The following is a 72,089-nucleotide window of genomic DNA, read 5'->3' as shown; positions in this document are numbered from 1 at the left end:
TCTAGGAATCTATCATACAGAGATGCTCATGCAATTATACAGAGATTATATAGAAGATTTTCATTATAGCTTTGTAATAAAGAGAAACTGACAATGATAGAAATGGCGTCATTAGGGGACTGGTTAAGGAAATTGTGATACATCCATACAATAGGGTTTTATGCCCACTATTAAGGCAATTAAGTATGTATTTATCTACTGATACACAAATATGTCTAGGATGGGTTAAGTGAAAAAAAATCAAGTTGGAAATAGCTTGTATAGTATGATCCCATTTGTGAATATGTATATTTACAAACATATATATGTGCTTGTATAGGCATAAAACATTCCTGAAGAACATACAGGAAACCTAACAGGTTAGCAATACCTCGCAGGAAATAGGTGGTACAGGGTTCCAGGGCTTGTAAGTTAACTTTTCACTTTATACATTGTTATGTTAATTTTTTTTTTTTTAAGTGAGCATGTATTACTTAGGTAATTTTTACGATCTTGTACTCGTTACTCCAGAAAACAGTTTGGCAGTTTCTTATAAAGTGAAACATACAGGGCTTCCCTGGTGGCTCAGTGGTTAAGAATCCGCCTGCCAATGCAGGGGACATGGGTTCGAGCCCTGGTCCAGGAAGATCCCACATGCCGCCGAGCAAACTAAGCCCGTGCGCCACAGCTGCGGAGGCTGCTCTCTAGAGCCCGAGGGCCACAACTACTGAAGCCCGCACACCTAAGAGCCCATGCTCCACAACAAGAGAAGCCACTGCAATGAGAAGCCCGCGCACCGCAACGAAGAGTAGCCCCCGCTCGCTGCAACTAGAGAAAGCCTGTGCGCAGCAACAAAGACCCAACTCAGCCATAAATAAATTAATTAATTAATTTAAAAAAATAAACATACACTTACCCTATGACCAGCAATCTTACTCCTGACCATTTATCCCAGAGAAATGAAAACTTATGTTTACACAAAAACCTGTACATAAATGCTCATGGCAAATGTACTTTAAATGGCCGAAATCAAGAAATAACCCAAATGTCTATAAACTGGTAAATGGCTAAACAAACTATGGTACATTTATACCATGGAATACTACTCAACAATGAAAAGGCATGTTGATACATGCAACAACTGGGATGAACCTCAAGGGCATTATGCTTAGTGGAAAAAGCCAATCTCAAAGAGCAACACAATATGATTCCACTATATAAATTCTCAGAATGATAAAATGATAGTGATGGAGAACAGATTAATGGTTTCCAATGGTTAGGGTTGGGGAAAGGGTGTAACTATTAAGGAGTAATGGGAGAGAGTTTCTTTGTAGTGATGGAACAGTTGTGTATCCTGATTGTGGTGATGTTAACTTAAATCTACACATGTGATAAAATTTTATAGAACTTGGGACTTCTCTGGAAGTCCAGTGGTTAATACTCCTCACTTCCAATGCGGGGGGGGGGGGGGGCGGGTTCGATCCCTGGTTGGGGAAATAGGATCTCACATGACCCGTATAGCCAAAAAAATAATAATTTTATTGAACTACACACAGACACACACACACACACACGACTATATGAAAACAATGGTGAAATCCAAATAATGTCTGTACTTGAGTTAATAGTATTGTATCAATGTCGATTTCCTGGGTTTGACATCGTACTATGGTTATGTAAGCTGTTATCTTTGGGAAAAGCTGTGTGAAGGGTACATGGAATTCTCTGTATTATTTTTGCAACTTCTTGTGAGTTCTAAACTATTTCAAAATAAAAAGTTGTAATAAAAAATTTAATGCTGGTAATAAAAGAAAAAATCTCTGGTTAGTAGAAAGGTAATTACTCCATTATAAATTAATAGATTGAATTTCTCATACAAATCAACTTCTTGTGAACTGAGGTATAATGACTTAATTTCTGAAATCCTTATCAATATTCTATGAACTTATATGATTAAGGGCTTGATACTTTGGTACTCAGGAGAAGACTGTGGACTGTGGCGTCAACAGGAACTAGACATATCAATAAGCCTTATCTGAAATGAATAGCTGGTACCTACTGAGACATCTCAAATGTTATGTTACTGAATTTGCTGATTTTTTTTCTTACTTTGAATAACATACGATATTTCCAGTATCAGTTAATGGAACTGAAGCTATATCTTTATACGAAAGATTCGATCTCTCACATCCAACCCTTCCTACTTCTCGTCTAAGCTGCAATAATAGTCCTATGTCCAGTTTCTTTTGCATCCAATCCAATCCTGACTAGAATACTCTACCTTACTTCCTACTTTTATGCTTGCTTACTTGCTTCTTTCTTACTCCCTTACTTACTCTAACTCATTCACTTACATATTCTCTTATTGGCTCACCTGGTCAAAAACAATGCTCCACAAACACTAATGTGCTTAAGAATTACCTGGGAATCTTGCTAAAATGCAAATTCTGATTCAATGAGCCTGAGGCTAGGGCGGTACCTCAGATTCTGCATTTCTGACAAACTCCCAGTTCGTGCCCAGCCCATGCTGCTGGTCTAAAGTCCACACTTTGAGTGTGAGGGCCTGAGGAACAAAGTACAAACTTTAGGGTAGTTTTTAGTGCCTTCCACGGAGTCTTATCCAAATCTCATCACTCATAACTGTGAACTTTGCTGCGGCAGTGTCTGTATAGGTCACTTATATCCCCAGCGCGTAGTATTGAGCCTGAAACAAGATAGGTGCTCAAAAAACATTAGATGGATGATTGAAGGAATGACTGACTGAACAATTCCTTGCTCATATACCGTACATTCTAAGCAAACTAAATTACTTCCCATTTTCCTGGTACTTTCCCACGTATACCTTTTCTCACACTATTTTCACTCCTTTCCTAAGATTTGCCCCATTCAAATTCTCTTCATCATTTTTGTTTTTTTGTTTTGTTTTTGCTTTTTTTTTGGCTGCACCTCGTAGCTTGTGGGATCTTAGTTCCCCAACCAGGGATCAAACCTGCGCCTGAGGCAGTGAAAGCACAGTCTTACCAATGGACCGCCAGGGAATTCCCAAATTCTCTTCATCTTTAAATGCCCAGTTTAAAGGAGAAAATCTCCATAAAGCCTTCCCCGATGTCCCAGTACGGAAATGATCTCTCTCATTTTGCAAGCCTCTTCCCTACCGGATTTTGAATGCCTTGCAAATAATGATAGTGTTCATGTTTTGTTCACATTTGCTATAACCACCATGCCTAGCACAAATGTTAGCATATAGTAGAAAATCAATGTTTATATTAAACTGAAATGGGAGAATAAAAGAATTATCTAGATCAACACTATGTATTAGAACTCTTTGCAATGATGGCAAGTTCATAATCTGTGCGGTCCAGTATGGTAGCCACAAGTAGCTACTGAGCACATGAAATGTGGCTAGTACAACTGAGGAACTGAATTTTTTATTTTATTTAATTAAAATGTAAATGGCCACATGTGGCTAGTGGCTACGTATTGGACCATGGCTATCTAGATAATTCTAGTTACAATTGTTCTTCATTCAGCAGTATTTACTGTGCCAGACACAAAATAGGCTAGGAGCTGATGATACAAACATGAATAATTCATGGTCCTTGACCTCAAAGAGCTTGCAACCTATTAAGAAAAGACGGGATCAAATAAATCCAATCAAGTGTTAGAGGTGCTATTGTAGAAGATTGACAAAGTAGAATGTGTGTACAAAGGTGAATATGGGCAGGAGTCAGAAGAGGGTTTGTAAGAAAAGTAAGATTAGTATTCATCAGGTAAACAAAAGATAAAAAGCTTTGCCCAGGGAGGAGGGTAAACAAAGGCATGGAAGTCAAAGCAGTGAGACCCTCTCCTGGAACTGCAAGTAGTTCATTTGATTTACACCTAGGAATTGGAAGACAGAGAGCTCTATTAAAAGGAGAGCTGGAGAAGTTTGTGCTGGGGTCATAGGCAGGAGCCCAATCCCAGAGGGTCCTTGGAATGCCTTGCTAAGGAAGGAGCCCGGTATCCCACAGGCCACGGGGAGACATGGAAGCCACCTGCTCATTTTGACATTTTAGAAAGATGTCTCTGGAAGACAGATTGGAAAGAGCTAGACAGTCTGAGAGGTGATGGGGCTTGGACTAAATAAGCAGTGGCAGTGAAAATGTAGCCAGGGTTTAGATGGGGTATATGTGCTTTTTCGCTTGAAATCAGATGATAATTACAGTGAACATCTTTGTTTTGTCTTTATTTGGTAATCTATTCAATTTTCCTCTCTTTTATTTCTTTCTTTTTTCTTTTCTTTTCCTTTTCACATACAGGGACACAGCCTTCACTGAATGGCCAAATCTCCATGGAAGCAAAATCGAAACTTGGTATGACTATCTGGAAATTTCAAGGAAAAAACTGCTTTCTGCTTAAATCATTTCAGAAATAGTAGCCAAAATAACTCATTCCTTCAGCAGCTAATACTTTCATCACTTAATGCTGCCACTGATCCTAGCTATTTGTATTAAGTAGTTAAACATGTCATAGGATTTGTTTACGGAGACAGATGACATTTGCCTTATTGTTTTGAGCGCCAACATTTAATCAACAACAAAAAAGACATCATGGCACAGGCAGACCTATCAACTCAAACTTATGGATTACTTTGAAGGTCCTATTGTGATGCAGGATTTTTCAGTATGTTCAAGAGACATTTATCATTTCAAATCCATACACATTTAATGGTTACATTATTTTTCATTTTTTTTGTTGCCGTTGTGGAACTGTTGCTGGGTATTCACTTTTATAGAAAGAGCAATTTTTGGAAGCAGTAACATTGTTGTTAGCAGAACAACACACCAACACAGCCACCCCAAATAAACATTTTTAGCTATTTCCCTATATTGCGGAAAGTGATTTGGTTAAATTTAGCATTGTCCAGGGTCTTCCCTAGTGGTCCAGTGGCTAAGACTCCGTGCTCCCAATGCAGGGGGCCCGAGATTGATCCCTGGTCAGGGAACTAGATCACACATGCTGCAACTAAAGATCCCTAAAGATCCCGCAAGCCACAACTAAGACCCAGCACAGCCAAATAAATATTTAAAATAAATAAACAAATGAATAAATTTAGCATTGCCCAGAGCCTCCAATAAGACTCTTTTTTATTGGCATGCATGCAAATTTGTAAAGCCAAAGTCATATTAGTAACTAAGAGGGACACTAACTTTAATAGCAACAAAGACGACTCCTTGAATTTAAGTGCAGTATTTCTTACTAGTAACTACGAATATTAAGTAAAATTCAAATTCTAGAACCACTGTCAACATTTGATGTCTATCATTGGTAGCAAGTTTACTGTTATATGCTGATAGCACTTCTAATGTTAGACTCTAGAAATTAATGCTAGAACTGCTTGTGGAAAGATTAAGAGGTGCGAAGAAAGGATGAAGGGAGATTTGCAAAGTGGAAGAGGGCTAGAGATAGAAACTTCGGAGAAAATACATTTTATCCCCAAAATATAGACAGTACTGGATTAGATTCTGGACCAAACCTTTTTTTTTTTCTTTTTAAGCTATAAAGGGCATTATTGGGGCAGTTGGCAACATTGAATACAGTCTAGTAGAGTATGTAATAATTCTGTATCAGTGTTAATTTCCTAATTTTGATAATTGTAGTTACTTAAGTGGATGTCTTTATTCTTAAGAGATACATACACACTGGAGTACTTAAGGATAAAAGGGGCATTACGTCCGCAACTTAAATGGTTCAGAAAGAAAGGTAAATATATTCTTTATATACACGTTACATATTATGGTAGCATGCTAGAACCTGCCAGCACCAGCTCCCGAGAGCTGATTGTATGCATGTCTTCCCAGCTCCAGCCATGGTGAGAGCATTTACACCATGAAAATCAGCAAATGCTATAGATCAGGGCTGTTTTTTCCCCTGGAGAGCCAATTGTTAAAACATATTTGCCATGGATCAAAATCAAAGATAATGTCTAGATTCATGAAACTTTTCTGTTATTATAATTTGCTTTTAACCTGAGTTGATAACATTCAAAAAGATCTAGTGCTGCTAAATAATAATAATAATATTTTTAATATGTCATCCTCTAATCACCTGAAAATATCTTTCAAACTTATCTTCCAAAAAAAGTAGGTAAATATATACATTATCTGAGTTTTGTAGTTATTTATTGTACACTGTAAACTAAAAGCAATCACATATCTAACAGTAGAAATCAATTTAGTTATGCCCAAACACTGCTTGCCTCCCAAGCATCTGAATTCTTCCTGGCACTTTGTGAAGCCTCATGTCTTCCATAAGGTCTCTCTTGAATACCACATTCCACATTGGTCCCTTCCTTCCAGTTCATAAAACTGTGTGGAAGGTACATAGAAGAGCATCCAGACTAACCCCCTCGTTTTTCAGAGGAGAAACTGAAGACCAAGAGACTAATGTCCCCAGTATAACACAGTGTCCGGTGACAGAGTGAGGAGCACACCCTCCTCTCTCTTCCCCAAACCCTGAGCTATTTCTCTACACCACTAGAGCACACACTTGCCAGACCAGACTTAAATATTAGACCATAGTCTTCTGCTTCCTGGCCAAACTTAGCATGCTTACTTCCTCCGAGAGTAGGAACATCTATCTAGCACAGTAGATGCTCAATGAATAAAATTTGGTGCTCAATAAGCACTTGATATATCCATTAGTTTGGAATGCCTTTCGCGTACTCTTTTTTTTTTCAAAGATGCCTTTTGATTTACTTACGAAGCTATAAAACCTGCCATGTATTTTCTTAGAGCTGTAAATGAAGAGCTGGCTATCAACAATGAAAGTAGATGACTTGTTTCCCAGAGGGTGGGACATCCAAATGTCTAGGTGCCGAATTATAAAATGAGATCAGCCTTGGAGTCTTTATTGAGGTTTTATTCTTTCAGATTTAAATATGGTTTATAGAACACTTTGAGAATCAATTTAAAGTCACTTTACAGGGCAAAATATTATAGCCATTTAGGTATTCTTAAAGGAGAAGTGTATTAATTAGTAGCACAAGAAAATGCAAAAACTAATGGCTATCAGAAGTTGTCTGTCCCTATTTATAAAACATAACACTTTCTTACGATCTTCAGAAAGAGAAAATGATAAAATTTGAATACATTTTCAAAAGGACTACCAGATGAAACTTAATGAGGTTAGTAGTCTAAGATCCCAATCATCAGAGACTTTTAACTGGGGTATTTATTCCTTTATGAGTTGTTGAAACATTCTTAAGGTTTACAGCCTACCATTCAGTAAGTTAAGACCAATAAAACAGCCACTTGACCAATTCAGTGGTTTCCCAAGAAGAAATAACAAAACAGTCAGTTTGAAAAGACATTCATTAGTTACAACTGTTGTGACATAGACCTCAAAACCTTTGAAGTATAGTGATCAGATTTTTTATACACAGTAGAAAATTTGTGTACTGTTTGATTTGAGGTCAGGTTCTGTCCTTCAATTCGCAGATAACAGTATGTTAAAAATAAAAGGCAATCAAAAATTAATTAATGAGGGACTTCCCTGGTGGTCCAGTGGTAAAGAATCCGCCCTCCAATGCAGGGGACGTGGGTTTGATCCCTGATTGGGGAACTTAAGATCCCACATGCCACGGGACAACTAGACCCACGTGCCTCAACAAGAGAGCCTGCGTGCCGCAAGCTACAGAGCCCACGCGCCCTGGAGCCCTCATGCCACAGCTAGAGAAGACAAAACCCGCACACCACAACTAGACAGAAGCCTGCACCACAACAAAGAGCCTGTGCCACAACGAAAGATCCCACATGCCGCAACTAAGACCCAACGCAGCCAAAAAAATAATGAAAATTTTAAAAATTAATTAATGAGACCAGTATTTGCTGTCGTGCCATCATTATTTCAACCAAATTGTGATTTTGATGCTCAAGAGGATAGCTGCAAATGTTTAGAAAGTCACAAGCACTGTTGATTTTGAAGACACTGGAATGGATAAAACACATACATAGCTCCTTTGCCTGTGAAAAAGAAATCAGAGCCATATTTCCTAAAAATGTACCTTTCTAGAAATAGTTAGTTAAAAATGGAGAAATCTAGAGAAATTCTCTCATATATGTACACAAGAAGACACGTACAAGGATGTTCGTTGCTGCACTTTTTATAATGGAAACAACCTAAATGTCCATCACAAAAGAGTAGATGTATTGCAGTATATCCATATGATAGAATACTATGCAGTGGTGAAAATGAACTAATGCTACATGTATCGACATGGATAAATCTCAAAAATGTTATGTTAAAAAAAGCAAGGTGCAGAATAATACACATCATGCTTAGTTTATTATGTTCTAAGTGCTTTGTATAGTATCAACTCATTTAGTCTTTAAAACAACCTTACATTGTAGGTATTATTATGAATTTCCATTTTATAGATGAGAAAAATGAGGCACAGAGAGATTAAGTAATTTGTCCAAGGTCACACAGCTGGTAACATGTACAGCAGATATTCTAGACCACCTTTGGCTCCAATGTTTGTGCTCTTATTCACTGCACTATACTACCTCTACTACTGATTGTATGATACCATTTAATAAAGCTTAAAATATGCAAAACGATGTTCTATACAGCTTATGGATAGACACATATGTGGTAAAAATATGAAAACATGCATGGAAATGAAAGGCATCAAATCCACAAATGTGGCTCCTTCTGAGAAAGGGAGACGGTAAATGAATGGAGGCGGTAAACTTCAGCTATATCCATAAAGTCTTATTTCTTTTACAAAAAAGAAGTTCAGTAAATATGGGAAACATTTAAGACTTGACAGTGCTGGGTAGTGAGTACAATGAAGCTTATATTATTCTCTATGAAGCTTATTATATTATTCTCTCTCTATATCTTTATTTGTAAAAAAAATTTCATAATTTTTAAAACAAGTTTTAAGCAGAAGAAATGAAAAGGTATATTATAAAGCCAGAGTATGTGTCTTGGATCTCCAATGTAATAAACAATTCTGATTGTAGTTTAAATATTTATACAAATAATGCAAAATAAATATTCTGTGAAATTCAGAAACCCTTTTTCATTTCAGTTGAAATGCACTTGGATATTTAATAAAAGCTCAGTGATACAATCTAAAAAAATTAGTTTCTACAGATAAAAGTAATGAAACTTCACAATAAAATATTATTAGCATACATTCACATAAGCACAACATATACAGTATCTTGAGAGACTATGTCCAAATTCAAACCAGAAGTCCACATAACCATTTTGGAATACAATACTGTTGTTTATACATTTAAATTACATTGCTTAAAAAAAGTTGTACTTAATCAAGGAAAAGGAAGGATTCTGAAAGCAGCTTTCAGAAGTGTCCTGATAAAAGATCAGGTTTGAAAAGATGCATAATTCTATTTGAATAATAGGACATTTTATTTGTGTAACAACTATTCCCACATTTTAATTTAAAGGTCAAGTCATTGGTTTGGAGCGAGGCAGAGAAGAGAGACTGTTCTATCTCCCTGTTTATAGACATTCAGGTAGTTACAGGAGACCTCCTAAAATCTAAGATGAGGTAACTTTCTCTTAATTTGGTGGAAAGGGGGTTTCTGGTTTTGTTGACAACAGAAAGAAACACTTTTATTCTTATTGTCCCCTCTTTAGTAAAGCGGAAAATCCCACAAATTTCCTGTCAATATCTCTTCCCCTAGAAACACAGACAACGAAGTCAAGAGAGTGAATATTTTATAAATATTTGTGTCGCTCGTTTTTTCCCCTTTTTAATTTTTTTTCTGCCTTCCTCTTACTTACACATTTCAAAGCACATTTTTCCTGTCCAGAACAATTATTCCCATCCTTTAACCTGGGAGTGAGAGGAATTTTCCACTGCAAATGTTGTTGTCTAGCTACTGTGCCCATGAATTATGTTTCTGAAGCATTGATTGTCAATGATTTCCAAAGCAGTATTCACTCCACACTCTGGGGGTCAGACAACTTTTAGCACATCCTCAGAACTTTAAAGGAACATGGGGTTAATTACCATGTTTATGAGACATTTGTTGCCTCCTCTCTCTTCCTCTCTGTGTGTGAGCTCACCCCTTTGGTGTGGAAGATCTGAGAAAAGAAGGTGAGAAGGAAAAATCAAGAAATGATAATACCTTTAATTTCTAACAAGGAGCTCCAAATACTGTTATTTTATAATGTTGCATTTGTCTTTGCAAGCACCAACTGTGATGGGGGGAGCTAAGGGGAAGGACTGTGCCCATCATTTAACCTTTCAGTTTCATTATCTGTTAACTGGGAATAATAATACAGGCTTGACATACTTTGGTTCTTTGAAGATACGTTTAATAATAAATATAACAAATGAATCTATTCTCCTTTTTAAAAATCAGGACACTAAAAAGATAAAGGTGGGAATTCCCTGGTGGTGCAGTGGATAAGACTCCTAGCTCCCAATGCAGGGGGCCAGGGTTTGATCCCTGGTCAGGGAACTAGATCCCACATGCATGCCGCAACTAAGAGTTGTCATGCCACAACTAAGGAGTCCACATGCTGCAACTAAGGAGCCCGCACAACCAAATAAATAAATAAATATTTAAAAAGAAAAAAAGATAAAGGTAAAATCCTTGTATTAATCAGTATTCTCCAGAGAAACAAAACCTAAAGGATCCATATCTGTATCCATAGCCATATCTATAATCTATTTCTATATCTATATCTGTGTGTGTGTGGAGAGAGAGAGAGATTGATTATAAGGAGTTGGCTCAACACAATTATGGAGGCTGAGAAATCCCAAGATCTGCTGCTGGAAATCTGGAAACTCAGGAGAGCCAACAGTCTAGTTCCGATTTGAGAGCGAACAGGCTTGGAGACCCAAGAAGAGCTGATGTTTCAGTTTGAGCAGCTCAAACAATCAGGCAGGAGGGAAGGTCAGTCTTTTTTTTTTTTTTTGCGGTACGCGGGCCTCTCACTGCTGTGGCCTCTCCCGTTGCGGAGCACAGGCTCTGGACGCGCAGGCTCAGCGGCCATGGCTCACGGGCCCAGCCGCTCCGCGGCATGTGGGATCCTCCCGGACCGGGGCACGAACCCGTGTCCCCTGCACCGGCAGGCGGACTCTCAACCACTGCGCCACCAGGGAAGCCCTATTTATTTTTATTTATTTATTTTTTTTTTAGGTCAGCCTTTTTATTCTATTCAGGCCTTCAACTGATTTGATGAGGACTGCCCATGTTAGAGAGGGCAATCTGCTTGACTCAGTCTACCGATTCAAATGTTAATCTCACCCCAAAACATCCTCACAGACACACCCAGAATAATCTTAGACCAAATAGCCTACTCAAGTTGACACATAAGACTGATTATCACAGTCCCCTTGGCCACCTCCCCAAGTTGCTCCCCTCCCTTCTTCCCATAGATAACCATTTTTTAGTTTGATGCTCATTCTTCCAGATAAATCTTTTAAATACTTCTACCTAAATAGGTAGAGAAAAATACATAGTATTGTATTGTAGTATTTGACATAAATGGTATCAGACCATACATATCCTTTTGTGGCTTGTGGTTTTCATTCACATATGTTTTTTTGTTTTTGTATTGTTTTAAATTTATTTTTGGCTGCGTTGGGTCTTCGTTGCTGCGCAGGGGCTTTCTTTAGTTGCGGCGAGTGGGGGCTACTTTTCGTTGTGGTGCATGGCTTCCCATTGCAGTGGCTTCTCTTGTTGCGGAGCACAGGCTCTAAGTGCGCGGGCTTCAGTAGTTGTGGCACACAGGCTCAGTAGTTGTGGCACACAGGCTCAGTAGTTGTGGCACACAGACTTAGTTGCTCCATGGCATGTGGGATCTTCCCGGACCAGGGCTTGAACCCGTGTCCTCTGCATTGGCAGGCAGATTCTTAACCACTGAGCCACCAGGGAAGTCCAGTATTTCTTTTGATGGGAGGGAACTAAACTAGTTTAATGAAAACTGATTGTAAAGTTTTAAGCTAGTCCTTTTGGTTTGTGTGTAACCTTATGAATTGATGCTTTTTGATAAAGATTCTTGAGGTAGAGATGGTATGGCAAGAGGCCAGCTCTCCACCCAAACAGGGCTTTTCAGAGTGGCTGTACTTTAGAGAGAATCAACTTAATTCTGGATCCAGAACTCATTTCTGCACATCCAGGACCTTTTTTCAGTGAACCCATCATGATACCGTGTTTCCAATATCCAAGTACTGTTGAAGCCACCTCAGGTATAAGTAGGTAGATTCTTCTTATTTTACATTTTCCAGAGTACTTCATGTTCTTTTAACAAAAATTTCTTCTCAAAATCTCTGGGATCACACCAGATTATTTGAGCCTTTTGATGGCTATGACTCCTAAATTAGGTTGTCGTTCATAAGTATGAGTTTTGTTTTTTCAGAGCTCACAAACCAAAATACTACGTTTTAAATTGGTTTTTAGACCTGGGTATAAGTGAACAAACCCCCTCATTCTATAAGTAGGTACTATTATCCCTATTTTACAGATATGGAAACTGAGGCTCAGAGAGGTTAAGGGAATTTCCCCCGGGTCACAAAGCTCTGAAATGGCCGAGCCAGGATTTAGCCCCAGGTCTGGTTGACTTCAAGTCCAGTGATTTTTCCACAGTATACTGCAGGTTTTCATGACATATTTTCTTTCTCTATCCCCAACTCACTTTGCAACAATATGTATGTATATATTTGAGGCATATAAAAGGTCAAGTAAATAACAAGTAAAGCTACCATTTATTGTCCACCCATTCTATGTCAAGCACTGGGCTAGGCATGGTACCTTATCTGTAAAACCTCATAACATCTTTCTAAGGTAGATATTATGATCTCCATATTACAGATGAGAAAACTGAGTTTCAGAGTTTAAATGACTTTCACAGAGAGTGCCAGGGCAGGATTCAAACTCATATCTAATTAGGATGTAAAATGTATGTACTTTCTACTACAACCAAGACCTTTCAGTATATTATTGTATTATATTTCTATGTATTATTAATATCTTTATTCTGGTCAAGGTTATATCTTTCTTAGGCAGCCTTTGTGTCCCTCTCTAGGTTCCCTTAATAGTAGGTTTCATTTCATGTCTTACCTTAATGGGGAGGAGTTGAAGGAAGAATTAAACTCTTACTGTTATCTAGTGCCTTTTTTATTAGACTGTTGCATATTTCTTAATAAAATTATTTTGCTTGCTTTTTTTTTTTTTTTTGCGGTACGCGGGCCTCTCACTGCTGTGGCCTCTCCCGTTGCGGAGCACAGGCTCCGGACGCGCAGGCTCAGCAGCCATGGCTCACGCGCCCAGCCGCTCTGCAGCATGTGGGATCTTCCCGGACCGGGGCACGAACCCGCGTCACCTGCATTGGCAGGCGGACTGTCAACCACTGCGCCACCAGGGAAGCCCCTTGCTTGCATTTTTTAAACTGCTGACAGAACATCAGTAAACAGAAAATGTATCACCTGTGTACAGTTCTCTGTTCTTTTCCTTAATATAATTTGGGTCTTTATCGAAGTATGTTTCTAGTTCTATAAGCATTTTTTTATCTTTAAAAAATGGCTAAAACAACAGAGCAAGAAGTATCACTCATAAATTTCAGGAGTCATTCATTCGTTCATTTGTCCACCCATCCATTCAACTCATATTTTTGGAGTGCCTATTATGTGGCAGGCACTATGTTAGTTTCTGAGGATAACAAGATAAATGTGGGCTTCCCTGGTGGCGCAGTGGTTAGGAATCCGCCTGCCAATGCAGGGAACACGAGTTCGAGCCCTGGCCCGGGAGGATCCCGCATGCCGCGGAGCAACTAAGCCCGTGCGCCACAACTACTGAGCCTGCGCTCTGGAGCCCGTGAGCCACAGCTACTGAAGCCCACGCGCCTAGAGCCCGTGCTCCGCAACAAGAGAGGCCACCGCAATGAGAAGCCCGCGCACCGCAACGAAGAGTGGCCCCCGCTCACAGGAACCAGAGAAAGCCCGTGCACAGCAACGAAGACCCAACACAGCCAAAAATAAAAATTAATTAATTAATTTTTTTAAAAAAAGATAGATGTGACATAATTTCTATTCTCGAGAAACTCACAATCGGTGGGGGAGACATATAGGTAAATTGAGTTACAGTACAGAGTGATGAGTGCGGTGCCTGAGCGAGAAAATAGTATAGTGCTTTCAACAGTAGGTCCTTGGGCCACCTGGGTTCATATCCTGGCTCTGTCATTTACTAGCTGTCACTATAAGAATCTACTTCATACAGTTGATACAAGAATTGAGTTATTCACGTGAGTGATCAATAAATAGTATTATTCTGATAGCCATAAGCACTGGGTGATATTGCAACACAGAAAAGGGGCACCTAATCCAGATTGAGAGGGGGGTTTGGGCAGTAGTCCTAGAGACTGAGTCTTGAAGGAAAACTGGGAGTTACCCAAGCAGAGAAGGGGACAATGGTTTTTGACACAGAGTCTACCATGGGCAAAGGCACCAAGACACAAGGGGATACAGCATGAGTCGAGGAACAACAAGAAGTATAGTATTGCTGAAATATAAAGGGCAAGGGCAGGGGGGCAGTAGAGTGAGATTAGACAGGGACCAAATTGTGGAGGGACCTTGTAATCAGTGCCAAAGACTTTGAACTTTATCTTGAGAGTGATAGAAATCCATGAAGGCTTATAATGAGGGGGCTAACGTCAGCTGATGATTCTGATGGAATCATGGACGATGGACAAGGGGGCAAGACTAGTATCAGGGAAACTTGTTAATAGGCTGTGACAATAGGTCAAAGGAGAAATGATGAGCGAGGCCCTGGACTAAAGCTATGGCAGTGTAGATGGGAGCATGGGACAGAGTCAAGAGATATTTAGGAATTGTAAGAAGTAGCAGCACTTAGAGGCCATTTGGATAAGGTAGGTAGAAGATGTGAATCCTTATTTCTACCATTCACCCAGATAGGAAATATAGGAGAAGCAGTTTGGGGAGAGATTTTCTTGACTTCAGTTCTGAATGCTTGCAAAATAAAATCTAAATTTCTTAGTACGGCATTCAAGGTCCCCCATGATCTGGCCCCAAATTATATTTTCAACTGTATCTCATGAGTATAGCTTTCCCCAGTCAGATTACAGAAAGTGGTCCTTTCAGGCTGTTTTCCTAAACCCCTGCCTCCTTCAAACAGACATAGACACAGGTAATGAGATAATGTGATTTCTCTCTCCATATATATATATATATATATATATATATATATATATATATATATAACATAAGTGATGAATAAAGAGGTGACATTTCAGTTGTATGATTGTTAAAAATGACTTCCAGTGAATTATACCTCCCTGTGTTCATGTCCCTTCACAATGTGATGCTACGACTCCTCCTATCAAGAGGTGAAGTCTATTTCCTCTTCCCCTTGAATCTGGGCTGACCGTGTAACTTGGCGTTGACCAGTAAAATGCAGCAAAAGTGACATTCTGGGATTTCTGAGCCTAGGCAGGCCTTAAGAGAACTAGCAGTTTCTGCCTTTGCTCTTGGAACCCAGTTGCCATGGAAAAAATGCCCAGGCTACTCTGCTGGAAAGAGGCTATGTGGAGAGAGAGACCATGGGGGAAGAGAGACCACGTGGAGAGAGAGGACCAGGTGTAAGAGTGTCCCAGCTGAGCCCAGCCCCCAGATGACCCACCTGCTGACTGCAGCCACACAAGTGAGCCCGAGAGGACCAACAGAACTGCCCAGCCAACCCAAAGAATCTTGGGAAATAATAAATCAGGTTGCTTTAAGCCACTCAGTTGAGGGGGAGTTCCTTATGCAGCAATAGGTAAGTGAGACAAACTGGCAATGGAAAAGTGAATAAGGAATCCTCCAGGAAGATAATGGAAGCAAGAGCTTTCCAGGCAAAGTGAGTATAATGAACAAAGAAACAGAGGTGTCAAAGTGCACAGCCTATCTCAGGAAGGGCAATTGGTATTGTGTGGCTAAAGGAAAACAGGAGGTATACTGCAGGGAGGAGCTGATGAAAGGGGAAGCTGGATGTAAGTCTGGAAGGGAAAACTCTTGTTACCAGTTGCAGTTTAATGTCATCGTATCTTAGAACATCACACAGGAATTGCGCTCCTCTTGTATTGTTCCTTTCCTTTGTGAACTCTTTTCTCCCAAACCTCCTCAAAGAAATTGTTCGGTCGTTATCTAGTTTCTTCAATGTCATCATGTAGAGATTACTAAGAAACACTTTCAGAATTTAGCTGCCTGCGCAGTGGGTAAGTTAACATTGCCTTTCATTTTTGCTAAATTTTCTTTGCTGTTCATTTATTAAAGAAGCAAACATTTATTGAGTTCCTAGCATATGCCAGGCACTTGGGATTCAGAAAAAGTAAGCCACTGTTCTTACCTTCTAGAAGTCTATAGTGTATTGGGTGAAATTGACAGGCAGTAGATTACAATAGAGCATGCTTAGCCCCAGAAAAGGAGAAGTTTTCATATAGTTATTATTATCTAAGACAATACTGTATTTACAGAAAGAATTGCCATCAAGATCCTTTATTTGTTTCTGAAATAATAGACTCTAGGTTTTTAAGTGGCCATGAAACTGTGATTGGCTTAATGCCACCAGATTTGGTAAGAGACCACCTGGAATACTTGAATGTCAAAGTAAACTTTGCGCCAAAAAAGCCACATTACATATGGCCAGACTCCCTTTTCAGTTACTATGTAATACTTTTCTGAAATCTTCATTTTTAAGTTCTTACTATTTTTCTTTCACTTTCTTCTTACAGCCCAGGGCCGATTCATTCATGTATAATTTCTCAGGCATCTGGAGGTCTTGGAATCAGTTCTGTGCTAATATTCACAGCCTCTGGATCTGGAGCTCTTCATTGCTTCTTTTCCCCTTTTTGCTTTCAAGAATACTGTTTTTCAATTCCCTCCACCCAGTTTCTTTTCTGGCTCATTAGAAATCACTGTATAGCCCTTTAATTCTTTTATAGTGTACCTAGCGGACAGTTCCATTTTACCGTGTCTTTGCAAACCTCTAGGAGAGCAGCCCTTCCCTTTCTCCCATGTTTTCCCCAATGTGGTACTCTTGATCTTGTGTCTGCTAAGTTATGAGCTCTCTCCTATTCCACGCTGGTGCTGAGATCCCTAACTCAGCCTCCAGGAAATTATTTTCCTTTTTGCTTGGATGATATCCTTCGTCTTTGTGGGGATGGAAAATATCATCCTTTTGAGCCTTCAGGATGTTGTTTGAAAGAATGCTGCTATTTGCCAGGAATATCCGTACAGTAGTTGGACTTCCAGCATATACATTATTCATTATTGTTCAGCCACACCTAGTCTTGCATATTATACCAATAGGATACTAGGCAGAGATTTGACTTTGACCCGGAATTCTTTTCAGTTCTATATCAAGGTGTTTATTAGTTTGATTCTATCTGAATTACCTCATTATTGACTCACACAGGATAATTTAATTGGAGAATCTTTTAATACTTAAACAGATGAGCTAAACTGGTTTTTCCCCTTTTTTCCCTCAGGATAATAAGTATCTAACTGAGAATATCAGTGGCTACAACTAGAGTCTTTTGCATCTCACTTTGGTCTTATCTACTGCTACCTTTTTGGTTCAAATATATATTCAAAACCTAGACCTAATATTTTTCTTCATTTCCAAAAAAAAGAATCTGTATCTACATTTGCTGACACTTGATACTCTTAGTGTGAAGATTTAACCTTTATAAGATTTATTCATTTCTCCAAACAAATCTGAGGCAGTCATTTCAGTTATGGCACCTGGGTTAAGACACATTTCTGCCCAGACATCAGCATGATTTCCTCACCCTTATTCATAAAAATAGAATTCTATAATAAAATAATTAAATAGGCATTAGGAGGTACAGTTATTTGTTTTTTTTACTTGACGTAGAGTTGATTTACAGTGTTTCAGGTGTATAGCAAAGTGATTCAGTTATACATATATATATATATAATATGTTCTTTTTCAGATTCTTTTCCATTATGGGTTATTACAAGATATTGAATATAGTTCCCTGTGCTATACAGTAAGTCCTTGTCTACAGTTGTTTTTTTTTAAAACATCTTTAGTGGAGTATAATTGCTTTACATTGTTGTGTTAGTTTCTGCTGTATAACAAAGTGAATCAGCTATATGTATACATATATCCCCATATCCCCTCCCTCTTGCACCTCCCTCCCACCCTCCCTATCCCATCCCTCTAGGTGCTCACAAAGCACCAAGCTGATCTCCCTCTACAGTTGTATTTTTTTTAATTTATATTTTTTATTGAAGTATAATGGACAAATTATATTAGTATCAGGTGTACAACATAGTGATTCATTATTTTTATAGATTATACTCCATTTATAGTTATTATAAAATTTTGGCTATATTCCCTGTGCTGTACATTGCATCTTTTTATCTTATTTTTTTTTAAACAACTTTATTGGAGTATAGTTGCTTTACAATGGTGTGTTAGTTTCTGCTTTATAATAAAGTGAATCAGCTATGCATATACATATATATATATCCCCATTACAGTTGTATTTTAAAGTTAATATCTTAGACCAACTTTGTCTTTTTCAATAAATTTTACCATTTCTTTTTTTTAATTTTAAAAAAAATTTAATTTATTTATATTGGGATGTGCTGGGTCTTTGTTGCTGTGTGCAGGCTTTCTCCATTTGTGGCAAGCAGGGGCTACTCTTCGTTGCGGTGCACAGGCTTCTCATTGCGGTGGCTTCTCTGTTGTGGAGCGCAGGCTCTAGGCGTGCAGGCTTCAGTAGTTGTGGTGTGTGGGCTCAGTAGTTGTGGCTCGCAGGCTCTAGAGCGCAGGCTCAGTAGTTGTGGCGCACAGGCTTAGTTGCTCCGCGGCATGTGGGATCTTCCTGGACCAGGGCTCGAACCCGTGTCCCCAGCATTGGCAGGCAGATTCTTAACCACTGTGCCACCAGGGAAGCCCTAGACCAACTTTAAAGAGAAATAAATATTGTACAATTCAGCATCTTTTTTTACTAATTTGTAAATTAAATCCTTTACATGGAATGTTAAGTTGTAACCAAAAACCTTTTTTTCTTCTTTTCTGATTTATCGAACTCTGGTTCTGGGTCAGTCAGTCTTCAGGGTCCAGCTTTCTTCTCTTTATCTCAGCCATGGGTATTTTGTCTCTTTGCCTATGCTATTTGAGTGGGGCCTAGAAAAGACCTGGTTAACTATTTTAAAATTGAAAATTTTATTGCGATAATTGTAGACTTGCCTACAATTATAAGAAATAATACAGAGAGATCCCTTGTACACTTTGCCCAGGTCTTCCCAGTGTTAACATCTTGTAAAACTGTAATATTATATCACAACAGAATGTTGACATTGATACAATCCACTGGTCTCTTTCTGATTTCCCCAGTTTTAATTGTACTAGTTTGTGTACGTGTGTTTGTGGGTGCATGCATGCATGTTTGTATTAATTTATATACAATTTTATCACCCATGTAGATTCATGTATCTACCACCACAGTCAAGATACAGAACAGTTCCACACCACAAGGATTCCTCAAGTTGCCTTTTTATAACCACACCCACCTCCCTCTGATCTCCCCTCCTCATTATACAAAAAAAAGTCTGTATTTTGTATCTTTTCAAAACATACAATGGCAGAGCTACTAATAAAATCTATTTCTTTTGATTTTTAGTTCAGTGACCTTTACATCTTGTTTCTTACACGTCCCTTTTTTGGAAAAGCACTGGCTAGGCAGTCAGATTAGTGGCAACCACTAATCCATCCTCCATTTCTTACATTTCGTCATTTCCAAAATGTTATATAAATAGATACTTTTCAAAAGTTTTCTGCACTTAGAGTGAGAAGCATATGCAGTGCTACAGTATTTCAAGAACGGTAAAAGCCCTCTTTGTGTTTTTTACTCCCTTTGAAGGAAAATATTTCCTACCGGCAAAGTAAAAGAGTAAAATTGACCCAGTCTCTGGGTATTTTACTCTGGTAAAGTTCTAATTTAGTGACGGTAACTGAAGCCCTTCAGCATGGGCACTGCTTCAAGCAGTGGTTTCTATTAAAGGAAACTCTGCCCCCTCCCTCCACCAGGCAGTGCAGACAGAACATTGGGGTTGGGGGGAATGAAGGAAAGCTTTTGCCCGAGATTCAGATGTTGAAATTGTATCACATATTGATAAATGACAGAATTCAAAAGGCGCTTAAGAAAAAGTTTGATTTATACTCATAGTCTCATTCCATTTCATATTCCTTCTTGGAACCAAACGTTTGGAAGAAGTGTGCTTTCCTTTGAACATAAAGATGTCACTGTGAATCCAAGGGCATTATGAAATATACGCTTGACGTTGTTTTTCCTGTGATGGGGAGTAATACCACGTTCTCTTGCTTCCTTCTCTCAAATGGCAAAAGGAGTTTGTGGGAAGGCTGCCCAGGTTAGGGGTCAGTGGTTCTTTTCTCGTGTTGTTCTCAGTTGGTTTTGTTGTTCTAGGTTTCCCCTTACTACCCAGATAGACTTGGATGTTGTCACAACATCTTGCTCCCAACTCCCCTCGTTTTCTGCTTGGCCAATCCTAGCCTCTTTCCTCCCCCGACTCAACAGCGCAACATTTGGATTTCAGCCTGCTGTGGAGTTATCTAAAGAATTTCACCTGCTGGGTGTTTCCAACAGGCCAATTAAAATGGGGGAGAGGGCAGGAGGGAAAGAAGAGGAATAAGAACAGCAAAGAAGAAATGATCAAGTATTAAGCAAAGCAAAGCGAGACCTCCTGTTTGGTTTCAGTGAAGCCATTGAGCTGATCTTTTACAATCTGTTGAGACTGGCGTCAGAGAGGAGATAAGTGAGTCAACTGAAGTGGAAAGATTGAGAATGAAGGTAGAGAGTGATCTGGAAAACTAAACCCCGCCAAAGAAAAGACTTTAAGAATCCTAAAGCCAAAGGATTAATGGTCTTTACTACTACTGTGGGTTGTATTCTAAACATTTTAAAGGCGACTGGTATCAGTGGCTAAAAAATGTAGTAGCAACTGGAGAACAAGGAAAACCTACCTGAACTGGGTCATTTTTAATACCTATGAAAGACTGAGTAGAGGAAACCAGCCTGAGAGACTCACTGTGGTGTGTAACTATGCACTTTGAAAGCGCAGTTCATCCATGGATCTCAAAGCACATTACCAACTTTAATTATTTTTCATAACACCTCTGTGAGACCATTATTTCCTACAGATAGATGAAGAAACTGATGCAGAAAGGGTACCAGGCCCTTTCAATCACACCATGAATCACCTGCTGAGTTGCTCCCGTTCCTGATTTGTCATTTGAATTAACTGACCATTTCCCAATGAAGAGGGAATGCTTGAGCAGGACTTTGAGGGAACTTTGGCTTCTAATTTTTGCTTAGAAGCAATGGAGGCTGAATTCCTTTTAAGATGAAATGCTGTTCAAAGAGTCATTATTTAATGGAATGTGTATGGAAATATATTAAAATATTATTCAAGACACATGCCAGAACACACACAGAAGCCTATAGCATAACAGCCCAAGTGGGTACTTTTGTCCTCCATTAACCTTGCATAGAAAACAAAACAAAACAACAACAAATATATCACATACAATCATAAAATTTTAGTATCTGAACAGCCTTCAACAATCTCAGGGCCTGTAACTTTGGTCACACCACTCTGATGAAACCTGCTCCAATTATTGGGCTACACCCTCACTTGTCCTTCTTTGTTCCTGTAATAATGTTAGTCTATACCACACAATCTAGCTCTGTATCACACTATATTTACACTCTTTTGTTCCTTTGATTTGTTTTGAGTTAAACAACACCGTGGTTAGCAATGGTCGCTTCATTATGTTTGGAATGGGGGAATACCTTGTGAATGATGAATGTAAATCTCTTTCTACTACCAAGACTATAAACTGCAGGAGGACCCAGCCTGGGTGTTACTTTCTTCTATCACTATGTCCCAGAATTTCTGTGTACGCTGCAAGCAATTAATACACACTGTTGGTACGATTAAATAGGATTAAGAGACACTGGTGGAGGTCAATGATGAAGTGAAACAAGATTTCATTAAACGTATTAAATAAAGTGCCTTAATTTGAATATATATTTCAAATAAAAAGAAACTTGTGTGAGCCTTGTATATACCGTCCAGCCCCAGCAAAGGCTTAGAAAAGGTGATGGTTGCCTGGTGAGTGGATATCCTTTCCTTTATACCCCAACATACCTCACATAACCTGCTTTAGAAAAAACTCACCTGTTTCGTGCTCAGAAATTCAAAACCCATCATACCATCTTGAATTTCTCTAATCTGTAGGGGGAAAGAAAACCAAACTGATCCAAAATGTGTACCCAAGGAGACCTAGCGCACACAAAATGGCCATGAGGATTCCCAGCAAATGCCTTCAGACCTCTCATTCAAAACCTCCATTTTTAGTCTTCAGATATGTCAGACTTTCTTGATTCTGAGCTCTGCACACGCTTCTCTCCCAGGCAGAAATCCCTTCTGCCACCTCCTTGACTACTGCAAGGGCCCCATACTCCAGAATACTGCCCCCCAACACCCTCCCCAAAGTTTGAATTAGATACAGTTCCTATTGCCCTTCAGTGATAGAATTGACTCCCTAGCATCTAGCACAGAGTCTGGCACATAGTAGGTGTTTAATGTTGGTGCATTAAAAAAACTAAAATGAAATTTGTAGAAAGTCAGTATTGATTCCAAATTGTATTACATTTGTCAATGCACAACTTTCAGATGAGGAGGCTTTCCCACTCCATTCACTTACTAATTTGTTCTTTCGTTCCTTCACTCATACATCTATGTATTGAAAAAATTAACTCTGCTTATTAATGGACTAGGCAGCATGCTAGTCATTGGGAACGTAGTGATTAGGAAGACATGGTTCCTGACCTCCAAGGTTTGCCTTGGCAACGTAGTGAAACATTCTCTTCCTCATTTCCAAATTCTTAAGATCAGAAACATAGTTAATCAATTTTGTTTTTTAGAATTACTTTAATTTTTCAATTCTAGTTGAGTAGACATGGTAAGGACCACATATACCTATTTATTCTATTTGGCTTTGTGGTTTGGTATCATATGGCCAGCCAGGTCTTGCTGTACAAAAAAAAAAGCCTGGATTTGGACGTATACACTCAAAAGTTCAGAGGCAGCCAATTTAGCTAATTCATGCCAAAAATTAGCCAGAAACATATTCACTGCCTATAAGAACAGCTCGACTCGTGATTCACCATATGATTTAGGTGAGTCAGGTAACCTCTATGTCTGGGGTTCTTCAGCTATAAATTATAGAGGTGCTGTGGCTGTAATGAATGAGAGACACAACGGCATAGTGCAAGAGTACCAGACCAATTATTTTATCCTCCCTGAATTTATCCGTTTTATATAGTCTTATTTTCATACGTTAGAAAACAGAGCTGGCCTGACTGCCCAAGTAAACCTATTTAAGGGCCACTTGAATGGCAGGGTTTATGAATACAATTTCCAAAATTGTACAGCAACAATTTCTCCAATTATCTCCGTGCCATTACCCATACACTTCTGATTTAAACACAGGAGTAACCATGTAGAGAGTGGAAGGCAAAGAGATAATGCATGTAAAGGATTTTGAGAGCCACGGAAATGGCCAAGAAACTGTATAAGTGAATTTCATCACTACACATCCTTGATTAATCAGATACTGGTCCACAACTGTTTAATTTTGTATGAAACTAACCCATAATTAGTCCAGTAAACTCTAATTAGAGGAATGATTCCTTGGGCTTATATATTTTATACTTTTTGAAGCTCTTTCATGTACATTTACTCATACAATCCTTGCAACAATCCTCTGAGGTAGGTGGAGCAGGGATATTTATCCCCATGTGTTAATATTTTTGTTACATTTCATTACATGTAAATGACCATATATTGATTTATAACTCATACTAAGTATAGGTCTTTTTACTTAATTCTTATTTTAAAATTATTTTATTAAAAAAATTTTTTTTTGCTGCATTGGGTCTTCGTTGCTGCGCACAGGCTTTCTCTAGTTGCGGCAAGCGGGGGCTACCCTTTGTTGCGGTGGCTTCTCTCGTTGCGGAGCACGGGCTCTAGGCACGCGGGCTTCAGTAGTTGTGGCACGCAGGCTCAGTAGTTGTGGCACACGGGCTTAGTTGCTCCGCAGCATGTGGGATCTTCCCAGGCCCGGGATCACACCCATGTCCCCTGCATTGGCAGGCGGATTCTTAACCACTATGCCACCAGGGAAGTCCTTTACTTAATTCTTATATGAGCTATAAGAACATAATGTATCTGAAATATTTACAGTAGAAAACCAAGCAAGGCATAAGTACAGTACGTTTTTAGTAGTCAAATAACAAACAAAAATCTAGTTGAAAGAAAAACAAGTTTTTCCAGGTGAGTCAGGTCATTCTCTTAATGATTAACACAGGCCTTTGTTAAATTTCTGCTAGGAAATCCCTGCAAAATATTTATTTAATGAAAAATAAAATAATTTTTAGCAAGTTTTTCTCCACTCCAGATTAATTTTATGGGGGAAACTTGGGGTCTTTGTTTTCAATTTAAGTTCCTCTGAAATATCAGTAATTGTTCATGAACATACTTGTGTGTTCTTTTTTCCTTCCTCAATCCAATTGTCAGTAATCTGGCAGAAGGAGAGCCTAATCACTGCCAAACAAAATTCCAATATTTAATGAGAAAATACATTTTTGATGCTTTAGCCAAAAATGCAAAGCCCCTTATTTAAGCTAATGGAATTCAAAAGAAATCCCTAGTACCTAGTAACGAAATAAAGTTAAAACACAACACAGACTTAAAAAAAGCTCAAAAGTTTTTGTAACAAATGGACATTTATAATTTTGCATGTAAAAAATATTTTTGAAACATAAAATTCTCTGAAACAAGAATTAGATTTTGAAGCAAGATCATTGTTTAAATACTATTACCTCAATTAATTATACCCTACTCTTTTTTTGAATATTTAAATTCTTCTGGGAAAATAAAAGGGGGAAATAAAGTTTGGTTTCTCTTGGGTTCTTATTCCTTATTTGTTTTGAACCAGTATTCTTCTACTATTTATTCATAAGCCTAAAGTTAACAAGCATAGGCCCGTGCAAAAGATTTCTTATGCTGTAGTCACTAGTTATGGCGCATATAGGGTCTTGGAAATATCAAATTAAACAGAATAAGATTGGAAAAAAAAAACTCTAAAGAGACCAAATCTATACAAAGCCAAATGGCTAGGTTATGGAAGTGTTTGTCATAAGCAAATTAGTTTGCAGGAAAAGAAAACTAAGCCTGACTTTCATCTAGCCTTTATCTACCTTAAAATTTTTATTTTGGATACAGTTAGAGACCAATATTGACCTTAGTGTGGATTTATGCAACTATGAAGACCTTTAGAGACCTAAAACCACTACAAGAATTTTCTTTTGTGGCACACTTTAAAATTTCAGACCTAAAAAAATAATTCAGAACTGCTACTTATTATGAATTAGAGAGGCTGACCACTTCCAACTCTATCATTTGTAGATTAACTGCTCACATTTCACTGAAGCTTTGGCTCTTTCTAGAAGTGCAGGTCTGTTCTGTACAATTTCAACTAATTGCTGTCACACTAGTGCTTATAAGAGAGACTTCAAATACTTAACCCTTTCACTGCTTGATCGGAGGACAGTTTAATGGCAATGGGCAATGTGAGGCTATTCTGAACTTGGCAGTGTAGGGGCTGAAGAATGATTTTCATTATCAAATTCAAAGAGTACTGTATGCAAGAAAATTTTGTTGAAAAGTGGAATCAGAAGGGATTTTCAGGATGTTGCATTTTAAGTCTTCGCATTTTGGTAGCAGGAGAAAATACAGGACTGGATCAGCAATGAGTTACAAGGAGAAGAAAGGTTAAGGATGACAGTCATCTGCAGAGAGCTACATCAATTTAACTTACAGGTTTCAGTCACTTAGTTATTTCTGGATTCGGACCCCATACCATATGCCAGTGGTTTTCAAACTTTAGCCTGTATCAGAACCACCTAGAGGGTTTGTTAAAACACCGACTGCTGTGTTACACCCCAGAGTTTCTGATTCACTAGGTTTAGGCTGGGGCCCAACAATTTGTATTTCTAACAAGTTCCCAGGTGATGCAGGTGCTGCTGGTCTCCAGACCACACTTTGAGAACCCGTAGGTATCCATACACCATGCAGTTAGCCTACCTTTATTTTTTTTATTAAAAAAATTTTAAATAGAAGTTTAGTGGATTTACAGTATTTTATTAGTTTCAGGTGTACAACACCGTGATTCAATATTTTTAGATTATACTCCACTTAAAGTTATTACAAAATAATGGCTATATGTCCCTGTGCTGTATAATATATCCTTATTGCTTATTTTATACATAGTAGTTTGTATCTCTTAATCCCATACCCCTATCTTGTCCCTTACCTGCTCCCTCACCCCTAGTTTGTTCTCTGTATCTGTGAATGTTTGTTATATTTTTACTTTTAGATTCCACAAATAAGTGATATCATACAGTATTTGTCTTTCTCTGACTTATTTCACTAAGTATAATACTCTCTAGGTCCATCCATGTTGTTGCAGGTTAGCCTACCAACTTTTAATAGCACCACATTTATTCTACAATCTATAAGCAAACTACAAATGAAATAGTGAGATCATTTAAATTTTTTTTTTTCTTTTTGGCTGCGCCACGTGGCTTGTGGGATCTTTAGCTCCCCGACCAGGGACTGAACCCCGGGCCACGGCAGTGAAAGCACTGAGTCTTAACCACTGGACGCCCAGGGAACGCCCTAGAAGTATTTTTTAAATGATAATATCAGTTTTGAGGGGGTTTATTTACCTTAATCTTCAAATAGGGTGAAAGGGGAAATAAAGTTGCCTTTAATTCTTGTTTAGATGTCCATTAATATTTAGCAGTAGTAGCGGTGTTAAAAATTCACAATTTAAAAAATGTTCTAATCTGGTATAGGTATATAACAAGGTAATTACAGGAGAAATAACATATTGTCTAGGATTTACTCTAGAATATATCAGCAATAAATAAATAAATAAAATCTAAAAATAAATAAAGGGAGGGAGAGTCCTAGATGAAACAAGACTGGCAAAATGTTATTTGTTGAAGCTGAATGATGATTACCATGGGACTCATTATATTTCCCTTTCTACTTTTATGTAAGTTTGAAAATTTCTGTAAGAGAAAGCTTTGAAAATTCACATCTTCATCAATATTCATTGAAAGTGTAGTTAACATGTACAAAATGTGGACTGCATTTAAAACAAGGTCTTAATGGTATATCTCGGATAAGAGTGATAACATAGTCAAGGATTCAATAATCAGTCACTATACAGACTAGGCCTGAAATACAAATCTCAATTTAGGAACTTCCATTGTGGGCAGGCATGGGTAGGGGAAATAGCCCTCTTCTAAATTTCTCTCTCCCTTTAAAGATCCTTTATTCCCTCACTTTTTATTCCACCAGATTTGCTTGTAGCTTCTGAAACTCTCTGCGCAGCTGCCAATACAGACTCACAAAAATCCTTCTCTGCTGCCTGCCTCAAAGGGGCAGTGGCTTCTTAGGTCTCTTGCTTGTTCAAGCCTTGTTATGGTGACTATACTATCTCTTGAGTCAACCAGGCCAATCTTTGTGGGGAGGGGGGTTTCATATTTTTACACGTTAAAAATTAACTTTTTATGCACTTATAGAATTCTATAAATTAATTTGAAAGCAGATGTCTTTTTTTTTTTAAATATGATCTGACTTGGGCTTCCCTGGTGGCGCAGTGGTTGAGAATCTGCCTACCAATGCAGGGGACACGGGTTCGAGCCCTGGTCTGGGAAGATCCCACATGCCACAGAGCAACTAGGCCCGTGAGCCACAATTACTGAGCCTGCACATCTGGAGCCTGTGCTCCGCAACAAGAGAGGCCGTGATAGTGAGAGGCCCGTGCACCGTGATGAAGAGTGGCCTGCACTTGCCACAACTAGAGAAAGCCCTCGCACAGAAACGAAGACCCAACACAGCCATAAATAAATAAAATTAAAAAAAAAAAAAAAAAATGATCTGACTTGATGTGTACCTTACTGCCTGGCCCAATGGCATAGGGTATATTTAGGAGGTTACATTTTAGTATTTTTAAGTATTTTATTTTCTTCTGAGAAAATGAAACTAAGTAATAAGATATCATTTTAAAGAATAGTGCTTTATTGAATAAGTTTTATTCACAGAAAAATAAGCTTTAATCTATGATGACTGCCAGATTTTACAGTAGAAAGCAATTTTCTTAGTTTTCCATACTGATGGAAAGGTTTCTACTAAATGAAAAGAGCCATAAAATTATATTCACAAATATAGTACTCCTTCTCACACATTTCACATGATTATTCACAACACTAATACAATGACATAAGAATCAGTCATTTTGTCAGGTTAGATAAAGTACAACAGTAATGAAAAAAATGCAAACTCTTCTAACAAAAATTACATTAAAGCCTTTGTTACATCAAATAAAAAATGCAAATTTGTTGCTAAGTATAGACAGAATGACAAAATATATAGTAATTTTAAATGTTACATCAATGATACACAAGAATGTAATAAATGCCAAAAAATCTATATGCATTTCTGCAAACTTTAGACTTCAAAATAGAATCTTACCACCCAAACATTAATGTAGTATTGTACAATTTGAAGCTATATGTATTTAAGATTGTCCTATTGTATTAGTTATAAAGTATCATTTAATATGTAGTGAAGGTTACGGTATGGTATACAAGAAAAAATAAACATTTGAGACCTCCCTGGAGAGGTAGATTGAAGTTTTTCACCGTCAAACTATGTCCCAGTCTGGGCTATCACTAATTAGCTATATAGCTTTGAACAAATCATTTCACCTTTCAGCCTCAGTTCCCTTATCTGTAAAACAAGAGGGATGAATTTAGATACTCTCTACAGTCTCTTCTAGCTCTGACACCCTATGATCCTATTATGCTGCAAATGAAATTCACACTGTGCTAAGTGTGCAAGAGTCAAACTGAAACTGATTATGAAAGTGGGAATAAGCCAACTGTTTCTATTAGGAAAGCTCAACTAAATTTGGTAAGAATATTTTTTTCAAGTTATTAAAACAGGAATTTAAATATTTTTAAGGACTTGACCTACTTGTTCATTGTAATTTGCATCTTGACTATGACAAACAAACAAAAAAAATGAGTAAGAGTCACTGAAAGAGGTATCATCTAAGTTTTAGCCCACATTTCCAGAGTCAAGGCATATCCACGGAAGGTAAAAGAATGTTAGGTAGGGAATTAACATTTATAACAGGTATTTTACACATATGGCCTCCTTGAACTCATAACTTTGTAAGACACGTACTATTCTCATTTCACAGATGAAGAAATGGTTACCTCTTTTTTTCTTTTTTAAAGCAGATTTGGCTAAAAATAACCATATTTGTCAAATATTCCCTTCTGTTTTCTTATTTCTCTAATGGAAATGATACACAACCTATCCTACTTCTCCCACCCCTCCACCCCTTTTCCCCATATTCAACAACTGGGTGAGCAGGAAATAAAACAATGATTTTGATCTAAAGGGTACGATATGTGGAACTAATGCTGTGGTGGTAGTCTCCATTCAGAGTTCAAAATACCAATTTTATCCACTAAAATGAAAACAGGAAAAAAACTACCAACATTTAAATAATATAACAACAAAAGATCATAATACACAGGGCCAAATCACATCATATACATTCACTACACCCATCCTACCCCATCTTAGCCCCAAACCAAAGGGGAAAAAAATAAAAACAAACAAAAAATCTAGTAGGAAAGGCAATACAAAGCTACTAATAAACTGGAATTTATTTTATAAACACTAAACCCGTTTCTCAAAAATTAAGACAAAGCTTTTGATCAGCACACCAGATTATTACGAATAAAGATAATTATTTATTATAAAACAACTTGACTCTTCGCATGACTAAAATGTAGTAAAATAGGTGGTGCCTTTTGAAATCTTAGAGTGAACTTTATAAAGAAAAGGAATGTCTACATGTAGATACTGAGAACTATTTTGGGAAGGGGGAGGCAGAGATTTGGATCTGGCTATATTTTTGACCTTGCAAGTGATCATTCTTTGCACAATTAGATGGGAAGGATCCAGGGCTTTTCATAGTGCAAACAAAGGCAAACATCGGTAAGTCTTTAAAAATTTGATTAGAAGTTGGAGTGCTGAGTGATTTAACAACCCGAAGCAACAGCATTTCTAAACAATTCTTAAAATAAACTTGTTAGCCACATCAGCTTCATGCATTAAATTTCACAACTCATGGGGAGAAAAAAGGTCTTGCTTAACTCCAAACATACACGTTTTAAAAGAGTTTTAATGAACTGAGGCTTCCAGAACTGGAAAAGCCTTATGTTAAAACAGTTCAGTCCTCGGCCAACAACTAGACTGAACTAACTACCTGACTTGGAGCTGACGTGTCCTGGAAAACACACTTTTAAAACTTTAACACTTTTCTCCCCTTGTAATTTAAGTTTAAATTTAAAGCTTAGACTATACATGTAAAATTTAACTTAATGAATATATAACTAAACCTAAGTAGAAGAAAGTGCAAAGGTAAAGAACTGAGGATTTACATAGTAAAACAAAAACAGGGCAGTCATTATTTGATTTTAAAAATTCTCATTTAAATTTGCAGTGCTTTAAATGAATATCAAAGTAGTAATCAACAGAGGTTAAGAGACCATAATACTCTTTCTCTTAGAAAATACAACAAAAATATAACTTTTAACAGTTCCACTCTCAAACTTTTCTCTACAGTAAAATGCCTCACTCACCTCTACAACAGGTTGTTGTGAGAATCTTTGTCTGGGTGTTCTATGAAGCATTTTTAAACTTTCATTTTCTTTTTTAATATATACTGATTCTTATTCAAGTTTTATTTTCTCTTTAATATTCAAACAACTCTTCTTCTTTTCTTGTCAATATTTTATAATTTCCAAGAGGTTTTTAAGGATCTTGAGAGAACATTTATTTCAGAAGTATCTACTACTATCACTAGACAAGAAAACAAAAAACTTAGGTAAAGACTTGACATTTTGTCCTATATACATCTTAATCATCCTAAAGGTAAAAACTCACATGAAACCTTAAGATACAAGACGATATGAGAATCTCAACATGGAAAGCTGTCACTATAACTACGAGCAGTGTACAAACATGCTTCTACTCTTACCTACATAAGCTGACAGATGTTTAAAATACTGGGTTAACGAAGATCTTTTAGTAAAGTGACTTAGGCAGGCTTAAACTAGCAAGGATTAAGGATGAATCCTTACTAATTAATTGGAAGATCTGAGACATATTTTATATTTCATTTTACAAAATCAGGAATATTTATTTTGAAACAAGAGAAGAAGACATGGTCTACCTGTCAGAAAACTACCACTCAGAAATATTTTTCATCCACAAAGCAGGAAAAACATATAAACATTTAAATTTCACATTGGCACCAAAAAGGTCAACTGCCCTGCCTTCTTGGATTAGAAAAACTGAAGCTGAGCAGTAAGTAGTTTTGCAGGCGTTTGAACATGCCTAAGCCTTTAAATCAGTAAAATACTTGCTAAAAATTCTGATTACAAAAGTAATACAGACTTATAAAAAAATTCAAACAGAACAAAATAAAAAAAGTAGAAAGTGAAAGGTCCCTCCCTGTAAAGCCCCTCTGGGACCCATTCCCCCCACCCCAAAGAAACCACATTTAACAGTTTGGTGCCTATCTTTCCAAATCTTCTGTTCTATACGTATATAAAACACACACACCTCACTTGGCTCATTCTATACACAGTGTTTTGCCACTTGATTTTAAACTTAATATACCTCTGACATCTTTCCATGTCAGTACGTGTAGGCTAGATGGTATTCAATCATTAAATACCCTTTTAACAATGGCAAAATCATTTTTAAAAATCATCCACCCAAGTACATGTGTATAATTTTAAAAGAAAGTAGACAAACTCCTAAAACACAAACATCTAAAGATAATCTCTATCTTTCTACCAGTGTAGAATAGTTCATTCCTTTTTCACACAAAACAAATTATGTGATTGGGGAGATTAACTCTAATCTGTACGTTTACAAAGAAGGCTCCATTTGTTAAGCCTATCTAAAAAGGATGAAAAAGTCAGTTGATTAATTCACTTACATTTAGAAATCTAAGTCAGTGTACTACAAATACACATTGTGATCAGTTATAATAATATGATGCTTCTCAGTCTAGGGTTTCAATTAAATAACAGTGAAAAAAATAGGACAGATAATACAGCTAAAATCCTGAAAAATCCAGAAATTCAAATTTTAGATTGCTAACTATAACATCACAGTTTACATTTTTTCCCTACTTGGTAGCAAATGCTAATGGAATTCAATGCTGATTTCTTAAAGTTGGTTCACATCACACATTCAATCAGGGTAATAAGAATATAACACGCCTACTGTAGTTAGATTAAGACATAAAAATTTTTTGCTTGAAAGTAATGACTGTGTAGCACATGGGACATTTATCCACTGCTTCCGCACACTGTTTACAAGTGACCAGATGTCCACAAGGAATAAAAACTACAGCAATATTTCTATCCATACAGATTTTGCAAAGCTTCTCCTCTTGCAGTAGCCTTAGCTGCTCTTCAGTACTAATCTCTGTACAAAGAGAGAAAAAAAAGTGTTAATTTTAGATTTTCTTAGCTGTTTAAATTCACTGAAATAATGTGAACCCCTACTATGTGCCAGACACTAATCAAGTGTTGGGAGATAGGATGACTCACATATGGCATCTGCTCTTAAGTAGTTCGCATACTAGTGGGAGAGAAAGACATGAGCTGAGGCTATGGAGGTAAGCACAAAGTGATAAGTGCTATAATAAAGTTACATACAAAGTGCTCTGGGACAAGACCACAGAACAAGTTCTTCTGTTCAGATCAGCTGGGGAAGGCTTCACGGGTTGGCAGTTGTTGGATGGGGGAGGGGGAAGTGGAAGAATGACATTTAAAAATAGCAATTTGCTAAGCAGAGAAGCAAGGCTTAGGTAAAAGACGTAGCATATAGAAAAGGCATGGCTTATTCCAGAAATGGAGGGATGGATTTGAGGGCCACTTCTGAAGTGGGACAAGTAGGATTTGGTGACTGGATGTGAGGGATGAGGAAGAAAGGAAATAAAGTTGATTTCAAGATTTCTAGCATGGAAGGGGATGGTAATGCCAATAGGAAATATAAAAGGAGGTACAGGTTTGGGATTTTCAAGATTTTTTGAGGTGCTTGCACAGCATCCATATAAAAATGTCCAACAGGCAATCGAAGAGTCAAGTCTTGAGATCAGAAGAAGTCAGGGCTAAAGATAGAGATTTGGGTGTCATCAATACACAGGTGGCACTGAAGTTCTTGCTTAATTCAGCCTTTGTCAAACTAAGTTTTGTGAAATGTTAACAAATATGTCATAGAAATGTGTTTCGGGCTTCCCTGGTGGCGCAGCGGTTAAGAGTCCGCCTGCCGATGCAGGGGACACGGGTACGTACCCCGGTCCGGGAGGATCCCACATGCCGCGGAGCGGCTGGGCCCATGAGCCATGGCCGCTGAGCCTGCGCGTCCGGAGCCTGTGCTCCGCAATGGGAGAGGCCACAACAGTGAGATGCCCGCGTACCACAAAAAAAAAAAAAAAAAAAAAAAAAGAAATGTGTTTCACTGTCATATATAACTATAATGACAACAACATCAACAACAGCAGCAATTAACAGTAATATAGCACTTCTACTATGTGCTACGCAGTATTCCAAATGCATTACATATTATAACAACCTTTGTAATCACTGTATACCAGTGTATACCAAATTCAGCCTCACATGAGAATCACTTGGGGCATTTTTTTAACAATATATTCCTTGGCCCCATTCACTGAATCTAAAATAATGGGGTTGAGCACACTGGCATTTGGGAACCATGACTATCAAGTTCAGGGCAGTATGATAAAGCATATATGCCCTCTTAGAAATTCAAAATGCATTTCCCTATTTAACTACAGAGTTCATTTTTCATGGCATCTCTTTTAACATTCTGGGGAACACTATTCTGAAAACAGGTTTGGGAAACAGTGGTCTAATTTTATGCAACAAATACTTACTGAACACTTAGCTAGGTTCTAGGCATTAGAGATAGAACAATTAACAAATATATAGACCCTGGGCTCCCAAACATTCATAGACAAGTAAAGAACACAAGCAGACAGGAAATTATAATACAGTGTGATGATAAAAAGTAATTATAATGTGTTATGAAGAACACAGGAAGGGTGTGTGTCTGTGCACACACACATAAAGGGGAGGCTTCCCAGAAAAAATTATACCTAAACTGGGTCCTAAAGGATGAGTAGGAGTAAAGTAGGAGAGGGAGACGGCCTTGGGGGACAGGAGCAATGGGAGAAGAGGGTTCTGGGCAGAGGAAATGACATAAGCAGGCTCCAAGGAGAGAGACAGAACCAGGCCTGCAAGTGCACGGGTAAGGCTTGGGAAGAGAATCTGAGGGGGAAATAGCATGACATGAGGCTACAGGTTAGCAGGAGCCTGATCATGAAGGATTTGGCAACCCATGTAAAGGAGTTTGGGCTTGACACCGAGGACCCCAGGAGCCAGTGAAGGGTTTTAACCTGGAAAAAGATATCAGAATTGCTTCAGAAAGGTTTTCTTGATTAGCGGTGGAGAAAAGGATTATATAATCTCTTTTTTCTTAAAAGGCAACTTCCTGGGCATAATCAAAACTCAAAGATGGAACATAGAGATAAGAAGATAAACTGCCTGCCCCCAAGAAGCTTGTCTAATGGGCAGGAGAGAAAAGAAAACAGTTCCAAAATGATGTTACAATTGCTTTAACAGCAGAGAGAGTAGAGGGAGCTGCAAACTCTGCTATGGGTATTGGAGAAAACTTCAGAAGTGACCTTTGAGCTGAGCCTTGAAGGATGAGTTCAAGATATGGATTTAAGGAACTGGGGGTGGAGTGGGGCATCAGATGAGGTATACAAACAGGAAAAAGGCATTTGGGGCATAGGAAACAACAGAAGCAAAGGGATGGCATTATAAACTGATTTATATTATATGGAAGCATCTGACCAAAAAAGTCAGAATAAAGTATATATTCATGCCATCAACAAGACTGTGGTAACCAGTGCGAGCTAGCCTGCCAGAGGAATATGGAAAAGCAGAGTGACTTGGTGAAGGGAAAGCATTTGAGATAACAGGCTTTCTGCTGCCGTCCACAAGCAGAGGGACTCGGAGATCATGCTGCAGAAGCAGAAAAAGGCAAATGAGAACAAAGAATCCAAGTAACTTCATGTCCAATCCTCTTGCACTTCTTCTGTGTGCCTGGAGCTAGTCCCACCATGCTAGAGTTTCCTCCTGTAGTGCTCACAGGTCCCAGCACCGCATTCCCTTTGCCCTGAGTCTACAGCAGGTCTCTTTTGTGCTTCCTTCCCTTCAGGTAGTCTCTCTACACCTGGGCCAGTCCTGGGGGTAAGGGGACGACCCCTTCCCAGTGTTTTTTAAAAAGTAGCTTTGTAGGGCTTCCCTGGTGGCGCAGTGGTTGAGAGTCCGCCTGCCAATGCAGGGGACGCGGGTTCGTGCCCCGGTCTGGGAGGATCCCACATGCTGCGAAGTGGCTGGGCCCATGAGCCATGGCCGCTGAGCCTGCACGTCCGGAGCCTGTGCTCCGCAACGGGAGAGGCCACAACAGTGAGAGGCCCGCGTACCGCAGGAAAAAAAAAAAAAAAAAGGTAGCTTTGTAATTCCAAGAAAAATCAAAAAAAGGAAGACAATTAAGTAATTTACACATTACTTTTGGATGTAATGCCACAATGAATAAAAGACACTGGATCAGATACCTCCAGTAGTCAAATTTACAGAGACAGAAAGCAGAATGGTGTTTGCCAGGGGAGGGGGAAATGGGAGTTGTTTAATAGGTAAAGAGTTTCAGTTTTGTAGATGAAAAGAGTTCTGGAGATTGGCTGCACTACAGTGTGAATGTACTTAAAACTACTGAACTGTACACTTAAAAATGGTTCGGAAGGTAAATTTTATGTGTATTTACCACAACTGTTTTGTTTTTGGCTGCACCGCGTGGCTTGCTGGATCTTAGTTCCCTGACCAGGGATGGGACCCCGGCCCTCAGCAGTGAAAGCACCGAGTCCTAACCACTGGACCGCCAGGGAATTCCCCACAATTTTTTAAAAAGAAGTAAAAAAAAAAAAAAAAAACAAGAAAAAACAGGAACACCAGACCAGAAGTCAGGAAACCTGAATTTTACTCCCAACTATCTGAGTGACCTTGAGTAACAGCATATCTGCAGTTTTTCTCTGAAGTAATGAAAATTTTGTATGATCTTTAAGGTTCTTTTCATTCCGATTATTTGTGATTCCATGTTTGCAGACCACAATGGATGAAATGTCATGCCTACCAAACACAGATATCATGAACTCCACTTTTCCTACCTTATTTCAGGCTTGCATACAGACGCTTACTTGAGATGGTGATGGTCTGGGCATTCTTTCCAGACTAATAGTTCACCTCTGGCAATTACTTCACTCTAGCCTTTAGAGTAACTACTAGGTTCTTTCCTTTCCTGAGGTACCTTTCCCCTTCTACTTTCTACAAGGCCCCCTTCTAGGTCGGGAGGTTCTGGCACATAGCAATAAAGGCAACAGCTAGATCATCTTTGATGTTATTTGCTAATAGTTTTACTACATTATTTTAAACCACTTCTAGAATAAACTGATGTTGTTAATGTTCCTATCAGAGCAGATTCATGTGGAAAGACAGACTGATAAGAAATGTGTATGGGTTATTTGATTTTTACATTATGTTCTGTAATATACACATAAGGATTAAAGCAAGTGCCTTAGCACACACATGAAATAAAGGGCTTTGTATCATATTATGTTGTTTCTAAAAAGAAAGAAAAAAAGATACTAATTTGGTACTATCTTTAGAAGACTGGGGTATTCTCTGTCACAGAGCCAATAGGATAAAAACTAGTATTGAATCTAGGATTTCTCAATGAGTAACAATAACAACATTGCACTTTTTTCTAATAACTTCCATCTATTTTACCTCAATTAGGCCCACCCTCTATTTTGTATAGAATTAAAAGATTCTTAGTGCCAGTCTTTCCTCATCAGCTTTTGGGAAGAGAAATAGACAGCAGTCCTCCATGAGAAGACAGCCTGTAACAATTACTTGCCTCTCAATTTTGTGAGACTAAGGAGAGATCATCTGATGAATTCTAACCCGTGCCCCTGAGAGCTGGCATTTGTTTAGGCCCTCCTTCCCACACTACCCTGGCTTGTAGTCTCAGTAATAAGAACCCCCCACCAACTCCTGTTGGATAGAGGACAAACATGCCCCAATGCACTCTGTCCCTTGTTCTCTTCCTACTGCAACCCACTAAATCTTTCTGTTGTAAACACCTTCAGGTATAAAAACTAACACCTTATTGTCAAACTTAATTAAGCTTGAGAGCTTGAGTTGTGGTTAAGGGGAGAATGGCACAATCACTGGTATCACGAAGTAAATGGTTTGTTTCACTATCACCAAGACACGTGGAGCTATTATAGGTTTAAAATACATGCATCTTTAAGGAAAAGATGCTTTCTGCTGAATCTTTTACATCAACTAATGTAATTTAAAACATCATTAATGTTATACTGTTTTATGACTTATGTAATTATCTGAATAATGTTTCAAAAACATCTGAAATAACCTAAAGATCAAAAGGGTCTTTAGGGTAAAAAAAAAAAGTGAACTTTTAGGTTCATTAGCCCTTGGAGAGTTCTCATCTTTTGATACAGGTGGTCAAAAGCTTAGAGAACGATTATAATAAAGCACCCCAAGAATGTATTCAGTTTGAAACCTTTTCTTTAACCTCCAATGTTGTTGGCAAGCTCTAGAGTAGCTGTCATCCTTAAAGGAGAAACTTGTATTTTTTATCTTTCTTTTTCCTAAAAGGAGGTTATATACTTCTCTTCTACATTATTTAATACACTTTCTATACATGATTCATAGTATTAAGATGCCATTAATTCAAGCTCTATTTAGCAATATGACCCCTTTATATATTTACATCATATGAAAAGTTGCAGAACACTCTAAATCCAAAGAGTTTCAACTACAAAACTTATAGTCTACACACAATGATAAAAGTTAGTCTTTGTTGTTCTTTATCTAAAATAAAGCATAAACTCACACTTTTAAAATGAATGGATCACTGGATCTTACTTGGACCCTGAGTAGAACAAATGAACTGAAAAAACATTTTAAGACAATGAGGAAAATTAAAACCAACTGAATTTCAGATGATATGGAATTACTGTTAATTTTGTTAAGTGTGACAATAGTATGTTATGGGCTAAATGTCTGTCTCCCCAAAATTCATACGCTGAACCCCTAACCCACTGTGTGATGGTACTTGGAGGTGGTGCCTTTGGGAGATAATTAGGTTTAGATGAGGTAATGAGGATGGGACTCCATGATGGGATCAAGGTCCTTATAAGAAGAGGAACAGAAAGCAGAGTGCTCTCTCTCTTGGCCATGTGAGGACTTAGAGAAGGCAGCCATCAGCAAGCCTGGAAGAGAGTCTTCACCAGGAACCAAATCTGCCTGCACCTTGGTCTTGCACTTCCCAGCCTCCAGAACTATGAGAAACAAATGTCTGTTGTTTAAGCCACCCAGTTTACAGTACTGTTATAACAGTCTGAGCAGATTAACCCACAGTATTAAGGTGATGTTAAAAGAAGTCCCTATCTGTTAGATATTTATCAAAGTATTTATAGGTAAATGATATAAAGGATGTCTAGGATTTACTTTGAAATACTACAGCAAAGAAAAAAAGGTGGGGGAAGAAGTGAAACAAGATTAGAAAAGTGTTGATAATTATTGAAGATGGTCGATGCGTATGTGAGGGTTCATTATACTATTCTCTCCACTTTTGAGTATGTTTGACAGTTTTCATAATAAGAAGTTTTTTTTTTTTTTCATAATAAGAAGTTTTAAAAAACATTTATCCTAAGGGGAATATGAGAGGAGGGAAATGAATGGGCCACAAAGTCATGTAAGATACTATCCATAATGAAGTGATGTTAGGTGTGTCTTGCTTTTTAAAAATAGGTATGCGTACCTTTCTGTAACGAAGTCTGACCTGATTCATCTTGTGTATTGTCTTTCTGAGCACTCACTAGATCTGCAACCAGAACTTCAAGTGATTTATAGTTGCTCCCAGATGTCTGAATTTTTTCCTCCATTATTTTCTTAATGTCCTTGAAACTGAATCCCATTCGTATAGCTTCTTGTACCATAGGATTTTGGAATATGGTATCATCTGAAATGAAAATTGGTGAGGAAAAAGATCATAGAGTTTAATTATTTTCATGAACACAACTCAACAGCAAAGTATAATTGAAAAGAAAAATTTAAGCAACAAGCAAAAAATCAAAACCAGGGACTCCCCTGGTGGTCTAGCAGCTAAGACTCTGTGCTCCCAATGCAGGGGGCCCAGGTTTGATCCTTGGTCAGGGAACTAGATCCCACATGCCTCAAGAAAAATTTTAAAAATCCCGAGTGCCGCAACTAAGACCCAACGCAGCCAAATTAATAAACAACAACAACAACAAATCAAAACCAAATCACCAAACCAAAGCTGCTTTGGGAAGAGGACTTAGAAATACTTGGGCGTTGAAGAATCACTTTCAGAATCTTACAACAGTTGAAAATGCAATGAGTATGTATTTTGTAGCATTATGAATTGAGATTAGGTGCTTTAAAGACTACATGAACAGTACAAGATAAGGTAAAACAGATAAGAAAAGGGTTAAGCGCTTCAAAAATCTGAAAAGCGTGGATGTCTTTAGTGAATCACCAGCAATTATTATTATTTTTTTTTACCAGCAATTATTTTGAAAAAAATCATGGGAAATAGAGGAAGACGCAGTCTGTGACCTTGAATATATCAGCTTCCTATCTCTCTGACTTAGTTTCTGCAGCTGGGGGGAGGGTGGACTAGATAAGGCAAGAAAGCAAATAGAAAGTCACTTTAATGACACTCAAAGTAGGAATACAGATTGTGTAGTTATGTGCTAAAAGATGAGACTTCTCCTCTGACTCATCAATTCCACTCTTCGGTATTTTTCTTTTTCTTTTCCACACCACACAGCTTGCAGGATCTTAGTTCCCCGACCAGGGATTGAACCTGCACCCCGGCAGTGAAAGCGCTAAGTCCTGACCACTGGACCGCCAGGAACTTCCCCACTCTTGGGTATTAAAAATGAGTACATATATCCACCAAAGACATACACAAGAATATTCATAGCAGTGTATTTATAACAGGCCCAAACTGGAAACAACTCAAGTGCCCATCATCAGGTGAATGGATAAGTAAATTCTGGTATATTCAAATATTACACAGCAAGAAAGAAAAATGAACTACTGCCACAGACAACATGGATCAATCACATAGATATGATAAACAAAACATCATCATAATGATGAACCAGAGACAAAAGAGTGCATACTGTATGATTACATTTTTAAGATGTTCAAATCTAATCTATGGTAATAGAAGTCAGAATATAACTTGAGGGTGGATATTGATTGGGAAGGGGCCTGACGGAGCTTTCCAGGGTGGTGGAAATGTTCTATATCTTGATCTGGGTGATGGTTAGATGGACCTCTACCTCATACCATATACAAAAATTAACTCAAAATGGATGAAAGACCTCAATGTAAGAGCTAAAACCATAAAACTCTTAGAAGAAAACACAGGTGACCTTGGATTAGGCAATGATTTCTTAGACATGACACCAAAAGTATAAGCAACAAAAAACAGACAAGTTGAACTTCATCAAAATTAAAAAGTAATATGAAACAAACAAACAAACAAAAGTAATATGATTCAAAGGACACCAACAAGAAAGTGAAAAGACAACCCACAGAATGGGAGAAAATATTTGCAAATCATATATTTGACAAGGGACTTATATGTATAATGTATAAAGAACTAAAATATATAAAGAACTATTACAACTCCATAATAAAAAAAAAGTAACCCAACTAAACAAAGGGCAAAGGAGATGAACAGACATTTCTCCAAAGAAGACATACAAATGGCCCATAAGCACATAAAAAAATGCCCAACATCATTAGCTATCAGGGAAATGCAAATCAAAACCACAATGAGACACGCTTCACACCCACTAGGAGGGCTGTAATAAGGAGACAGACAAGTGTTAACAAGGATGTAGAAAAACTAACTGAAACCCTCATACACTGCTGGTGGGAATATAAAATGGTGCAGCCACTTTGGAAAACCGTCTGGCAGTTTATCAAAAGTTTAAACATAGAGTTACCACATGACCCAGAAACGCCATCCCTAAACATATACCCAAGAGAACTAAAAACATATGCCCACACAAAAACTTGAACACAAACATTCATAGCAGCATCAGCATCATTCATAATAGCCAAAGAGTGGAAACACCCCAAATGTCCACTGACTAATGAATGGATAAACAAAATGTGGTATTATCCATATAAAGGAATGTTTTCCACCATAAAAAATAATGAAGTACTCATATATGATAAGGGTTGAACTTATATGACTGGATGAACCGTGAAACCACACATTATTACTCCACTTATATGATACGTCCAGAATAGGCAAATCCATAGAAACAGAAGTAGATAAGTGGTTGTTTGTGCTTGGGGGTCGAGGGGCTGCAATGGTGAATGACTGCTAAGGAGTATGGGGTTTCTTTCTGGGGTTATGATAATGTTTTGCAATTAAATAGTAGTTATGGTTGTACAACCCTGTGAATATACCAAAACCCACTAAAGTGTATACTTTATACGGGTGCAATTTTTGCTGTATGAATTATATCTTCATTTAAAAACACTAATCCTAAACCAGAGCAAGAGTCTTACTAGTCATAAAAGGAATAGTATGCAGTATAAGGATGATTATTATCAAGAAATGTTATAGAATCTTTGTTTCTGGATAATTTCAAAAATACAGGCTGGAATAAATGATTTCTTAAACTGTATCATTTATGCACATTACAAAACCTTAATCAAGTAGTATCAAATTGGCTCTCCTTCTCTAGCATACGTATGAATATATATAGTATTCTCTTGCCTTCTAATCCTTAAGATACTAAATAGATGATGTTATGAGTATAGAGAGTGGGGAATCACCAGACATATTCTAAATTAAACTTTACTATTTTTGAAACATGATGCCTAGGTTGACAATGAGATCTGTAGTGTGATGTAGGATTCAGAAGACCTTATTTACAGTCCTAGTTCCACTAATGCTTTGTAATGTAACCATGGGCAGGTCACTTAACCTCTCTGTTTCTTCATCTGAAAAGTGGGATAACAATATCTTCTTTGTTTCACATAATATCTTTCTCTGCACACTTTAGTTTTTAAAGATGCCTGTCATGAGTAAATAATCTTTGTGATAAAAATCCTCTACCTCTCTAAAAGGTAATAGGAGGTAAACAAACCAAACCATACTCCTTTGTGAAGAAGCTGGGGAAGGCAAAAAGATGGCATGGAATAAGGAAGCAGGAAGGTTAGGGCTGATCATGGTGATGGCACATTAGTAGAGCACTGGATTCACAATCCTGGCTAACTAAAGAAACCCCATTGACCAAAATACACTTAACGAAAAAAAAATACACAACGCTTTTTGTGATTTTAACAGAAATGACAATGGAGAGCCTACAGCTGTTCCTCTGGAACTTGGAAAAACTGTCCAACCTCTGAACCAATGTTCCCAGTATATAAATATCCAACTTAAATTTATAGGCACTTCATTAATTCTTAAGTCTACAGCAATCTCATCTCAAAGATATATATCTTGAAAGAATCAGTTTACCTTTCCACCTTATAAATAACAAGTATAATAAACTGGCAATGAAATTAAAGTATTTATTTTAATAAGAATATTTACCAATTCTTTTAGTTAATGATGGTGTTTTTTCAGCAGTTCTCGTCTAAAATAGAAATATGAATTATAAGTTAGAATTCCTTTTGGTAGAAGACAATTACTTCAATTTGAGAAGTTATGTTAATCATGAGTTTATAAATTAGCTTTATTCCAGTTCAACATATGAATATTCACAAGAGGCATATAGCCTGATGAAGCTAGAAGTTAAAAGATCATCTAACCCAATCCATTCACTTTACAGACAAGAAGCTGAGGCTCAGGGAGATTAAACAACTTGATTGAGGCAATACAGTTCATGGCAGGGCCATAATGGCAACTCTTCTGTCTCATTCTAGTCCAGGGCTCTTTCCACAAAGTACTGATGCCTTGGCCACCCCAGGCCACACTATCAATATAGATACCTTTTTGAGATTTTAAATATTGTCTGTGAAAAGTTAAAGACTAGTAGTACAAAACACATTATCCAAGTCTAAGTTCAGAAGGCTGAGGGATTTAAGTGTTTTAGTTCTTCAAGCCCATTTTCGCCTACAGTGATACTTAAATCAGTTCATCCTGATTCCCTTTTCACAAATTTGCTTTAGCTTAAGAAAAACGAGCACTCTTCAAGATCTCCCCTTTAAGCTCACCATACATTACTGTTTTACTTTTAAAATTTTTATTTTATATTGGAGTATAGTTGATTTACAATGTGTTAGTTTCATGTGTACAGCAAGGTGATTCAGTTATACATATATCTATTCTTTTTCAAATTCTTTTCCCATTTAGCTTATTACAGAATATTGAGCAGAGTTCCCTGTGCTATACAGTAGGTCCTTGTTGGTTATCTATTTTATTTTATTTATTTATTTTAATAAATTTATTTATTTTTGGCTGTGTTGGGTCTTCATTGCTGCGCACGGGCTTGCTCTAGTTGGTGGCGAGCTGGGGCTACTCTTCACTGGGGTGCGTGGACTTCTCATTGCAGTGGCTTCTCTTTGTTGCGGAGCACAGGCTCTAGGGGCGCGGGCTTCAGTAGTTGTGGCACAAGGGCTCAGTAGTTGTGGTACAAGGGCTCAGTAGTTGTGGCACGGGCTCTAGAGCACAGGCTCAGTAGTTGTGGCACACGGGCTTAGTTGCTCCGCGGCATGTGGGATCTTCCCAGACCAGGGCTCGAACCCGTGTCCCCTGCATTGGCAGGCGGATTCTTAACCACTGTGCCACCAGGGAAGTCCTGGTTATCTATTTTAAATATAGTAGTTTGTGTATGTTAAACCCAAACTCCTAATTTATCCCCCTCCCCACCTTTTCCCTTTGGTAACCATAAGTTTGTTTTCTAAGTCTGTGAGTCTGTTTCTGTTTTGTTAAATAAGTTCATTTGTATCATTTTTGCTCACTGACTTCCTTTTGGTCACACATACCTTCTTTTGGTGTCTTAACACCTCCATCAAGCCTTCTGCCCTGGGAGCGATTCTGTTTCTTCAGGTGATTTTGCATAACTCTCTTCTGAACCATTATATTTTGTTTAGCGATGTAGCAGAGTTAATATTTTTTAACAACTACTTTTTAAAGACTGTTTAGGTACACAGTAAAATTGAGGGGAAGATACAGAGATTTCCCATGTAACCTTTGCCCCAACACGTGCGTTCCCTCCATCATTATCAACATCCTTCCCAGAGTGTCACACTTGTTAAAATCAGTGAACCTACACTGATATGTCATAATCACCCAAAGTCTATAGTTTACATTAGGGTTCACCCTTGTTTTACATTCTATCACCATACATTATTAATCTAAAATACTATACTGTGAATTTTATACTAAGAAATCATTGCAAAACAAATTATGTAATATCTGAAAATATATATTCTACAATATGTGACTTACCAGAGACTCCTCAATTGAATGGGTTAAATGAATATTGTTTATGTATTCTTGTCCCTTCTCTTCTAACAGAAATCTACACCTAAACAAATAAAAGGTTAAACTTTAGTAGCTCATAAATTAGTAAAGTATAATTAAAGATATAACCTCCATCATCTTAATTCCATTAACTTGCTTTTTGATATTTCTAAGGAGCCACAAAATAAAATGTCACTCAATTCCTTATTAAACTATCATTTTAAGGTTAAAAAAATGTTTCCTTTGTTATCCTAATATGCTAATGACAGTAGAACAAAAATATCAACTTGAGAACTTTCAGCTTTTACACAAATTATTAAATTAGCACCTTGACATTTAAAAACAAGTTTTAAGTAATCTTAACGAGTTTTATTTAGAGATTAACCAATTGTACATTTTAAAGGAATTCTTTAGGCTTTCAGCCTTTCCTTTTAAGGCTGTTTAAGGTTAAAATTTATTTTCAAATGATCATTCTGAAGTTTTAAGTTGTACTATTTTGTAGGCCAAAAATCCACATCACTGTACACTGTACACATCTGTGTTCTTTATTTTAAAGAGGCAAGATGGCAAAGAGATGTTTAGAATATGTCATCATTCTAAGATGCCACTGAGTGTAAGCAGCATGATTATATTATGTACTACCACTGCCAATTAAATTATGACCCACCACCAGATGTGTCCTGGTTTCAGAGATCTGAAAATGTGACCAACTGTGTGCCTTAGAATCCACGAGATTCAGTAATATTTGTTAGAGGGCATGATGGATTCTTAAGGAATCTCCTTGGCAACATGGGCTCTCATGCCCATCATTAAAGAGCCTACTTCCCACAGTGGATAAGAATCTGCCTGCCAATGCAGGGGACATGGGTTCGACCGCTGGTCCAGGAAGATCCCACATGCTGCAGAGCAACTAAGCCCGTGCGCCACAACTGAGCCTGCATGCTGCAACTACCATGATGAGAAGCCCGCGCACCGCAATGAAGAGTAGCCCCCGCTCACCACAACTAGAGAAAGCCGCACAGCAACAAAGACCAACAAGGACAAAAATTTTTTTTTTAATTTTAAAAATTAAAAAAAATAAAGAGCCTACTTCCAAACAACAACAAAAGCATACATTCCTTTTTTTTTTTTAAAAAAGGAATTAATTAATTAGGCTGCGTTGGGTCATCGTTACTGCACGGGGGCTTTCTCTAGTTGCGGCGAGCGGGTGCTACTCTTCATCGCGGTGCACGGGCTTCTCATTGTGGTGGCTTCTCTTGTTGCGGAGCATGGGCTCTAGGTGCATGGGCTTCAGTAGTTGTGGCACACGGGCTCAGTAGTTGTGGCTCACAGGCTCAGTAGTTGTGGCTGGCGGGCTCCAGAGCGCAGGCTCAGTAGTTGTGGCGCATGGGCTTAGTTGCTCTGTGGCATGTGGGATCTTTCTGGACCAGGGCTCAAACCTGTGTCCCCTGCTTGGGCAGGTGGATTCTTAACCACTGCGCCACCAGGGAAGTCCCATACGTTCCTAATTTGGTGTTTAGAAATAGAATCATCTGAACGTCATAGATGTGATACATAAGTAATGAATGGTTTGGTCACTGGAGAAGGCTTAGGTGTTTTTTTGTTTTTTGTTTTTTGCGGTACGCGGGCCTCTCACTGTTGCGGAGCACAGGCTCTGGACACGCAGGCTCAGCGGCTATGGCTCATGGGTCCAGCCGCTCCGCGGCATGTGGGATCTTCCTGGACCGGGGCACGAACCCGTGTCCCCTGCATCGGCAGGCGGACTCTCAACCACTGCGCCACCAGGGAAGCCCGGCTTAGGTGTTTTTTAAAAATGTATATAAAGTAGGTGACCCCATTTTTATAAACCTGGTGTGAATTTCAAATTTCAATTGGTGAAGGCAAAAATAGCTGACGTGAAAAGTTATTCAAGTCTTCCCACTGCTTATGTGCTGTCCAACTTGCCTGTCACTGAAGGAACATTTAAATACCTTACCCTGGATACCACGTAGCATGTTGTTCCCAAGGGTCTTCACTGGGCTTCCAATCAGTTAGCCCTCCTCCACAGTGAAAGCACTTTACTTTATCACCTTCACCTAAGAAACACACAAGTAAAAATACATGTATTTGTGCAATTACAAGCTTACCCCAAAATATCCTTTTAAATACTATAAAATTAAGCATTTCTAAATTACATGAAAGTCTCATAGCTTAAAAGAAGATATCTGAATTCACATCTAAGTAACAGATAAGATCATTTGAGGAGGAAATACACACTAAATTCACCAATTCAATTTGAGGTATTTTACAGAAGACACAAATAAAATTTCCCAATTTTTATGTGAAAAATCACAATTGTTTTAACATATGTCATTTGGGGCCATCAATGCTATGTTTACTTTTTCAAACTGTGAAACTTTAACAATAAAGTTCAGCATATATATAAGTTTCTCTAAGGTTATAGCTATATGACACTAAACAAACTTTCAAGATTGCTATATGATACTAAGTAAATAAAATATTGAAATAACTTATATTTTGTATTTTGGCACTATTCAATCTTAAAGTAACTGGGTCAGATATATAACGGTATAATTTTTCTGAATATTCCTGGAAGCCATCACACTAATGGCCCTTCCTTCCCTACTGACATGTCTACAGCAGTCCATTTGAAAAGTGCTCATTTTTTTTTTTTTTTTTTTTTTGCAGTACGCAAGCATGTGGGATCTTCTTGGACCGGGGCACGAACCCGTGACCCCTGCATCGGCAGGCGGACTCTCAATCACTGCGCCACCAGGGAAGCCCTGAAAAGTGCTCATTTTAAGCAATAAGGCATCTTTTGAATATACAGGGCAGCTTTCAAATATACAGTCTATGTACAAATGGCAGGTATCAATTTTAACAGCAGCCAAAGTAAACTCCCTAATGTTAACTCTTCTTATAGGGTTGTTGTGAAGCATAGAGAAAATGCATGTAATATACGTATTGAGCACATATAGTAGGTGTGTAATAAATTATAGTTAGTATTACTATCAGACCTATTCTTCTATCAGGGATGTCGATCATCTTTTGCAAGTCATTCTTCTCCAAAACACAATTACATAAAGATAAATATGACTCATAATATGGTAATCCTTTCCACGTAAATTCAGTGGTTATATTACAGATTCATAAGGGTTCACAGAATAATACTAATATAAATAATGATGTCAGCCTACACCTAAATATTTACCAGTTCAGGGGGCAAATGGCATCTATTTACTTTTTAAGAGCCCTGGGATAGTTGGAAAGTTATTTATTAGCCTACTTTTATAATAAAGTTTACCTAAAGCATAAAATCCAGCTCTTGCAAGCTGCTCCTTGTTAACTGAGTATATCCACGTCCCAAATGTAATGATCCGTGCTTCGTAATCTGCCATGGCTGGATTTCTTGGAGGATTTGTTGAATTTGGGAAATTCCTATCAGAGCTCACGACATCAGATTCACTTTGAATATTAAAATTCCGGCCCAATACAAAGAAGCAATTAGGAAAGTGTCGCCTGTGTTCTGACCATGCACGATCACAAGGTTCCCAATTTTTCAGTTTCCCGCCACAACAAAAGCATTGTACTTGATCATCAATACCCGTGTAGTAGAGTCCAGCACTAGCTAACTCTCTTGGGGTTAAGTGGGCATAGTCTGGCCAGTTTTGAAATGACTTTAATCTAGCTTCTTCACTACACATGGCAGGGTTCCTTGGGTATATGGTGTCTGATAAATCTACAACCTGTCCAGTTCTCAAAAGATAGTCTGCATGAGTCTCAGATGGCCTTTCTAAAACAAAATGATTTCTGTTTCCCAGACCGTTTTCAGCTTTGTACTGACCATTTTGGACACCAGGATTTGTAGGCTGTGCAGCATTACTTTCGAAATAAAAGCCATTGATAAATCTGCAATTTGGGGATACTTTCCTGTGTCTTCCAACTGCTGAGTCTCCATACTGCCATCTATCTACTGCTGCATGACAACTAAAGCACCGCACGGTGTCTCCTTCACCAGTGTACAGAAAACCAGCTCGTGCTAGTGTTGATGCTGAAACAGGACTACTACTTGGAAAATTAGCAAAAGTTTTTAATCTATTAAACTCTTCTACAAATTCTTCATCCTTACTGATGTCTGCAGGTACACAAGTTTTAGATCCTTCAAAACTGTTAAAAGTCATCTTCTCTTGAAAATAGGACTTGTCCGCCTTTTCTAAAAAGAGAACATTACATTAGGAAATCCAAAAATGTCAAACACAAGCAATATACTTTTGATATTAGGAGTTAACAAATTACCCACTGATGACACAATTTTAAAGAAACATTCTAATTCTAAATACTAGAATCCTACATTACCACATGATTCAGGTTATAAAGTAAAAACTAGCATTTTTGTTTTCTCTTTTAGAGGAAAGTAATATTTAAGCAGGTAGATCAGAACTATTCATTTTTAAGTGCCTATTTTACATAAATATGAAAACTATGTGATGCAGAATATATTAAAATTATTAACCATGTAAAATAATTAATTAGGAAAAACACAAAAGAAGCATAAAATATGCAGATTCTTGAAGTCTATGCATAATTGTTATAATGGATCATTGTATATTCAAGCCATCTAAGTTTAGTTTTTCCAATTAAAAGAATGTTCAGAATGTTAATGAATTTTTAATATTTCTTTATTGATTAGCAAAAGATAAGTTTTATTCACAATGTTGGTTCCAATGTATTCTTTAAGAGCATCAAATGTTTATGATTTTCACGTATAAACAGAGTCCATTTTTGTTAGAATTGGATCATTTCAAATGTATATAATACTGCCCTCTAGAGGGTGGCTCAGGAAAAATACTAAGTACTTGTAGACCTTAACTGCAGTTACTTTTGCTATCAACTGCCCACGGTCAAGAAACAAACTGTTCAAATGGAAGAGAAGTACTATTGCAGCCTCATTAGAGCTGCCAAATTACAGCTGTGTAATATTTAACCAAGATAAAATACTAAAAGGAACTGGTTGGATTATGAGAAGAGTGGCCAAGATAATTTATCCTCCAAACCTGAACTCTTTTGAAACTGAAAAATGATGCTACTAATAATTTCATTGGGACAAGAGGCACAAATAAGGGTTGCCCCAGGCAAACCTGGTTCTCTAGAACCTCACACTGTTCCTGACACTGTGCTCAGTACATGCTTGCCAAATGCAAAATAAAAGAATGGTCACAATGACTCTGTCTCTACTTCATACGTATAGTAACTGATTTCTTGGGAAAAATTAGCAGCTCTTTTGGCATTATGTTGGCACAATATGTCTTGGAACATCATCTCTCTTGGAGTTAATGTTCAACAAAAGGCTTCTGTCTTGCAGGCTGGCAATGGACTTCAGTCTTTCCTGGACCCAATTTACAATGGTATTAATTCATATACACCTCAAGAGCTGAGTTATATCTGCATACAACAATTTTTGGAAGACAGTCTCCATGATTTTTGATTATTGTTTCCCAGATGTCTGAAAAAGTTCTAGCACTAGCTTCAAGACTCTTTGTTGAATCAGCATAAGGTAGATGACAAAAACCAAGATTCAAAGAAACCAAGGCTGGCTGATAGGCTAATGAGATAAAATAGGGATATGTGTAAAGTCTTATATTCTGACTTAAAAAATCTGTGGTACAACTAAAGGAAGATGGAATCTTGGTTTGGAAAGAAGTCATGTGAAGGGAAACCTCCAGATTAAAATCGTGGGATTTGAGTTAATTACAAACTCATCATAAGCCAACATTACATGGCAGCTAAAATACTTGAAGTAACTTCAGTCTGCATTAACGTACAGGTGTGCAACATTCAGATTCAATTCTGCTACATACTGAGTATTATTTTTAATTCTGAACACATTTTAGAAGGGACATTAACAAAGTGTAACTTCCATAGAGAGCAAGCAGGATGATGAAAATGGTATCCTATGAAGAATAGTTGGAAGAGTCAAGTATTTATCTCAAAAGGAAAAGAAAATTGTAGGGAGAGGGGTGTAGAGGATAGAATAACTATCTAAAAGGCAGTCATGTAGAAAAGGGATCCAAATCCTGTTTAGCTTGAGGGCAGAATTAATGAATATAATTAAAGCCAGTAGATTTTAACCCAATACAGGGATGAACAGCTACAACAATCAATACCAGTATAAAATGGACTGGGTTGTCTTGTAGCTTATGAATTCCTCTCATTACTGGAAGGGACTTTGGCATGGACTAGGAGACAGTATTAAACATTTCTAAGTCTATAATTATCCTGAAGAATAAACGCTGAATATAATCTAAAACATATGAAAGTTACCTTCTCTGAGGTGGTTAAGTTTTGTTTCTCAGGTCAATCAAAATAAAAGTGTAAAATCAATGATCTATTCTCATTTCATAATAGTGAATATTTTTCATGGTTCAAGTAGTCATCCCATTTCAGATAATATAAGATAAAGCTCCATCATTCAACACTAGCAGGAAAATCTCTATTTGAAACTTTCAGGTGGAGACCTCATCTTCCCAGGGGTTATTTCCATACGAATAGTTTAGATTTCACTGTTTTGAAAAGCAGATATTTATTCAGAAGCATTCAACTGAAAACTACATATACATTATCAGAGTGTGAGCTTTTGGAGAAGGGTGAGAAAACAGAACTACCAGAAAGGTTAAGACTAAAAGAGAGAAAACCGATTGACAAGACAGAAACCTTAGGACTGGAGGGAAGCACCAAAAGAAAGGGATGGGAGATGATTTTAAAAAAAAAGTATTTAAGTGAAATGCAGGTGGGGAAGATGATATTTAGAAAATAAGTATATGTGGGGCACAGGAATACAGAAGAAAATGAGGTATGAATACTGGAGAAGGTTTTGGATGTGAACAAGTCAAGAGTGGAATAAAGTATGCTGAGGTAACTTAAGGCCTCTTTGTGAAAGCACATTCAGGCTTTGTACCGGGTAAGGAGAAATGTAAGAAGGCACACAGAGAGAAAGATGTCCAAGAAAGCTTTGACATAAAGGGGCCAGGCAGTCAGAAATCGTGAGGGAACAGTGGATGGGAAAAATGGCACTCTGAAAGCCAACACTGGCATAAAAAGAATCAGCAAGCGGTGGTACATGTTTATATGAGGGGTATGGAAGATTTCAAGATGCTGAGATGTTGTGTTTAAAATATACATATAATGATGACCCAAAACCTATGGGATGCAGCAAAAGCAGTTCTAAGAGGGAAGTTTATAACAATACAATCCTACCTCAAGAAACAAGAAACATCTCAAATAAACAACCTAACCTTGCACCTAAAGCAGTTAGAGAAAGAAGAACAAAAAACCCCAAAGGTAGCAGAAAGAAAGAAACCATAAAGATCAAATCACAAATAAATGAAAAAGAAATGAAGGAAATAATAGCAAAAATCAATAAAAACTAAAAGCTGGTTCTTTGAGAAGATAAACAAAATTGATAAACCATTAGCCAGACTCATCAAGAAAAAGGAGAGAAGACTCAAATCAACAGAATCAGAAATGAAAAAGGAGGAGTAACAACTGACACTGCAGAAATACAAGGATCATGAGAGACTACGACAAATGACTCTAAGCCAATAAAATGGACAACCTGGAAGAAATGGACAAATTCTTAGAAATGCACAATCTTCTAAGACTGAACCAGGAAGAAATAGAAAATATAAACAGACAAATCACAAGCCCTGAAATTGAAACTGTGATTAAAAATCTTCCAACAAACAAAAGCCCAGGACCAGATGGCTTCACAGGCGAATTCTATCAAATATTTACAGAAGAGCTAACACTTATCCTTCTCAAACTCTTCCAAAATATAGCAGAAGGAGGAACACTCCCAAACTCATTCTATGAGGCCACCATCACCTTGATACCAAAACCAGAAAAAGATGCTACAAAAAAGAAAACTACAGGCCAATATCACTGATGAACATAGATGCAAAAATCCTCAACAAAATACTAGCAAACAGAATCCAACAGCACATTAGAAGGATCATACACCATGACCAAGTGGGGTTTATCCCAGGAATGCAAGGATTCGTCAATATATGCAAATCAATCAATGTGATACACCATATTAACAAGCTGAAGGATAAAAACCGTATGATAATCTCAACAGATGCAGAAAAAGCTTTTGACAAAGTTCAATACCCATTTATGATAAAAACCCTGCAGAAAGTAGGCACAGAGGGAACTTTCCTCAACATAATAAAGGCCATATATGGCAAACCCACAGCCAACATCGTTCTCAATGGTGAAAAACTGAAACCATTCCCTCTAAGATCAGGAACAAGACAAGGTTGCCCACTCTCACCGCTACTATCCAACATAGTTTTAGAAGTTTTAGCCGCAGCAATCAGAGAAGAAAAAGAAATAAAAGGAATCTAAATCAGAAAAGAAGAAGTAAAACTGTCACTGTTTGCAGATGACATGACACTATACATAGAGAATCCTAAAGATGCTACCAGAAAACTACTAGAGCTAATCAATGAATTTGATAAAGTAGCAGGATACAAAATGCAGAGAATTCTCTTGCATTCCTATACACTAACAAAAAATCTGAAAGAGAAAATAAGACACTGATGAAAGAAATTAAAGATGATACAAACAGATGGAGGGATATACCATGTTCTTGGATTGGAAGAATCAACACTGTGAAAATGACTATACTATGCAAAGCAATCTACAGATTCAATGCAATCCCTATCAAACTACCAATGGCATTTTTCACAGAACTAGAACAAAAATTTCAAAATTTGTATGGAAACACAAAAGACCCTGAATAGCCAAAGCAATCTTGAGAAAGAAAAACAGAGCTGGAGGAATCAGGCTCCCTGACTTCAGACAATACCACAAAGCTACAGTAATCAAAACAGTATGGTACTGGCACAAAAACAGAAATATAGATCACTGTAACAGGATAGAAAGCCCAGAGACAAACCCACGCACACATGGCCACCTTTTCTTTGACAACAGAGGCAAGAATATACAATGGCAAAGAGACAGTGTCTTCAATAAGTGGTGCTGGGAAAACTGGACAGCTACGTGTAAAAGAATGAAACTAGAACACTTCCTAACACCATACACAAAAATAAACTCAAAATGGATTAAAGACCGAAATGTAAGGCCAGACACTATAAAACTCTTAGAGGAAACCATAAGCAGAACACTCCGTGACATAAATCACAGCAAGATCCTTTTTGACCCACTTCCTAGAGCAATGGAAATAAAGCCAAAAAATAAACAAATGGGGGCTTCCCTGGTGGTGCAGCGATTAAGAATCCGCCTGCCAATGCAGGGGACATGGGTTCGATCCCTGGTCCGTGAAGATCCCACATGCCGCGGAGCAACTAAGCCCGTGCACCACAACTACTGAGCCTGCGCTCTGGAGCCTGCGAGCCACAACTACTGGAGCCCACGTGCCACAACTACTGAAGCCCGTGTGCCTAGAGCCCGTGCTCTGCCACAAGAGAAGCCACTGCAATGAGAAGTCCGTGCACCACAATGAAGAGCAGCCCCCGCTCACCACAACTAGAGAAAGCCCGCACGCAGCAACGAAGCCCCAACACAGCCAAAAATTAAAAAATAAATAAATTTGTTTAAAAAAATAAATAATCAAATGGGACCTAATGAAACTTAAAAGCTTTTGCACAGCAAAGGAAACCATAAACAAGATGAAAAGACAACCCTCAGAATGGGAGAAAATATTTGCAAATGAAGCAACTGACAAAGGATTAATCTCCAAAATATACAAACAGCTCATGCGACTCAATATCAAAAACACAAACAACCCAATCCAAAAATGGGCAGAAGACCTAAATAGACATTTCTCCAAAGAAGATATACAGATTGCCAAGAAACACATTAAAGGATGCTCAACATCACTAATCATTAGAGAAATGCAAATCAAAACCACAAAGAGGTACCACCTCACACCGGTCAGAATGGCCATCATCAAACAATCCACAAACAAATCATGGAAAGGGTGTGGAGAAAAGGGAACCCTCTTGCACTGCTGGTGGGAATGTAAAGTGATACAGCCACTATGAAGAACAGTAAGGAGGTTCCTTAAAAAGCTAAAAACAGAACTGCCACATGACCTAGCAATCCCACTACTGGGCATATACCCTGAGAAAACCGTAATTCGAAAAGAGTCATGTACCACAACGTTCATTGCAGCACTATTTACAATAGCCAGGACATGGAAACAACCTAAGTGTCCATCGACAGATGAATGGATAAAGAAGATGTGGCACATATATACAATGGAATATTACTCAGCCATAAAAAGAAACGAAATTGAGTTATTTGTAGTGAGGTGGATGTAGCTAGAGTCTGTCATACAGAGTGAAGCAAGAAAGAGAAAAACAAATACCGTATGCTAACACATACATATGGAATCTAAAAAAAAATTGGTTTTAACGAACCTAGGGGCAGGACAGGAATAAAGACCCAGAGGTAGAGATTGGACCTGAGGACACGGGGAGGGGGAAGGGTAAGCTGGGACGAAGTGAAAGAGTAGCACTGACATATACACACTACCAAATGTAAAATATATAGCTAGTGGGAAGCAGCTGCACAGTACAGGGAGATCAGCTTGTGCTCTGTGACCACCTAGAGGGGTGGGATAGGGAGGGTGGTTGGGAGACGCAAGAGGGAGGGGATATGGGGATATATGTATACATATAACTGATTCACTTTGTTATACAACAGAAACTAATACAACATTGTAAAGCAATTATACTCCAATAAAGATGTTAAAAAGAAAAGCAAAACACTCAGTTACAGCAGCTATAGGAAACTAACTCACGTTGTTTCTATTTCTTTTTGGTTAGACGCTGCCTAAATGTTGAGGATTTCTTTTTTTTTTTTTTTTTGCGGTACACGGGCCTCTCACTGTTGTGGCCTCTCCCATTGCGGAGCACAGGCTCCGGACGCACAGGCTCTGGATGCGCATGCTCAGCGGCCATGGCTCACGGGCCCAGCCGCTCTGCGGCATGTGGGATATTCATGGACCGGGGCACGAACCCGCGTCCCCTGCATCGGCAGGCAGACTCTCAACCATTGCGCCCCCGGGGAAGCCCGAGGATTTCTTTTAATTTCTCTAGTTATGTTCCTCTTTGGACAAGTGAGTATAATTTAACCAACTGGCTTTCATCTAACATATACATCTGTCAAGCAACTGGGATTGCTAATATATTACCAGTGCATGTTAGCCAAGTAGTACCTATTTAAAATAGGACTGAAATTAACTTTTATAGCATAACAAGTTAATTTTAAAATTTATGACTGTTTTAAAGCACAGAAAACCTTTTATTCTAAGAGGGAAAGATTTAAAAATTCCTGGGGAGGGGCTTCCCTGGTGGCGCAGTGGTTAAGAATCTGCCTGCCAAGGCAGGGGACATGGGTTCGAGCCCTGGTCCGGGAAGATCCTACATGCTGCGGAGCAACTAAGCCCGTGCATCACAACTACTGAGCCTGTGCTCTAGAGCCTGTGAGCCACAACTACTGAAGCCCGCGCGCCTAGAGCCCGTGCTCCGCAACAAGAGAAGCCACCGCAATGAGAATCCCATGCATCACAATGAAGTGTAGCCCCGCCGTGCCACAACTAGAGAAAGCCCACACGCAGCAATGAAGACCCAATGCAGCCAAAAATAAAATAAATTTTAAAAAAATGTTAAAAAAAATAAAAGAAGGCTTAATAAGCTTCAATGAAAAAAATAAAACATACATATACCTGTACATATACATACACACAGTATACGTGTGTGTGTGTGTGTATTTATTTAGCCTAGTCAGCTGGGTAAAGATAGCCATGGGCATGTGCCAAGGAGAGGAGACTGACTGCTTCTCTAGCAATAATGCGGGAATATGGGGAGTTGGAGGGGAGAAAAAAACACACAGAAAACCCACTTACCTGGTATCTGCACACAATACAAAAGTTTCTTATTTCCTTCAGGTTTTTATTATTAAAGTTGTCAAATATATAGAACAAAGGTTATTTTAAATGGGAAAAGGATATAAAGTAGGATGTACATCTGACTGCAACTGTGTGAAAATATATACTCATGGACAAGCCTGGAGGTAATTTTTAATATATGGGTAAAATATGTTAGTTAAGGTGACAGGATTATAGGTGACCTTTTTCTCCAAAATGTCTTTAATAATATTTTTACTTAAAGTCTCTGCGGTTAGCACCACTGGCCTGGGTCAGGAGCCTGGTCATGGGGAAGGCAGCCGAGAGCAAAGAGGTGGATGGGTTAGTTGCCCCCTTATCCTCCTCCACCAGGGTTCTGCAGTCACCAAAGCAGAGGGAGACAGGATGGAGTTGTGTCTCCACTTGCACCACAGACAGGCTGCCCAGCCACCCTGTGGAGCTCAGCATTGAGACCCAAGCCACCTCTGCAGGTGCGTTTGGTGAGTTGCAGGCTCCTGGGCTGCAGCCCCTGCATTCAGTGTGACTGCGGCTGCCAGGGCATCCTGGAGAAGAGCAGGTTTGGCACTGAATTTCATTAGTTTTTGATAGAAAGAGCAAAACTTGGACATTTTTGAGGAGTTTTATGGATTACTGCAACATGTTCATAAGATACCTAATGATGACATTTTATTAGGCTATACAGACATCCAGGGATACTTACTATCTATAAATAAAGATGATAATTATCACATAACTGCTTCAACAACCAACCTGCTGCTTAAGATTTTTACACAGAAAAAAAGGAAGAAGCAAACAGTGCCTTTGGTACAGACATGCTAATGAAGAAGGAAAATGTTTTAACCAATGTTCAATGTCAACCACAGAAAAATGCCAGATCTAGTAATTGGTATGCACCAAGACTTCAGATGTGTGTCTTCTATTACAGATGTTGACGCTCCCCCAGAAACACACCATAGGATTAGTTCATCTTTACAAACACAACACTGAACATTCCCTAGGGACTCTATAGCTGGGATGGTTTCATTCTAACAGAGACACTACATGGCTCAGAGAAGGTCCCAAGGATCTTCTCTCTGTGTGTGTGTGTGTGTGTGTGTGTGTGTGTGTGTGTGTGTGTGCTATTTTTGTTTTTTTAATTTTTGGCCATGCTGTGTGGCATGTGGGATCATAGTTCCCTGACCAGGGATTGAACCTGCATTGGAAGCACAGTCTTAACCGCTGGACCACCAAGGAAGTCCCTTCCTCCCCCCACCCACCCCCCCGCCAGGGAGCTTTATATCCTGGCTTATTCCAGGAGGTCTGGCTCGCAGCACAGGACTATACTGGCTGTTAATGATGACGTTTTAGATGTTAATGGTATAGAAGTTTCAGGGAAGAGTTTTGATCAAGTAATAGGATGACTGCAAACAGCTACAACCTCATAATAGAAGGCAAGTAAACAGGAGAATAACGTTAGGAACAGTAGGACTTCTGGCAGCTCTAGCCAATCTACTGATAATAGCTTTCTTGGCTATCCACAGCAGATTGAACCAAACATTGAGCCAAAGGATGAAGATGACATTATTACTGAAGACAGCGGTGTGCCACACTAGATTCCTAAAGCTGTTCCTACTATCAAAAGACTGGAAATGGTTAACCCAAATAGAACAAACTCAGTTTTGAGTCTGGAAAGAATAGTTTTATTCCGTCTAATTAAATGAGTTTAGCACCCCTAGCAAATGGTACAAACAGAATTTGAAACACATGTTCCAGATCAAAAACTCTTAGAAGACTGAGCAATCATGAAACCATCGTTTGAATGTTTTCTGAGTGAGGATGTCACAGGGCTTGCAAATTTGGGTAGTTTTAAGATCTTTCAAACCTCCGAGCCAATGACCTGGAATAGGCATGAGAACAATAATGTAAGTTTAAAATGTTCTTAAAATAAATAGAAACAGAAAATAGATTAGTGGTTGCTTACAGCTGGGAGAGGAGGGGAATGGGGAATAACTGCAAATGGTTACTGACTGGGTTTCTTTTTGGAGTAATGAAAATATTCTAAATTGGATTGTAATGGTGGTTGTACAACTCTGAATATATTAAAATCACTGAACTGTACACCTTAAAATTAATTTTATGGTATGTGAATTATATCTCAATAAAGCTGTTTAAATGCTTTTCAAATAGCAGTTTGGTAATTGTTAGTACAAACTTTGGTGGATCAGAGGTGATTTTAAGTCTAAAACAAAGGGAGCTCTGCTAATCAAATTATATGCTTTTGATATGGAAAACTAGATGCTACAGTACATTTTCAGAACTATGTGAGAGGACTAAATTATTTCTGTTTGAAGTGGTTAAACATTTAACCTGTTACAAAGATTCCAGTTGGTTTTTCCTTTAACCACATTCTTTAAATTTTAATGTGAAGTCTGATTCTCTTTTGGTACTCTGAGGACCTCAGTTCTTGTGTACCCAGTATTTTATTTCTTAATGTTGTTCTTTTGTCGCTAATTGTTACAAATCATTTTCTGAAATGCATTATTTTCTAACTTCTAAGAAATCAAACCAATTGGCTGTTCTTAGGAGTTTCTTTCCACATTATGAAGCACTGACGCTATGTTCCTAAATTATGAAATTCTGTGACAGTTTTTCACATTGATGTTTGTCCAGCCTATAGATTATATATTTATAAAATAATTCCAAACAGGTATAATTTATGTTTTAAAATGCAGTTAATTTCATTGACTCTGGTAATATAGAAGACACTCTCCTTTAATTCTTATCCTCATTCCTAATTTCATTGGAAAGCATTCCTTTTGTTTTGGGTGTGTGTATCTACATATTATGTTGGTAGGCTTTTGAACTTTTTTAATGTACATATGGTCCCCAACTTACAGTGGTTTGACTTATGATTTTTCCAGTTTATAATGGTGCGAAAGTGATACGCATTCAGTAGAAACCTTACTTCGAATTTTGATCTTTTCCTGGGCTAGCACAATTTGATACTCTGTAGTGATGCTGGGCAGCACGTCGAGCCACAGCTCCCAGTCAGCTCAGATCACGAGGGTCAATAACTGATATACTTATAACTTTTCTGTACCCTACAACCATTCCATTTTCACTTTCAGTACAGTATTTGATAAATTACATGAGACATTCCACACTTTATTATAAAATAGGCTTTGCGTTACATGATTTTGCCCAACTGTAACCTAATGTAAGTGTTCTGAGCACATTTAAAGTAGGCTAGGCTAAGCTATGATGTTTGGTAGGTTAGGTGTATTAAATGAATCTTCAGCTTATGATACTTTCAACTTAGGATGGTTTTATTGGGATGTAACCTCATTGTAAGTTGAGGAAGATCTGTATTCAAGTAGTGCAAATTGTTTTGGATATAAAATGCACTTAGATTAAAAGGTTTTTACACACAGGACAAACCTGTGCACTTTTTTGTGCAAAGATTTTGGATTTTCTTCAGTGGGATTATTCTGGGAACACTGCCTACACTTTAAGAGAAAGCTGTGGTATTTACCACTGACAAGTAAAGTTTATCTATATTATTTTCATTAGGCTATTTATTTCCTACACATCCACTTAGAACAAGTAAGTGTGAGGCTGTGAACTTTCATTCTTTACCTGATTTCTTTGGCATTTATCATTGTACAATGTGCATACGCACTACAGTATGCATGTACATAGAAATTAAGAATATTATGAAGTTCCCTGTGGTTTATAGATTAATTCCCCCCAAAATTATTAAAATCATCTTATAATAGGGCTAGTATGGATGCCTTTGTAACAGTTGTGTGCTATTAAAACAATGAAGGATCAAATGATTCCCTTTTAAAGGATAGCTTCTCTAAATGGTTAAAAAAACATGAAGAAATAAATTCTGGATTAATTGGAAAAAAACCCTCTAATGTTAAAGCAATAGAAAAAAAAATCCCATGCAGGGAAATATTTTTGTGAGATTTAATATCAGAACACTACTCAGAAATGTATTTAAGTATTAAGCTTTCTAATAAAAATCTTACTTGAAATGAAAATTAACAGTAATTTCTTAAAGTGACTACTATTTGGTAGTCAATTATTACAGTGTAAGTAATTTAAAAAAACAATCTATCCCATAATATCATAAGTTTCAGTTATCACAGCACCTTAGAACAAAGTAAGCAAGCAGTTTTACATGTGTACAAGACACTGAAGAAAGTAATTTTGAAGATTAATATAAATTTAATTATTTAAGATGGTATACTAGGGAACTATCTCTGATGACTGAAAGTTAACAATTACAAATACTTATTAAATCTTTTTAAGTCAAAGTAGCACCTGAATAACAAATCACTGTTCTTAACAAAGAAGCAGCGAAACCTCTAGTCTTTTTCTATTGAGCTCATAGATCTCTACAACCTGTCTGTGTTTCACGCTTATGGTCTCTGGAAGAAATTCATTCAGTCACTATAGACTCATTTAATGAACTAAAAATACTTATCATCCCTGCAACCAAGGGCTTTGCTAATTTCTCATCATGAAAAAGCATTTCTTTTTTTTTTTTTTTTGCGGTATGCGGGCCTCTCACCGCTGTGGCCTCTCCCACCGCGGAGCACAGGCTCCGGACATGCAGGCCCAGCGGCCATGGCTCATGGGCCTGAAAGAGCATTTCTTAAGTAACTATATTGATGTGGCACATTAAAAGGGAATTAAATGATTGTTATGGGTTGAACTGTGCCCCCTCAAAACTATGTTGAAGTCCACCACTGGTTAGGAATGTGACCTTATTTGGATATAGGGTCCTTGCAGATATAATCAAGTTCAGACAAGGTCATTAGAATGCCCTCATCCAATATGACTGATATTCTTGTAGGAAAAGGAGAAGAAACACAGGGAAGATGGCCATGTGAAGACAGAGGCAGAGACTGCAGTGATAATGTATTGATGAACCAAGGAACACCAAGGATCAATGGCAACACCAGAAGCTAAGAGAAAGCCATGGAACAGGTTCTCCCCAGCACCTTCAGAGACAGCATGGCCCTGCCAACACCTTGATTTTGGATGTCTAGCTACCAGAACTGTGAGAAAATTAATTTCTTATTTTTTTCTTTTTTTGGCTGTGCCGTGCGGCATGTGGGATCTTAGTTCCCTGACCAGGCATCAAACCCGGGCCTCCTGCAGTGGAAGCATGGTTTTAACCACTGGACCACCAGGGAAGTCCCTGAATTTCTGTTGTTTTAAGTCACTCAGTTTGCGGTACTTTATTATGGCAGCCCTAAGAAACTAATATTGGGTTGGCCAAAAAGTTCATTTGGGTTTTTCCGTAACAGCATACGGAAAAACCTGAAAGAACTTTTTGGCCAACCCAATACAATGATGTTAAAAATATGACAAAAATTAAGCAAACAATATAACCCTATTAGCTCCCACTGCAGTACTACCATGCTAACTGAAACACATTATGTAATTAAATAAGGGCATCTGTTGAAAACTCAGAAAACATGTTTTTAGAATCTCATCTATGACGTCTTTCCTGATTCCTCCATTCAAAACCCTAGTAGAATGACTACTCTTTGTGCCCTCACTATATCCTCTAAATAATTTGCTGAGGGGGCTTCCCTGGTGGTCCAGTGGTTAAGACTCCATGCTTCCACTGCAGGGGGCACGGGTTCAATCCCTGGTCGGGGAACTAAGATCCCGCATGCTGCACAGCGCGGAAAGAGAGAGAAAGAGAGATAGAGAGGGTAAAAGAAAGAAAGAGAGAAAGGGAGAGAAAGGGAGAGAAAGGGAGAGAAAGGGAGAGGAAGGAAGGAAGGAAGGAAGGAAGGAAGGAAGGGAGGGAGGGAGGGAGGGAGGGAGGGAGGGAGGGAGGGAGGGAGGGAGGGAGGGAGGGAGGAAGGAAGGAAGGAAGGAAGGGGAGAGAAAAAGGAAGAAAGAAAGAAAGGAAGAAAGAAATGAAGAAAAATAGCTGAGGAGCCAAGCTGTACTAGAACAAGACTGAATAATTTCTGCATGTGTGTATGTTTGTAGGTATACCTATATGTACGTTGTTTGAAGGAAGGTCCTTTATAGCAAGGGCTCTGTCTTATCACATTTGTATTCCCAATGCCTAAAGCAATGTGTGACACACAGTAGTGCTTCATCAACATTGGGCAAAAGAATGAATGTTGGAGCACCTCTATTAGGTCACTGCTGTCACTATCCCACATCCCACCCACCACCCGCACTGGACTCTTGAGATCACTGTGAGGACTAAAAATTGGTAATATGCCATTGTGCCCAGGAAATGTGACCAAACTAGGAAATATATGCATACCAAGCAAACAGTACAACTCAGTGATAAAAACCTATACTAAAATCACATTTCAAAAATATAAGATTTGTAAAACTTTTCATAGTTAACATCATAAAAATCTTATATGTGCTAACCCAAAACACCATCATAATTTAAAATTCATCTTAATATTCTCTCTTTGCTCATTATACGTAGAAATATTGTAAGATTTTTCTCATCAGTTGCTTTTTTCCCCTATAGAGGATCCAGCATAGAGATCTTGTCAAACAAGCAACATTCTCCTTGACCCAGTGCAGTGGAGGTCAATCCCTCTTTTTTTTTAAAAAAAAATTTACCTATTATTTTTTAAATTTATTTTTGGCTGAGTTGGGTCTTAGTTGTGGCAAGTGGGATCTTTCATTGCGGTGCATGGGCTCTTTGTTGCGGTACATGGCTTTCTCTAGTTGTGGCGTGCGGGTTTTCTTTTCTCTAGTTGTGGCGCACAGGCTCCAGGGCGCGTGGGCTCTGTAGTTGTAGCGTGGGGGTTCCAGAGTGCATGGGCTCTGTAGCTTGCGGCACGCAGGCTCTGTATTTGAGGTGTGCGAGCTCAGTAGTTGTGGCGTGGCGGGCTTAGTTGCTCTGTGGCATGTGGGATCTTAGTTCCCTGACTAGGGATCAAACCCACGTCCCATGCATTGGAGGGCAGATTCTTTATCACTGGACCACCAGGGAAGTCCCTCAATCCCTCTTTTAATGATCTTAAAGTGTTAGCTCCCTGCTTAGAAATAGCATTTTGATTTACAAAGTTGTAGTATCTAAGAAATGTATCTACGTAGATGTGACATAGTATTAAAAAGCTATATTTTAAAAATGACATGCCCTTGGGCTTCCCTGGTGGCGCAGTGGTTGAGAGTCTGGCTGCCAATGCAGGGGACATGGGTTCGTGCCCCGGTCCGGGAAGATCCCACATGCTGCGGAGCTGCTGGGCCTGTGAGCCATGGCCACTGAGAACAGGAGAGGCCACAACAGTGAGAGGCCCGCGTACTGCAAAAAAAAAAAAAAAAAAAAAAAAAAAAAAAAAAAAAAGACATGCCCTAAACCAAAAGGGTATATACATATACATATATATGTGTATATATATGATTTTTTAAATTCAGCTTTTATACTATGATACATTTACATAAAAATTCAACTTTTAGGACTTCCCTGGTGGTGCAGTGGTTAAGAATCCGCCTGCCAATGCAGGGCACACAGGTTCGATCCCTGGTCTGGGAAGATCCCACATGCAGCGGAGCAACTAAGCCCGTGTGCCACAACTCCTGAGCCTGAGCTCTAGAGCCCACCAGCCACAACTACTGAAGCACGTGTGCCTAGAGCCTGTGCTCTGCAACAAGAGAAGCCACCGCAATAAGAAGCCCGTGCACAGCAACAAAGACCCAATGCAGCCAAAATAAATAAATAAATAAAATTAAAAATTCAACTTTTAGTCAAATTGTTCATTTATACTACTAGGTTCTTCAAACTATGAAGCATATTTTCATTTAACCTTAAGTTAAATGGTCAATAAAACATTTTTGAGGTTAATTACATTCAATCAAATCAAAAGTTCTCTCCCTAAAATTAAGCACTAGAGCCATTCAAATAACTGAATGGCATTAATGAGCACTTAGCCCATAAGCTCAGTCAATAACATCAACTTATTAATACTGCTGCCTACAATATATGCTTGATCATGAAGCCTACTTCTGTAAACACCTGAAAGGCCATACTGAGAATCCACAAAGGGAGTATCAATTACATGTTCTATACTTAAATTAGAAAGTCATAGTAACACTTAAATTTGAGCCCAGACCTCCAATATCTGCCAAATTATTTATAATAATTAACTCCACAGGTACAGTTCTCTCAGAATGGACCCATAGTAAGGTATTCCCTCATCTTTTTCTTCGTTTTTTTTTTTCTCTCATCTTTTTCGACAAATTGCGGGAATGTGTTCCCCAAAAGAATGTTTTGCATGAAGAATACACAGGTTTGGGCTCAAGAATTCACTCAAGATAACAAAAAGGCTCAAGATCACTAGTATCCCCTCCTCCATTTTACTGAAAACTGTTCAGAACTTAAAGACAATTTACAGTGCTCGTTAATCAAGTCTTTGATTTAAAAACAAACCATCTATATAACCCAAACTGTAGATCCATAACACAGATTAATACTATTTATGCCTATTCAGAGTCTAGATTAAAACCTTTGCTAAAATCAGAACAGGCAGAAAAACAAAATCTCATGATGGATATCAACCCAATATTTAATACAAACAACTGTTTTCCTTTTTAAAAGAGACAGGAAAAAAGAATCCTACTATCCAGGCTGTGAATACTTTAATATGTTTATCCTTTAAGAACCTTTTCTGTATGCATGTAACACATGCACGTTATAAATATTTCTAAAGGGGATTTATAGTATATGGTATTTTTATAATTTGCTTTTTTCTATTTAATAATATATCATAAGCATCTCTCCACATCAATTTTTATCTAGATTAGAACATTACTTTAAATGGATCACTAGTACCTGACTGTATGAATGTATTTATCATAACCTCACCAATTCCATATTGCTGAACATTAATTTTAGATGTATATTTTTATAAATTTATTTATTTTATTTTATTTTATTTTTGGCTGCGTTGGGTCTTCACTGCACGTGGGCTGTTCTCTGGTTGTGGTGAGTGGGGGCTACGCTTCGTTGTGGTTTGTGGCCTTCTCATTGCAGTGGCTTCTCTTGTTGTGGAGCACGGGCTCTAGGCGCGCAGGCTTCAGTAGTTGTGGCACGTGGGCTCAGTAGCTGTGGCTCATGAGCTCTAGAGCACAGGCTCAGAAGTTGTGGCGCACGGACTTAGTTGCTCCGCGGCATGTGGGATCTTCCCGCACCAGGGATCGAACCCGTGTCCCCTGCATTGGCAGGCGGATTCTTAACCACTGTACCACCAGGGAAGCAGATGTATATTTTTAAAAAGAGAAAATACACGCATGATCAAATAATTCAAGAGGTACAAAAGCTGCATCCATTCCATCCCTTAAACCTCTGGTTCCCTTCCTAGAAGTAGTCACTCTTACCAGTTTCTTCTGCATTCCTCCAGAGATAGATTTTTAAAAACACAAATGTTGGACTTCCCTGGTGGTACAGTGGTTAAGAATCAGCCTGCCAATGCAGGGAACATGGGTTCTAGCCCTGGCCCAGGAAGATCCCGCATGCCGCAGAGCAACTAAGCCCGTGCGCCACAACTACTGAGCCTGTGCTGTAGAGCCTGCGAGCCACAACTACTGAAGCCCGCGCGCCTAGAGTCCGTGCTCTGCAACAAGAGAAGCCACCCGCTCGCTGCAACTAGAGAAAGTCCGTGCGCAGCAACGAAGACCGAATGCAGCAAAAAATAAAACAAATTAAAAAAACCCCACAAATGTTAACATATTCTATATATATACAGTTATGCACCTTCATTGCTGGACATTTATAAAGCTAACAATTTTTTGCTATTATAAAGAATGTTGGAATGAATATCCTTCTGTTTATTTGCTTTTAACATCAATATTAAGTGGTCTCAAACAGGAGTGTATCCTGTCACCATCTATTTTTAATCTATCTTGTTTCTGACTGAGAATAGTTTTAAGAAAAAGCTTGAAAGCACTTATTAATCTACGATGAACATCTCTATAGAAAATATACAAATTTACAAATGGCAAATACTAATGGCCAACAAACATATGCAAAAATGTTAAATATCATTAGTAATCAAAGAAATAAACACTTTAAAAGATACCATTTTTGTCCTGTTTGGCAGAGACTGCCATCACTACCAACAATAAAAATCCAGCAGTGAAGGTATGGGACAATAGGCACTCTTGCTGGTGGAACTAAAAAGTGGTACTCCTTTTCTAGAAAGCAATCTGACAATATATTCTAAAAGTCTTAAAATATATGATTAGTTTCTGAACCAGCCATTCTAGTACTAAGCATTAACGCTAAGGAAATGATCAGTATATATAAGGATGTTCAATACAGTGCTATTTATAAAACAAAAAAACTCAATTCTAACGAAAGAGAACAACACTTTGGTAATGTGTATACTACAGGTTGTAGAAGAATACTAAAGAACACAGATACGTGTTCATGATGTTGTATTAGGTGAAATGAGCTGGTTATAAACCAGTATTGGTCAGTATGATCCCAATTATAAAAAATACTGATATAGAAAGACTTAGGCTAAATTACACATCAAAATTCTACTGTGGTTATTATCTCTGTGCACTGGGATTATTGGTTTTCATTTTCTTTGTTGTGGTTTTCTTAATTTTCTAAATTTTATCCAGCAAATATATTAGATTCTAATCAAAAGAAAAAAGCAGTCGGACTCTTGATTAGTCAAGGTGTCTTATATAATTCTGCCCAGCAGGCTGGGGGTGTTATTTGGCTATTTGCCATGTGACAATGCTTCCTTCATCTGTGAATAAACTGGCCCAGTAAGCTATCAATAGTGGGGCCTGCTATTGCAAGGTTTTGTCTCTTCCTTCACAGAAGATAATTTTTATAACTTATTACAAGGAGAGGGAAGAATATACTCTTAGGTCCTTATCCTTTTGCCTATCCTGAGAATTTATGCCAACTTGATATTTTGTCATATTACTGTCAAACATCAGGTTAAAAAAAAAAAAAGAGGGCTTCCCTGGTGGTGCAGTGGTTGAGTCCGCCTGCCGATGCAGGGGACACGGATTCGTGCCCCGGTCCGGGAGGATCCCACATGCTGTGGAGTGGCTAGGCCCGTGAGCCATGGCCGTTGAGCCTGCGCGTCCGGAGCCTGTGCTCCGCAACGGGAGAGGCCACAACAGTGAGAGGCCCACATACCGCAAAAAAAGAGAAAAAAAAAAGAGGATACAGGTCAACTCCGAGATAAAAGCAGTAACCAGGTCATGTCCACAGTGGTTGGCCATGAACACATGTCTTCTGGTTCACTGCCTGGGTGGCAGTAAATCATTAGCAGAGAGGGTAATACAGGTAATAATAATACCTGACTGCTACTTATTGTTAACTTGAGTTGAAAATAAAAGATTTCATTGAAAAATGTTCTGAGCGATGTCTATCGCTAGAGTTCTAAACTTGTTCACTCAATGCCTTAAAAACAATAGGGGCTTTCCTGATGGCGCAGTGGTTGAGAGTCCGCCTGCCGATGCAGGGGACACGGGTTCGTGCCCCTGTCCGGGAGGATCCCACATGCCGCAGAGCGGCTGGGCCCGTGAGCCATGGCCACTGAGCCAGCGCGTCCGGAGCCTGTGCTCTGCAACGGGAGAGGCCACAACAGTGAGAGGCCCGCGTACCGCAAAAAAATAAAAATAAATAAATAAACTGGACTTCCCTGGTGGCCCAGTAGTTAAGAATCCGCTTGCCAATGCAGGTGACATGGGTTCAATCCCTGCTCCAGGAAGATCCCACATGTCGCGGAGCAACTAAGCCCGTGCACCACAACTACTGAGCCTGTGCTCTAGAGCCCGCGTGCCACAACTACTGAAGCCCATGTGCCTAGAGCCTGTGCTCCGCAACAAGAGAAGCCACTGCAATAAGAAGGTCACACACCACAATGAGGAGTAGCCCCCTCTAGCCACAACTAGAGAATGCCCGCGCATAGCAATGAAGACCCAACGCAGCCAAAAATAAATAAATAAATTTGTAAAATAATAATAATAATAAATTAATCTGGGGGACTGGTAAGAAAGGAGTCTCCCCTGACCCTTGGCCAAAAAAAATTTCCCTAAAATAATTTTTACAAAAGGGCAGCTCAGAATCAAGTACACTGAAAAGTAAAATCATTATATTTTGTAGACATCCACAAGCAAAACTTGTTCAACATAATTTACTTATATTTGTAATGAACAGGATAATAGAAATCACTCTTTCATTTTAAGATAAGAAAACTAAAGCATAAGGAAGTTAAATGAATTGACTAAGGCCATAGAATCTGGAACTTATTCTGTTTGATACTCATCCAGATAACTTATTCTGACAGAGTGATTAGGATGCAGTACTGAAAAAAATCAGATGGTTCCACAAGTGCTATTCTGAGGTTCTTTTGATGGATGATTTGGTGAATGGGTAACTACCTACTGTAGATCTTTCTCAGAATTAAGTATTCTCTTCCATGATCATGTTGGGATCTCAAGCAAGTGCTGAAACAAGTGCTTGATAAAAGCCAACATTTTTTCTTTTTCCCCAGTATAAATATTTTGTCCTATCTAAAAGACACTCTGTTGTCTATAAGCAAACATTTAGTAGGTTTGTCTTCCATTGAGCTTGAGTTAAAAAATGACAACAAAGTAAAGGAAACTGCCACAAGTGACTATAAGGCAAATTAGAACAGTACAACATATTTAATGAATGCTCACGTGTTCTAAACCCTATCTATAAACTAATTTTCATTTCCTTTCACCCCATCATTTTAGCTACATGTATTTTCTCTAATCTACTAAAACATGCTGAATTGAAACTAAGTTTCTAATCCTATTTGTTCGAACAAGGTCAAAATTTAAACATGAGCTTGTGTGATTCCACAGCCCATCCTCTTTTACCATGTTACCTCTGATAATAACTAAAATATGTAATGTGCTTCACAATTTAGAATTTTTTCATATATGGTAGCTAATTCAACCTACACAACACATCATACCCCTATTTGAAATATGAGGAAACTGGTTTTCTGACTGGTTGTTACTCATCAAAGATCATGTGGCCTGTAAATGACAGTAAAAAAAGCCAACCCCGTGATTCTGACCAATATAAGTATAGGAAATTATTACCGGCAGAAAGGGTAGTCCAGTGAGGTAGAAAATGTTAGGCTCTGTGCCCTTTCAAGGCTTAAAAAATTAGGTGGAGCCATACAAAAGTATATCACATAGCAATATATGCTGCGAAGCCTGTGTTTTGAGGTCAACAAAATTATTACAGGAATAAGCATAAAAGTTCAAACCATATATAAGTATTTATAGATATGCCAGGGAATACACAGCAGCACCACCTTTGCCCAGTTTAAGAAATCAGCCTTAACTTACTCAGTTCAACTTCTGTCTGACCATCTGAGTTCAAGCTACTCCCAGTCTATGCAGGTAAACCTCACTTTTCACCACAACCCATATCCTTGAAAATACATTATAGAAGCAGATCATAATAGTGAATCACATGTATCCATAACAAAGACTGGGTACCAATCACACCAAATCAAATCTCAAAATGTATTAAATAGCAGAACTACAACTGTACCATAATTAAAAATAATAAAAGTCCACACCAAGTCCTACAAAATGGACATAAATATGCTTTTATCACACAAAGGACAACCTATTAAGTATACACAAAGTAGATAAAACATATAACTCTTAAGTTTGGCCTCAAATTCTTATGGTAGATACATTTCTTTTATAATATATAATATTCCAAATGCTCTTTTCATATTTTGAATTAAGTGGAATAAATATACTTAAAAATTTATGAAAAAGAAAAAAGAAACATGGAGGCAACGAGGTTGAGTGATTTGCTCACAATCCCACAGCTAATCGGAAACAAAGCCAACACAAGAACTCAGGCTTTCAACCTAGTGTTCTTTCCACTGTACCACATGACCTCTAAGACATGAAAATAATATTTGTTCAATTCAATGTCAACTTATTTTACCACTACTGTGTTCATCTCCTCAGATCTACTCACACAATGACCTTAAACAGTGCTACAGATTACATTCTGTAATATGTAATACTGTTACCAGATTAGACCACAGAGACAAACCTTGAAAACTGACAGCTCATGATAATCTCCCGTCCTCAAAAAAACAAGGGCATCTATTTTGCCTTATTCATCTTTTGAATTCTACCACATAGTTCAATACCTGGCAGATATAGTAGGTGCTCAGTAAGTTGTTTCTTATTTTTTAAATAAATCATAGCACTTTTTTTTTCTGTAAGCACCAGCTACCAGACTTAAATATGAGACCAAACAAAAACAGTGAAATATCATTAGTTCATATTTGGAGTCTCTAAGCCTTTATAATATAAACAAACGATTTACTAAACAAGTTAATGCTTACAACCAAATATAAGGAGAACATTTACGTTACTAAAATATTTCAAGCACTATACAAGTTAACTGAGACATTAATTACAATAATTCTTATCTATTGAAATGGGCCTAACTAACCTTTAGTCAGCATTACTTTGTCCCCCTCGTTGGAGTCATCGAATGCACCAGAAAGCAATAAAATTACAGGTGTAGTACAATGGGCACCGGACTAGGACCTAGACTCTAGTCCAAGCTCTGTTAATAGTCAGATATATAACCTTGGGCAATTCACTTTTTGTGTCTTAACCTGTTCATAAAAACAAAAGAGCTGAACTACTAATCACCAGGGACCTTTACGATTTTAAATTTATTTTTAATGATTCTTACCCACAAAGATTCTACATTCAGAATTTTTTCATTGTGCCAAACTGGATATCCTGAATGTTATAATCTGCTACATAATTCAATCATTAAAAGCTTAGCACATTTTCTAAAAATATATAAAGACTAATATAATATTGTTACCTTCTCACATTAGGGGCAATAGGAGCAAACCAAAGAGGAAATATGAGCATCCAACAATCAGGCCTGCTTTGCCAGTTGGGCTGACGTGAACCACTCTGGATTTTACAATACAAATCACTGATACATAAATACATATATGTATATAAATATATATACACATACCACTGATACTTGCTTATACTGATATACATATGTGTGCAAACTTTAACACTTGTTTTTAGTTATAAAATCAATACTTTGTTTACGGTAAGAAATTCAAACAGTACATTAGGTCACATCTGAGGTGCAAAGTAAAAAGCTTCCCACGCCCCCCCACCCTCCATAAGTAACCACTGTTAACA

General features: G+C 38.1%; 1 protein-coding gene and 1 pseudogene across 1 annotated transcript; one reads left to right on the top strand and one right to left on the bottom strand.

Moving 5' to 3' along the window:
- Positions 1–32,063: 32,063 nt before the first annotated feature.
- On the bottom strand, positions 32,064–49,132 carry XIAP (X-linked inhibitor of apoptosis). Its single transcript, XM_065900756.1, has 6 exons — positions 48,237–49,132; positions 46,908–47,007; positions 44,918–44,996; positions 43,058–43,100; positions 39,227–39,427; positions 32,064–32,716 (listed from the first exon to the last, which is right to left on the bottom strand). The coding sequence occupies exons 1-6, from the start codon at positions 49,111–49,113 to the stop codon at positions 32,523–32,525; spliced, it is 1,494 nt and encodes a 497-aa protein (XP_065756828.1). The 5' UTR covers positions 49,114–49,132; the 3' UTR covers positions 32,064–32,522.
- Positions 49,133–57,015: 7,883 nt separating this feature from the next.
- LOC136142240 (partitioning defective 6 homolog beta-like) lies at positions 57,016–58,660 on the top strand (annotated as a pseudogene).
- The last annotated feature ends 13,429 nt before the right edge of the window (positions 58,661–72,089 follow it).

Source organism: Phocoena phocoena, chromosome X (assembly GCF_963924675.1).
Source record: "Phocoena phocoena chromosome X, mPhoPho1.1, whole genome shotgun sequence".
In the NCBI taxonomy this organism is placed as follows: domain Eukaryota; kingdom Metazoa; phylum Chordata; class Mammalia; order Artiodactyla; family Phocoenidae; genus Phocoena; species Phocoena phocoena.
This window is presented reverse-complemented; position numbering and strand designations above follow the sequence as displayed.

Bases quoted from the DNA above. Each gene is read 5' to 3' on its own strand.
- XIAP (XM_065900756.1), bottom strand. From the start codon at position 49,113: ATGACTTTTAACAGTTTTGAAGGATCTAAAACTTGTGTACCTGCAGAC. The intron at 47,008-48,236 runs GTAAACTTTATT...TGTGTTTCTTAG, and splicing joins AGCTGGATTTTATGCTTTAG to GTGAAGGTGATAAAGTAAAG. The intron at 32,717-39,226 runs GTACGCATACCT...CTCTTTGTACAG, and splicing joins TCAGACTTCGTTACAGAAAG to AGATTAGTACTGAAGAGCAG.